Here is a 72089-nt window from a genome sequence, read left to right on the forward strand (position 1 = left end):
TTTGTTTCTTTCTCTTGCTTAATTACACTGTCTAGGACTTCCAATTCTGTGTTGAATGAAGTGGTGGAAATGGGTATCCTTAACTTGTGATCTTAGAGGAAAAGCTTTGTCTTTCACCATTGAGTATGATGTTGGCTGTGGGTTTTTCATAAATTGCCTTCATTTTGAGGTAATTTCCTTCCATTCCTAGTTTGCTACATGTTTTTATGAATTAAATGAAATGTTTTAAATAGCAAGATTAAGAATAAAAGCTACACTAAATAATTGTTTTCTGAGATGTTACTTTAATGTTACTTTGTAATCTTTACAAGGTATTGAAATAACCATCATATTTGTTGTTAAGTAAATAGTGAACAAATATTTACTTATTCATTCATTAACTATTGTTTGCTCTCCCTCATGAGTCAGGTACTTCTGGAAACTGGGCGAGGCAGACAAATTAGCTGCTCTCATGGAGTTTGCACTTTAGTGGAGAAAGATAGAAAATAAACAAAGAGAAAATGGGTAGAAAAATATCGATAGTAATTGACGCCTTGCAGAGAATTAAAATATGGTAATGTGATGGAGAGGATCTGGGGAAATATTTTAGATTGGAAGGTAGGGAAGACCTTCTAAAGAGGTCATAGTGAAGCTAAGATCTGATTGATAAGAAGGAAGTAGACATATGAAGAACAAGCATTTCTGGGAGAGAGAATGACAAGGACAAAAACTCCAAGATAGGGAAACACCTAGTGAAGTCATGGAAAAGAGCAAAGATCAACATGATTAAAGCAGAGTGGGCAAAGGGGAGATGGATTAAGATGAGGTCAAAGAAGAGGGGTGGTTATTTTACCCTAATTGTAAAGAGAAGCAGTATAATCATATATGTAAAGCTCTGTGTTAGACACATAAATACTTGTATATTGATATGCTCACTCCCCTTAAGAAAGGTAGAATCTTATAAAGTCTCTAAAAAATAATAATAATAACTGACCAAATTTGGAACGATGTGCTTGAACAATCTTAGCTATACTTATATGCTTATTTACATTGATATATAACAATCAGAATCTCATGTCACCCTTTCTTTTTAGATATATTTATTTATATATATTCATTATGTGTTAAACTATTTATATAAATATAATATAGTCATATATATTAAATTATTTGTATTTTTATATATAAGTGAAGAGATAGACAAGAAGTAACATAGAGGGAGGTGAAAATGTCACTTTTTTTAAATTGAAAATGCTGGTATTAGAGAACATGGCTAATGACAGACTTACCTGCCTAGACACAGTGGAGGTGTAACAGGGCGGACAATGTGTCTATAAAATTACACAAGGGATCAGAGATAGCAAAGTGCAATGAACAAACATCTGGATTCCAGAGCCAGACTGCCTGGGTTCCAATCTCAGTGCTGTAACTTCCTAGTTTTTCAATATAACCTTTCAATTCTGTTTCTTCACTGCTAAAATGTGGAAACTACTACTACTACTACTTCATAGTGGGGATTATGCCATAATATGTTCTGCAACTTGTTCATGATGCACCCATTATATATAACCAAGGTCTTTCCATAGCCATACACTCAGGTCCAATGCATTATTGTTTAAAGTTACTGGTTGTTATATTCCATGGATGCATTAGAATTTATTTAATCAGTTTCCCCTGGATGTCATACGGGATGAAACCTTTTTAGACTGGCTTCTTTCACTTAGTAATATGCATATAAATTTCCTCCATGTCTTTTCATGGCTTAATAGTTCATTTCTTTTTCTTTTTTAGCATTGAATAATATTGCATCATCCGGAAGTACAGTTTATTTATCCATAATTCACCTATTGAGGACATCTTCATTACTTCCAGGTTTTAGCAATTATGAATGGAGCTATTATAAATATTTCTGTGCAGATTTTTGTCTTGACACAGTTTTTACCACCTCTGGGTAGCTACTGAGGAGTGTGATTGTTGGATCATATGTTAAGAGTATGTGTAGCTTTGTAGGAACCTGCCAACCTGTTTTTCCAAAGTGCCCATACCACCTTGCATTCCCACTAGCAGTGAAAGAGAGTTTTTGTTCCATTGCCTTGCCAGTGCTTGGTGTCATCAGTGTTGGGATTTTGGCTATTCTAATAGGTGTAGAGTTGGGTCTCATGGTTGTGATTTGCAATTTCCCAATGACCTATGATGTGGAACATCTTTTCATTTGCTTATTTGCCTTCTATATATCTCCCTGGGTTAAATATCTGTTAAGGTTTTTGGCCTAGTTTTAATTAGGTTGTTTGTATGTTCACTGTTAAGTTTTAAGAGTTCTGGATAACAGTCCTTTATCAGATATGTCTCTTTTTTTTTAAGATTTTTATTTATTTATTTGACAGACAGAGATCACAAGTAGGCAGAGAGGCAGGCAGAGAGAGAGAGGAGGAAGCAGGCTCCCTGCAGAGCAGAGAGCACAATGGGGGCCTCGATCCCAGGACCCTGAGATCATGACCTGAGCTAAAGGCAGAGGCTTTAACCCACTGAGCCACCCAGGCGCCCCAGATATGTCTTTTGTATATATTTTTCTCCCTACTGGTGAAATTGAAGTATCTCATTTCCATAGCCACTGAGCTGATTGTACAAGAAAAACAGTTTGGTTGACATTTTAGGCATGTGGCAGCCATAAGCAGTTCTAAATAGGGAATTCTTGTGATCATAGAGCAAAATGCCTATGACATCAGCCAACAACAATGCAGAAATCCTAAAGTAGAAAAGCCACAGGGCTTGTTCTTCTGAATGCTATACGGAAAATATCCCTAGGAAATAGAATTAAAATTTGTTTAGGAATTGTTCTCAGTCTAATTAAAAATATACATTTTTAAAAATATTTTATTTATTTATTTGACAGACAGAGATCACAAGTAGGCAGAGAGGCAGGCGGAGACAGAGAGGGGGGGAAGCAGGCTCCCTGCTGAGCAGAGAGGCAGAGAGCCCAGGACCCTGGGATCATGACCTGGCGGAAGGCAGAGGCTTTAACCCACTGAGCCCCTCAGGAGCCCTGACATTTTTCTTACCAAGAAAATTTTTAGATATATGTGAAGGCACTTAAATTCCAGTATGTAAATTGGAGATTGAAATAAACAGCTCAAGGGGCTCCTGGGTGGCTCAGTTAGTTCAACATCTGCCTTCAGTCTTAGGTCATGGTCCTGGAGTTCTAGGATTGAGGGACAGAAACCTGAATTGGGCTTCCCAATCAGCGGGAAGTCTGCTTCTCCCTCTCCCTCTGCTGCCCACACACATTCTCTCTCTCTCAAATAAATAAAATCTTTTTTAAAAATTAAAATTAAAAAAAAAAGAAATAAAAAGTTTTAGTTTCTCTTTGAAGTTTATTTTACCTTGAAAATTAAATACATACACTCTAGCTGTGAGGTTTGATTACAAATTATTGTACTTTCTGTTCTACTTCCTACAGGTTAGATAGCATTGCAGTGAATATCTTGTTATAACAAAATATTGGACCTTTATTTGATGCTTAAAAATATGTTTTAGGGGCACCTGGGTGGTTCAGTTATTAAGCATCTGCCTTCGGCTCGGGCCATGATCCCAGCATCCTGGGATCGAGCCCCACATCGGGCTCCCTGCTTGGCAGGAAGCCTGCTTCTCCCTCTCCCACTTCCCCTGCCTGTGTTCCCTTTCTCACTGTATCTCTCTGTGTCAAATAAATAAATAAAATCTTAAAAAAAAAAAAAGTTTTAGATAAGACTAATCAGTATTCAATTCAAAAATCCAGGGCAACAACAGAAAGTTCTTGTTTAGGCTCTTGGTCTATAAAAGGGACTGATCATATCTGGGCTTAAAATACTGATTCTTAATGTTTTGGAATTAAGATTCCATTAAAACCAGAAATACCTTAAAAAATACAGATCTATACGTATAAGGGAAATCCTGTCTACAACTTTGGGGGTTCATGTATTTGCGGTTTCCCATACAGAGGTGCATAAGCCTATCTCTGGCGGTTTGTTATGAGGGTTCATCTGGAGGAGGAGGGCACTTTTACTAACCAAACAAACATACCTTCTGCCTAAACTGGCCTTCCCCACTCCCTAATGAATCCAGCCTAAATCAAGCTACTCTTAACCCAAACTGGCAAATTTTCTCAATACTCGAAAGAAGTTAAGTGAGAAAAAGAGATAATGTTTTCTAATCACTTGCCATAGCTCATGGGTAGCACCATCATTTCCCGAACTGAATGACCCTGGTTCCCAAAAATAACTCCAGGGCTATTCAACTGCTTATACTTGGCATAGTCTTCATTCTTATTTGGGAAAGCACATTCCCTTCTCCAGCTGAAGAAACTCAGTGTCTGAAAAGAGCTGCCTAAAAACACTTCTCCCTCTGGGCTCTTAAAAATGTTCAGCATCTGAATGCTGGCAGGGAGAGCTCACACCCAGTGGAGGCCATACTCTGTGGACTGAGCATCAGAAAAATGGGGATGCTATATATGGAAAACAGGAAGCAGAACTCTTTGAGGCAGCCTCACTTCTAAGTGACCCTTATTTAAAGCCATAATCCAGCAACTGTTATCTAGAAAAGGGAAAGACTTAATAGCTTAGCCTGAGTTATAAGGGACACAGTGCAAATCAGGTCAGAACGTTCTGATATTTTCTACTTTACTTTTAAATAAGCAAAAGAGTGAAGTTCCAACTAAAGACTCAGGACAAACTAGTCAAATACATGGACACATACGATGTATACAGAGTTGGTAGCTGCCTTGCAGCAAACTGAATTTTTCACGGTGGCTCTGGCAATTAGGGTATTGAGGACTGTTCATGAAATCAAAGTCTCCAAGCCAAAAAAAACAAGTTGCAAAATAAAAGCACTTCCAGTTTCTCTGCATTATAGAATTATTTGCATGTTATTTGTCTATTTGGAGACAGAAAAAGAAGGAACTGGAAGGACTGTCTCACTCTTTCTTGTTTTTCTAAAAGTCAGTTAATTCCCAGGGCCACTGCTATTTCTTTAACCAAAGCACACAGATTCACATTTTAATAGAGTGATTTTAGTTTCTTTTTATCTTTTCTTAGGAAAGAAGGTGGGTTATTTATGATTAAGAAGCTCTTCATAAGATTCATAAGATTTATGATTAAGAAGCTCGTCTACATTAGTATTATAAGACAAATCACCAGTGACTTTTATTCCTTCTCTCCCCGTCTGCTCATCTTTGTCCCTTTTTTAATATTTAAAGAGGAATTATCTTCTAATTCACTGGAGGTGGTAGGTGAGGAAAACATATCTAGGTTTCTCTGCAGAAATAGTTCTTAGAAAAGTTGCTGTTGACTTAGCCACTGTCAATCAATTTGTTCCAGAACCCATCACATACATTTATAATGATATTTAAAACACAAATCTTGGGAAGCCTGAGTGGCTCAGTCAGTTAAGCGTCTTCCTTCAGCTCCTGTCATGATCTTAGGGTCCTGCAATCTAGCCCCGTGCTGGCTTTTCCCTCCTCTCCCCCGACCTCCCTATCTCTGTCTTTCTCTCTCAAGTAAATAAACAAATGAAATCTTAAAAATAAATAAAACACAAGTCTTGTTGACCGACCAGCCTACTTTTCAAAGATTTTCCTCAATTAAAACTCCATTGGGGCACTTTCATTATTAGGAACCCCTTCATTTAGCACACTCGTCCCCACAGTTTTCCCCCATCATTGATGTTAGAATTGGTTTTCACCTGTAAATCTGGAACTTGATTTTTTTTTTTTAAATATTTAATTTATTTATTTGACAGAGAGAGATCACAAGTAGATGGAGAGGCAGGCAGAGAGAGAGAGAGCAGAGAGCCCGATGCGGGACCCGATCCCAGGACCCTGAGATCATGATCTGAGCCGAAGGCAGCGGCTTAAACCACTGAGCCACCCAGGCGCCCCTGGAACTTGATTTTTAATGTGTCCCCATGGATTCCCTATGAGTTTGTAAAATTATTTCTCATTCCTTATTATCTGGATGCTCTTATGTATTGGATGACCATAGAATCTACCATTCATATCCGGATGTAATTTTGGGAACGAAAGGGGTGCTATTAATAATTATGCTTGGACAACAAACTCTGGATATCTTGGGCATATCAGGACAAAGAGTCTCCCTGCTTATTTAAAAGCGATCTGGTGTGGATTGTGCCAGAGTGTGCCAGTCAACAGCCAACACCAAGAAACATTTGGTCTTAGGAATACTCCTGTTCTTACAATGCAAGTATTTATCCTTTGTTCTAACCACACAGGATCCTCTGATGCTTATTGCACTTTGAAAATGATTTATAACTGAACACATACTAAACTATTTGGCCATAAATGTTTATACTGTTTAAGGTTGTTTCCACTGCCAAAGATTGAAAAGCCTTCAAGTAATCATGGGGTGATTTGTGGCTTACTGAACAGGGTCATGTTGAGAGGGTAAGTCCCAAGACTGCTCAAAGTGCAAAAGAAACACAGCTATCCACTCTTGAAGCCAAAATCGACTTACTCACTCCCCATCTTGGATTTCATAATCATGGGATTAAATATAACCTGCTAGATCTAAAGGTCAGTAATCAAACTGTGATCCCACTGTTTAAAAGAGATAATCGAGCTCCTAAGCACCTTTAGTTTGTTTTGTGCCTCACTAAATATTAGTGGTTCCTTTCATTTTTGTAAGCCTATCCTTTAATCATACATGGAAGTAGGGATTAAAGGTAGATTGAAGGGAAGCTTTGTATCCAACTGTCTTTGCCGGTGAGCAACATTGAAACTTCGCTTTGGAAAACAGTAGGTGAATAAAGATAATAAAGATACATGGCTTTCCTTTTAAGATTTATTTATTCTAGAGGGAGAGAGAGGGGTAGGTGAAGAGAAGAGGGAGTGGGAGGGAGAAACCCAAGCAGACCTGACACTGAGTGCAGAGCCCGACATGGGGCTCAATCTCATGACCCTGACATCAGGACCTGAGCTGAAACCAAGAGTCGGATCCTTAACCCAACTGTGCCACCCAGGTGTCCCAAATAGAGAGGTACATTTCAAGGAACATATAGTAGTATGGTGACAAAACTAAAGGAAAGACCAACTTTTAATTATCAGACATAACAACTTATGAGATGGAAGAAGACAACTGATAACTGGGAGACAGTATAGGTACAATGTAATTTGTTTGAAAGTTATGGTACCAATAGATATCCTGTCATGATACGATCTAGCAGTGTGACTTACACTATTCCTACTTACTAGGACTTCCTGTTCAGCATAGTAAAACAGACCAATCCTTTTTTTTTAAGTAGTCATAAATTTCATAGTTAGCCAACTATTCATGAATAGTTATATGAAATCACCTGTATAGCATACTCCTGACCAATTACTGTTTTTCTCAGATAACATGTTTTTTTTTTTTTTAATTTCTCTTTTTTTCAAGGCTCAGGAGTTCTGTACATAAATTGCTACTCATTCTTCAGTTTAGCCAAATGTTCTAACCTGGCCCCAAGGGAGCAAAAGGACCTTTTATGCATTTATCAAATATTAGCTGAGCCCTTACCATGTGCCCTGGAACAGTGTTTGATACTGGGATTAGAGAAATGATTCAACTGCCCTTGAACTAATTTAGTTTAGGGTTGTACAAATCTAAACCTCATAATATTGTTTTGGCAAAGATTGCCTCCTCAAATCACACATAGGGAAAAAAATTCTGGGAAATGTAGAGTAAATCAATTCTGTTTTATCTTTGAACTTCAGTCTCCCATATTGGGACCAGGCTACTTCTGATTAATTTTGAACAGTGGTGTAACCAACAATCCAAGAATCCCAGATTCTTTAAATCCAAGAATGTTGAGGTCTTGTGGCAGCTTTACTATTGGAATAGTAATACAGAAACATCATTTACCCTCAAGTCCTCCATTAAGTGGGAAAAATCATGTTCATTTCTTCTTTAATCACTTTAGAGATTATCTAACAGATTTGTTTTTCTGATGAGCAAAATGCAAACTTTCCATAGGCAGGATTATTTTATTTTCTCTTATTTAAAATTGGCAGCCAAATGGGCATCTCCGCTTCTAATTTCCTCCACGTGAAACACTACTTCTCGGTTTCACAAATCTTATTTGAACTCTATTCCCAGCAGGGTGCTGCAAGCTGGCCAGGTGGCAGGGCACAACATTTTCTGTTCAGGGGATGGCAGCTTGCCAGCAGCATATTCTGAATTACTGGGTTTCAGTATGATGTTGGGTGGTACAAGTTTCAATCCTCTTATCAAAATGTGTCCTGCCTGTCTCATAATGAATGTTTCCCTTCTCTTTCAACTGTTCCTTCTCCCGCACTCATCTCCACCTACTAAAAAAAAAAAAAAAAAAGCGAGAGAGAACAGACACTCCATTCTTATGGAAGAAACTTTTCCTCCTATCGCTGTTCCCCATAAATGGACCTCCAGATTAATCCAACAAAAGCAGATCCCTCACTCACCAGTTTTTTTTCTTTTTTCTCTAAAACTTTCCTAAAAACCCATCTTCCTTGGCATCGCCCTCCTTCCTGTCTTCACCACTTCATAGACTCAAGGCAAGCAACCGATCGCTCCAGAACGCAGGGTTAACTTCAGCGAATTCCCTTCCGGAAGTGAAACGTTTTGGGCCCCACGAAGCCCTGTAGGGTAGGTGGCTGTCTCGGCTCCCGGGACAATCCCGGGCTAAAGGGACCTTTGGGTGTGGCTTTGGGGAAGTAGAATGTAAGCCCGGAAAGGAGTGCCGCCCCAGGTTCCCTGCGGCCCATCCAGTCTTCCCTCACAGGGGCCTGAGAGCTTGCCGGGGCCGTGCGGGGCCCTGGGGCTCCCCCCGACGCTTCCGTCCCTTGGCAGGAAAGGAAACTGAGGCACGGCGAAGGCCGGCCCAGTCCCACGCCCCGCCCCCCGCGACTGCCCCAGGCCCTCTCGCCCCACTCCTTTGTCCAGGCCGCGGTCTTCCTGCCTCCTCCTCCGCCCCGCCGCCACCTCCTCGCCTCCGGCGCGGCTGACGCGTCCAGGCAGGAATGCGTTTCCGGAGGGAGAGCGCGGCGGCAGCGGCCTGAGGAGCAGGATCGGCCGCGCGGAGGAGGCGGTGCCGCGGGGGTCGTTTCCTGCCGGGAGGCGGCTCCGGGCCGCCGAGTCTCCTCCTCCCACCCCCGAGGAGGAGGAGGAGGAGCCGCCGCAGCAGCCCGCCGCGCCCGAGAGCCTGGAGGCCGCGCCTGCCCACGGGAGAGAGCGAGCGGGAGCCGCGGAGCAGCAGGCCCGGACCGAGCGCACCGGGGCCTGGACGCCGCCCGGAGAAAGTAGGCGCCTTGAGGGGAGGCGGGGCAGGCGACGGCTGCGGGGCTCCGGAGTGCCGCGGGACCTCGGGCGGTCCGCCGCGGGCCCGGCCCCGCGTGGGGGGGGGACGTCGGGGCCGGGTCGGCCGCCGGGGCCGGGGCGTGGGTGGGGGCGGAATGCTTGCCCTGGGGCGGCAGAGGAAGTCCGGGCGGACGGCCGCGCTCCCGGCTTCTCCCGCGGCCCCTCTTGCCCTCCCCAGGCGCGGGCGGCCCGAAGGCGCGGAGCCAGCCCCGCCGCGTTGCGAGGGGGGAGGGTCGCGGGCCTGGGCGCTGTCACGTCGGGGCCGGGGTCGGCGGGGGACCCGGGCGCGCGAGCAGCCCCTCGGACACCTGCCATTCGCAGCGAGCCTTCCCGGCTGGCGGCCTGGGCTCCGGGGCGCGGGCTGACCCCGCGCGGCGCCCAGGTTTTCGTCCTCGCCTCCGCCGCGCGCAGGTGAGAAGGCGAGTGGAGGCCTCCCCGGGACTCGACGCTGTAGGACTTTGAACGAACCTTGACGGTTTCCCTTTGTTTCCATTCCTGTCGCCGGCTGCTTTGTGTTGGTGTGGAGTTGAGCAATTCGCTTCCAACTTCCAGAAGTTGGGCCCAGCCTTCAGGGCCTGTGGCCTGGGACGAATTGTAGGGTGGGCCCTGACAAAAGTTGGCACCCTGGAGCCGCTAGGCAAGGAAGGCGCGGTGTTGGCATATATATATATATATATATATATATATATATATATATATATATATATGATATATTTTATTTTTTTTCCCCCACTTAATGTTTATGAGGCCGCACTTGAGTGTGAGGTCCCTCAGCAGTGCGAGTTCCAGGCGCTCCGCAAGATTCAGTGCCCGACTCGCTCCTGGTGCCATCTTACTACGTGTCAATTCTTGGGCTTCCTAACAAGTTGTGGTTTTAAGAAGGCTAGTATTTTATGCCGAAGTCATTTTTACTTCACCAGATTTGTGTTTGGGAGTCAAAATCTTGCACAGTAAACTACCCTCTTGAGGCTTCCATTTCCTCATCTGTAAAATGGGAACAAGAATATCCACACTAATAATAAAAGTAGCTATTATAGTAAGGGCAGTGTGGGTCATGTTTAGCTTTATAGGCACTTTACCTGTATTTTCTCATTTTATCCTGGGACCGATACGATGAGGTAGGTGCCATTTTTATCCCTATTTTACAAATGAAGAAACTGAGGCACAGGAAGCCTAAGTAATTTGGCTGTGATCGTCCAGCTAGCGAGTAGAGAACCCATGGGGTCTAGTGGCTGAGCCCATGTTTGAACCTTCCATAACTACCGTATACTTGTGAAAATCCAATGTAATACATAAAACAGTTCAGAGTCGAGTAGGTGTTCAATAAATATGACTTCTTTTCATCTCTTCTTGATATATTAAAAAGATTTTTAGAAAAAAACTCAGGATGTAATTGATAACATCATTAGCAAGGTTTCTTTGGGGCTCAGTCCACATAGATATTTATGTGGGTAGAATTACTGGATGGTTATTTTTTGTTGTTTTGATGGTGCATCTTTTTAATGTATACCCTTAGGTTATATTAATAGACCACATTTAGAAATGATTAAGAAATTTTAGATGAAGTTTAGCTTATTCTATATTTGGGGACATCTACATGCAGAGGGGATAGGACATAAGAATTCCACTACAGTGTTCATATTTTTAAATAGTTTTTGTTCATTGATCAATATTAAATGAGTGACTTAAGATAATGAAGTGATACACAGGAAATGGAAGAAACAAATCAGTAGTTTGGAGACAGGTCTCTGAGGAAAGAGCCATTAATTTATCCTAAAATTCGGTATAAAATGGAAGATGTTCTGAGAATGTTAGCTAAAAAGACAGGGGATGTGGTTAATATTTCTGTAAATAGAAAGCAAGTCAACTCCAAATTAAGGCATCTATGTTGGCTTCACACATCTGAAATACTGTTTTTGTAATGTTAACGTTTTTTAAAAGAATGCTAAATTCTATATTATGATTATTTTATGTTATTATAATATCTTCAATAATCTGTATATGAAAAAGTATAGATCAACAATATTGAAAACTGCTACATTTAGTAATTTTAACAATCATGTAGTTTTCCCTTAACTTTCTAGTCAGTATAATTAAAATCTGGCCCCAGTTTCCATCACTGAATGAAAATAGAGTTCTTTATTGTTAACGATAACTTCCTAACTCCAGGAGCTTCTCTGGGGACATCTGGTCACTTTGTAATAGAATTAATCAGTTTAATGTGCTAGTTTTAATGGAATGCTTGCCACATAATAGCTTTATTCGGATTCTTGCCAAATAAATAGTGGCGTACAGCATTGGGGGAGTAGTATAATAGTCTACCTCAGAAAAATATTTTTCTTTAATATTCGGTTGGTGCACTGGTCTGCTCTTAACTACACTCCTGGAATAATGAGATGAAACATCTTCTGCCAGTTCAAAGTTGCAGAACTTCTGAGTGCTGAGATTTTCAGTTTCTGAATGTGTAACAAGCTGAAAGTATCTGAGGATTTATATGGACTGTTAAATTTAGAAGATTTCCCCACTATGCATGGAAAGTTAGGATGCATTAGGTTGTAGGTAGAACTCTATAGGACTGTATTGTGCAAATGTGTAAATGTCTCTTGTTGTATTAGCAGGTCTGTTCTAACTTTGGTTGTATATTGTGGGATTTTTGTCTTTTTTTGTTGTAGTGGGAGTCTTGGGGAAGGGCAATGGGTTGACAGGGATAGGAGTAAGGAAGAGTACATTAGTATTCAGCATCCTGAAATGGTAGCAGTATATATAGATGTAGAAAGCTGAAAAAATACTATGGTATGTACTTGGGTTAAAGGAGGTGCAGTCCACAAAACCCAGAAGATTAGCAACCTTAGTGGGTAGGTGAAAAAAATGTGGTATCTCTTCTTTAGGAACCGTGTGCAAAAGGAGCCAAACTGTACTCTTAAATTTCTCTTCTTCACAGAGATGGCTAATTGTAAGACTTACAGAGTTACGTTTATAAAATAATACAGAGTGAGTTTTTAAAAGTCAGCTACCTTTAAACTTAATTTTTGGTTTGTGGACTTTGATGGTAAGGTTAACTGTATTTAGCAATATGCTAAATTGTGTATATCATCTTGAAATATGTGTGTATGAGTAAAAAGAAATGGCTTCAAATATCCATGCTACATACCTAAATAAACACCCCCCCATATAGATGTATATGTATATGTATATATGTTTTACTGCCTGGACTAGTGTCATTATACATCTCTAAAGTATAAGTTCCTAGACCCCAGGGATGTATAAAATGACTGATTGAAATATAGGAAGAAAATACAAGGCTTAATATCATATATACATATATATATACACACACATATATATACATATACATACATATATATACACATATATACATATTTTAAATCTTATTTAAAGTTTAAAATTTTTGTTATTTTTAATATCTTACTATATTGCTATAAAAATACATGTATTTTAACTTATAAATAAACATATACTTTGGGTATATATTAGCTCAGAAATTTTTTCAATGATACAAGTGAGTGATCAAAAAGCTTTGGAAATCATTGATGTGTAGGGGGTGCTTTGGGTGTGGATACAAGCACTGCTGTATTCAGGAGGGAGAACTGATGAGACTTGATGTCTCAAGTAAGAGAGGCGAAAGATACCCAGAGTGACACAGGTTTCTGGTTAGGTGGTGTCATTTCCCAGGACAGGCAGTATGATCGCAACGGGGTGGTACTGGTTGACTCGAAGGAAGGGAAATGATGTATTTATAACGCTGAGTGTTTTTAAAAGTGACATTGGTAGAGATGTCCAGGAGCTCAGTTGAATACAGAGATAATGAGCTCAGAACAAGAAGTCTGGTTGGGAGATTCAGATTCTGGGATTCTTAATCTGTAAGTGCTAGTTGAATGAAGCTCTGGGCTGCTGCTGAAAACACCAAAGGAGAGTATGCAGAGTGAAAGGGGGCCAAGCAGAAGGCCTGGGAACACTTATCAACAGTCTAGGGCTGGTTGGAGGAAAAGGAATCCAGGAAAGCATTTCCTGCCCCCGTTTCTTTGAATTCCTAATTCCTTTGTGTGACAGTTTAGTGAGTGATTTGGGTCTTCGGGAGTTTTTTCTGTGATTGATATGTTTGAGGTAAAGACAAAAAGACTTACTAGTCATTTTAGACTCATCATTAGAAGAGCCGTTTGATATACTAAAGGCTTTGTGATTGGGAGGTGGTAAACCTGGGTTTCGGTGTAAGCTGTGCAGCTGAGTTCCTCTATGACCTTGGCTGGAATACTTTGCCTTCTGGGGCTTTGGTTTCTGCAGCTACACCATCAAGAAGTGGTCTGTAGGTTTCCTTCTGTCATTCTGTGAGTTCAAGGATAGCTACCACTCACCCCAGGCAGTGTGAAGTGCCCCTCTTCTCCCACGATCATCCATTTTCTTGTGTCACCAGAGAGGAGGGGTGCTGTGGCAGATTATTGCTTTAAGAAAACCTGCCCGTGTTGACCAGCCACATCTATTATTGTGAGCTCTCGTCCGATGTAACTCTGCTGTGTGTTACCTTTTAATCCGTCAGTGTACTGAGTGCCAGTTATTTAAAAAATGCTGTGGTCAGTGGTTGTAGATCAAGCGGTTGACATGGTCTTTGCTGTTGAGTATGTCATCTAGTTAGGATAAGTTGTGTTTAATCTAGGAAAACATAACAAGTACCAAAGAATATTTTACACAAGGTACTATACCAGATAATTTTCTGTAGTACTTTTTGAGAAAAAGATCAGCCTTTGGCTTCAGTGGTTTTGGAATGCTTTATAAAGGAGCCTGGAATGGTATGAACAAAGATATGCACAATAGATGGGTGACCTATTCCAAGGACAGTATAAGTAGAAGGCAGAATTCAGTCTAATTTAGCAAATACTGTTTGACAACTCGACGTGTGTGTGCTCGTGCACACGTGTACGTGTGCACACAACTATCTGTTGAAGGCCTGGATTTTGTCCTCCCTCTAGTCTTGAAGTGGTTCACAGACATGAGTACATTTAGTTATGATAGAAGTTTGTATTATTGAGCATCACTGAAACTGAGGGTTTGTCATTTACTATCCTAGACACTTAAGAAGATGTTTTAGTACCATAAAGAAAGGAGTAGTTAATTCTGCTTATTGTGGTTGGTAAAGAGATGAAGAGCCAGTGAAAGCCAAAAAAAAAAAAAAAAAGAAGAAGAAGAAAAGTTAGCATTTTTATTTTATGGTAGGGAATGTAGTTTCAGTGGATGAGGAAGGTATTTACATGAAAAATTTATTAGGAACATTCAGTGTATAAATGTTTATTGGGTGAATATATGAGTAAACTTTCTTACTCTTTGTGAAACTCAGAATAGTAATTTAGTGGTGCTCAAATATTTTATAGTTAATGTATGATTTTTTTCATATTATTATAGTGCTTCTCAGGAGGAGGTCATGGTAGGTCATACTTCATTGCTGGAGGAGGAGGTTTTAGTTTGAAAAAGTACATTTGTTATATTAAGGAAAAAAAACCCCAAAATACAATAGGGAATAGATTTGTACTTGTTAAAGGAGCACGGTTTTAAAAGGATTGAAAACCGTTTATTAAGTAGTGACTCAGGTTCTTACCATTGGAAGCCTGTGACTAGTGAATGAGTTGGAAAGCAGGAAGCAAATTCAGTAATTAAGTAAAATGTGACCAGCAGATCACCATAAAAATATGTATTGCTAAGAGCTTTTACACTGATGATCATATTTTACTTTTGGAACAGTTCTGAGGTAGGTATTATTTCCAGCTTTGTGCTGACTACAATGAGAGATTTGTTTCTCCCTATGTTTAGTTTTTAAAACATTTGTTATATATTTAAAATAGACCTAGCGCTGTGCTTGTTCCACTCTACAGGGCAGAGAGGAGCTGTGGCAAAAGGTATAGTCAAAAGTTATTAAGCTTTTGATCAAGTGAGAATTTTGGAGTGATCCACCTAAAAGTAGGTAAAATCACACAATTTGGGAACATACTTTACAGTTCTTCTTAATTAAAATAATGTAGAACAGATGGTAAACAAGTGCTTTTTTGATACCATTACAAGGATGGTTAACGTGTTTTGCTAGCTCCATTTACAATTATCTTTATAAACTTAACCCAAAGTAAAATTTCTCAAACAAAACCATTACTAACCTACTCTTTTCTCCATTCAGGGAAGGGCAAAATCTGTAGCTGTAGCAGGTGTAGAGAAGAACAGCTCACTAGGCTGGTTTGAAAAATATCAGTTGCTAGGTAATGTCCAGCGCAAGGGAGCTTGGAAGAATTAATTTCAGGCAACTTTCCATGCTCATTTTGAATCAGGCTTTAAAATATTATGTATGGCTTGATAGTTTTGTTTCAAGTGTCTTCTTGTATTTTAAGTCTGTCCTTTAGATTTGAGTTTATTAATGCCCCCTCACTGAGTTTTTAGTTTAATACTTTAAAAAAAAAAAAAAACAGGTTAGCAGTTTATTATAAAAGGATGTATTTCATAAACAGCCAGATGGAGGGGAGGCATAGGGCAGCCACCGGAAGTGCCACTCTCCCCAAATCTCCTCAGTTCACTGGCTGGAAAGCTCCCAATTCTTTTTTTTTCCTCCCATTTTTCATGTAGGTTCTCCTTTTTGAGGGGTGGTGGTAGTATACCAGTGACCTGCTTATGAGATCACTGTTGGCTCCATCGTGTTTCTGACTGGCCTGAATTACTTTGAATTCTGTGTGGTTTTTCTCAAGCATGCTCGTTGTGTTGTGTTGTTCCTGTTCCTGGTATTTATGAGTTCTGTAAAGGATTTCAACTTAAGTTTCCTCCCTGAGTTCTGTACGCTTTTCCTCTAGTTCTATGATCTTACTGTTTTTGACTGATCCCTGTGAGACCTATTTGAGATTTTCTACATTCCTACAAGAGTATAATACATTCATCTCAGTTTTCTCCTATTTGCAGATAAGATTCTTCACTTCGCTTCATTTTTTCTTCTGTAGAAGTTTTTCCTAATTAAGTTCTGCACCCTCCCCCCCAACCGATTTATCTTTGAGGCGTTTTATGTGCCAACATGCAGTATATCCGTTCTTTATCTTTCCTGTGCACTTGTGGGCTGGATGGTGGGTGACGGTGATTGATCTTCCATATTCATGTTTCCTCGGAGAAGGTGGGTAGACCAGTTCCTAGTGATGAATTTTGCTTCAGTCTGTTATTGTCATTTTCTTAAAGTATCTAGTCCTGTTATGGGCTGTTCTCAGGTTTCAGATTGTTTTGTGAGCCTGTCGCTTTGGAGCAGCTTAATCTTTGCCTTTGAGTTCATTAGCTTCAGGTGGAGGTTGCTGTTGGGTAAGAAAGAGTTGGTGCTCTTAAAAAGCACGTTTTTTTCTTCTGGCAGGAATAGTGAATTGTTGAAAGGTTTCTAGTTCAGACTGCTGTTCTATAAGTTGTATCTTTGCCTTGGAGAACTTGGCCTCTTTTTTATTTCCTCTTGTTTTTTCTTTCTTCTTCATCCTTTCTAAGTTTTGTTAATCATTAATTCTGCCTTCATATTTGGGTCATAAACACTTTCATGGTCATCAGCGCCATACCTCTTCCTGCCAGAGAGAGGGAAATAAAATGCTGAGTTCTAATTGTTCTTCCTCTAGGGGAAAGATGCTCTTGCCCTAGAGGAATGCATCCCCACACTCACCCTCAAATTTGATGGACTAGAGATAAGTGGGATTTCTGAGCACCTTCCATTTGGGCTCCCCCATCTGACTGCCCGCTGTATGGGGAGAAGTGGGAAATGCTGCATGTAAATTCTCTGAGGCTTTCAGTTTGGTTCTGTGTTGTTTTTATGCTCTGTATTGATTTTTTTTAAAAGATTATATTTATGTATTTGGGAGAGAATGAGTGAGAGAGAGCATGAGGGAGGAGAAGGTCAGAGGGAGAAGCAGACTCCCCAAGGAGCTGGGAGCCCGAGGCGGGACTCAATCCTGGAAGTTCGGGATCATGACCTGAGCCGAAGGCAGTTGCTCAACCAACTGAGCCACCCAGGCGCCCTGTATTGATTTTTAAATGTTATTCTTTTATAGGACTGTTTTTTCCCTTTTAAGAGCAGATATAGAAAATAATGATGGTGGGACAGGCTTGGGATGAATACAGCTTTGTTATATTTTTAGGAGAGATTTATGATACACCTCAATGTAGTTATCCTAATCTTTTCTACTTTTAGGTGAAAAGATTTTAAAATGTTATGACATTAAAAAGGAAGCAAATTCTGTTGTCTAAAAGAGAGAATTTGAAAGGTAAAAACCATTAACCTTTTTTATTAGAAACCTACTTCTATTGAAAGCTTGAGCTCAGACCTAGACTAGGTTCATATCCTACCTAGCTTTGTCACTTAGTCTGGCTTTGTCTGCACAGTAGATTTGCGATAGGTATTTGCTGACTTAAATTTAATAAGTTGTGTTAAATAAAAATATACCGTTTTGCAAGGATTTGATAGGAAGAAATTTTTTGTGGATGACTTCTTTTTATACTGGTTGGGTTTTGGGGAACTTATTTATTTATTTATTTATTTTATTTATTTATTTTTTTTTTAAAGATTTTATTTATTTATTTGACAGAGAGAAATCACAAGTAGATGGAGAGGCAGGCAGAGAGAGAGAGAGGAAAGCAGGCTCTCTGCTGAGCAGAGAGCCCGATGCGGGACTCGATCCCAGGACTCTGAGATCATGACCTGAGCCGAAGGCAGCGGCTTAACCCACTGAGCCACCCAGGCGCCCTTGGGGAACTTATTTAAAAACTTGAAATAAATTTAACTCACCACATCTTTTAAAGTAATTTTTCTCTAAACTGTAATTGTTCAATTTCTACAAATACAGTACTTTAAAGTTTCTAAAGATTTTATCTGTAAATGTAAAAGGAAATGCCACATGAGTTACTTGTGGCAGTGTTAAAAATATTAAATACATGTGTATTTAGAAGTTTGAATAGTACATAAAACCACACTTTGGTGAATAAAGGTGAGTTTAGAGTGGAGATTAAAATAATTCTGTACAGTTTTTGACAGTGGGAACAATGCACAAAGTTAGGCTGTTAACCACTAAAACGAAATTGTTTGGAGGAGGTGCTTAAGATGATTTATTATTTAAGGAATGAATTATGACCCTATAGGTAAACTTGAATATGGTAAAAAGTAATACTAGGGTAAAACACCTCTGTAGAAATCGAGGCACAAAACCTATGGGTACACTCAATATTGTACTCAGTATTGAAATTTGCCGGCTAAATTAACTTTTCTTGGCCTCCATCCAGTTTGAGGGACTAAGAAATAAACTCACAGAACATTATTAACCCTTTCTACTTTTATGCTGTGAGTCTATTCTCACACTGGAAGGATGTTCTTTTTTTTTTTTAATAGTGACTTGAATAGGCCTTCAAAAAATTAGAGTTTAATGAAGCACAGACCAGGTGATAGCTTGTATGTAATTCAGATGGTCTGATTTCCCTTCCACCAGTGTGACCCTGGAGAGGTTATTTTACCTCTCAGTAATTTGGTTTCCTCATCTGTAAGCCAAAAGTAATATCATTTCTAGCTGCACAGATAATTATTTTTATCATTATTGCTACTATTGTAGTCATTTGAAAGTGTTGAAATAAAAATGAGATAACTTTTTGTTACAAATGACCCTAAATCCTCAAAACTCAGTGTACTGTGTTATTCTTGTCTGTGCCTGCTGTATGCCTACTGGATCTTTAAGCATACCACTCTTCCTCTTTTTCTTTGTAGTCTTCAGTGGGCAGCCACCCATGGCTGGAATCCCACTGGTACACAGTATTGGGATTCACCTTTTTTAGTAGTAAGAGGTCTTTTCAGGGAAGTTTCCTTTCTTTTAGCCTCTCCTCTTTACTTCCCCTAGACAGAAGAAGCCTCGAGTCATTCTCCCTATATTTTTTTTAGGTATGTCATCTCCTACCATGATCTCTTTTTTTAAGGTAGTCTCTGATACTCAGGTTCAGAATTATCTGTATTTTGTCTAATGTAGTAATAGAAAACACTGAGATTCTGCTGTTCTTATTATTTTACATACAAATTGTTAGAAAGCACATTAATTAGAATAATCCTTCCTAGATGTAGAACCTAAAATAAGACTCTAATTATATTATTAATATAATTGGTGTCTAATATGATAGCATCTCATTAAACCTTATTGTCATACAGTATAATGATCTTTTGATAATGTATCTAGATAAGTTTCTGAGTGACTATAACAATGAATGTTAATCTTGTTTACAGTTGTTTTATTTCTAACACATATCCTTTCTTCTAGATCTTGTTTCTCCCCGAAGTGCATTAATCCAAAATTTTCTGGTTACGATTATAGTTGAAAAAAACCAAAACCTTCAAATTAAGTTACTTCAGAGATTTGCATCCAGGCATTCTGGCTCTATGTTACCGTGTTATGGTATACTGCTTGCCCTCCTTAAGCTTCCTGGTTTTGTTTTTGTTTTTTTTTTTTGGATACCTTGGAATATTTTTAGTCATCTTTATCTTTAGTGTCTTTATTAAATAGTAAGATAATGTGCTCAATATAGAGAGAGCACCGAGCACTGACTTTTAGGGGAGATGGCAATTCATAAGACAAGTCAGCCTCATGCATCTGTAGTTGAGCTCCTTGTATTTTAAACACTAAATTTTGAAAACAAAGATTGTTTATATTTGATTTAGTGTATGTATCTGACTTAAATCACCTCCCCAGTTCTTGCCATCATTAGGAGTCTTCAAGAATACAGGCAGGTAATACCTCTCATATTCTGGTCTAACAGTTTTCTTGACTTTTTCAACTCTGGTTGCCTTCGAGCACTGCGCTAGAGACCTCTGCTGTCCTTCTCACCTCCTCCTGGCCTCTTCTCTGATTCCAGCCACTGCCGCTGGGAGGAGTTAGTGTTATGACTCACTTTGGCTAACTGCATCTTGCCTCAGGCTCCTCCTGGGCATTCTTTTGGGTGATGGTCAGGCGAGAAGCTGGTGCAGACTTCTGGGCAGATGCCCCGTAGTTCTTGGAAGTGTGGGGGAAGTGAGTGCCCCTCGGGCAGACTTACCTGTGGGGACTGGAATTAGTAAATATACTTCTCCACATAGACCCTCCTCGGAACAGACTCTCTGGGCACTTCTCAAAACTCAGCCAGGTCAAGCCCCCAGGGACCCACATGGCAAAGAAGTCTCCTGAATTGGCAGTCTTGGTTCACTCTCTTCAGTATCTGTGTCTTTCCCTGGGGTCACCTTTGTATAAAAATCGCCTGCAGGCCTGTTTTTGTCTCAGCCTCTGCTTTCAGAAGGAACTCTGGCTCAAGTAATTGCCCATAGCTTATCCTTGCTTAGAACTTTTTACCTGTCTCTGCAATGTTAAATCCGTCCTTCCTTTTTGGCTCTGCCCTCCCCTGTGTGCAGGAGCCCCTTTTTCTCTCACCTACCTCTCCTGATCTCTAGTCCTTTGCCTTTGTCCTCTTCTGTGTTGTTAACTGTCCGCACAGCCTGTCCTCCTCCCCGCCCACCCACGCTTGCCTTGGAAACCAATGGATTAATTCAGTGAGTTCCAATGGGAGTCTGAGGATCTGTGGGAGGTGTCTCAGCGATTTGAGCTACAGAGCTGATAAAAAATGTTGTGCTTTTGTGCTAATAATTATGGTAATAAGCGGCCAACATCTGGATTATCTGGTTGACTACCTTGTAACTGAGTTGTCATTATTTTGGTGCCGAGTTTTATTTGTATGTGTAAGTTAATCTTGGCTCATAACGTATAAGAGCCAGGACCATGAAGCATTTTACGTCTGGTTTTAAGTTGGCTGTATATACCTAAATTAATTGAAAATTGGTATTACTAGGGTGTCTATAGTAACTTTTCTAATTAAAGAGAGTCTGCAAAATAATTCTGAGAAACTCTTCTTTGCTGGGCTTCTGAGTAATGTTGGGAAAAAACATCATACAGTTTAATACAGTTCAGCAAAAATTTCTGAACATTGACTTTGTGCCAAGTGGTTCTGGTGCTTGCTGTCTCAGAATAAGACACACCAAGGCCCTGTCTTCTTGAAGCCTGGAACCCATCAGGAAAGATGGGGGTGAACAAGTCATTCCCAGTGAGGGGAGTGGTGGTGCCTTTTTTAAGTCTGGGCCCTGAGTGCCACTCTGCAATGCCGCCACCTGTACCCAGGACCTCCCCCCTGGAACCCTACCTCCTCCCCGTCCTGCAGTCGTCCTGGCTCTGCTTTCAGAACAAACCTAGGCTGTTTTGGCCTGCACCGACTGAGAGAAGCACCTCTCTTCAGGCTCACGCACTCCCTTGCGGGCTGGATGCTGTCCTCTCTGCTCTGAGGATGCCCCAGGCTCCATCCAAGTACCCTCTCCTGGGTCCTCACCTCGTGAGCCCGCCTCTTTTCCTGAGTATTCTTTCCTTCACGGCCTCCTACTTTCATAATTTCAGTTGCTGCCTCTGTGGCAGCCATTCTGGGGTAATCTGTCATCTCTAACCCTGACTTATCTCCTGAGATCAAGACCTATGTCTTACCTTCCTGTAGGTAACCTTCCTAGAAGTCCCTCAAGCATCTCACCTTCCTGGGTTCTAAAACAAAGGCATTATATGCTCCTTTGACATCATTCTCCTTCTGCCTTCTTTGTTTGAAAGGGATGATTCCTTTTCCAAGCTGTGCTGCCTCCTAATCCCACAGTTGTCTTCTCATCCTCGTTCACTGCTGCTCTGAACCTTCAGATGATTGCTGAGCCCCGGCAGGGAAAGCAGGCTTTGTTTTGCAGCTCTTAGCTTGATGCTCATCTTCTGCCTCGCAGAGTTCTGTCATGTCTGTATCGTGTGCTACCCTGGCCCATTTGTTCCCTGGTTTCCTTGCTATTTGCAAAGTAGAATCTAAACCCTTTGAGCAGGGGTGGCCTTGAAGGCTCTCTGTGACCCAACTCCTCCAACCTTGCTTACAATTTTAGTCTCAGAAATGCTTAAGTATCTTAAGATTCTTTTCAGCCTTCATGATTTTAAGATTCTTAAAATTTATTTTAAGATTATAATGTAATTTTTACTTACTGTAGAAAATTACAGGGACAGGGGCGCCTGGGTGGCTCGGTGGGTTAAAGTCTCTGCCTTCGGCTCAGGTCATGATCCCAGGGTCCTGGGATCGAGCCCTGCATCAAGCTCTCTGCTCAGCAGGGAGCCTGCTTCCTACTCTCTCTCTGCCCGCCTCTCTGTCTATTTGTGATCTCTGTCAAATAAATAAAATCTTTAAAAAAGAAAAAAGAAAATTACAGGGACAAAATAATCATCCCACAGACCAGCTTAAACTATAACGTGTGTGTGTGTATAATATAGATACTTTCTTTTTTAAAGATTTTATTTATTTATTTATTTGACAGAGAGAGAGAGATCACAAGTAGGCAGAGAGGCGGGCAAAGTCGGCGGGGGTGGGGGGAGCAGGCTCACCGCTGAGCAGAGAGCCCCAGGTGGGGCTCGATCCCAGGACCTTGGGATCACGACCCTAGCTGAAGGCAGAGGCTTTAACCCACTGAGCCACCCAGGCGCCCCATACATACATATTTTTAAAAGTATTTACTTATTTGACAGAAAGGAGACAGTGAGGGAGCACAAGCAGGCAGAGGGGGTGAGGGAGTGGGAGAAGCAGGCTTTCCACTGAGCCAGGAGCTTAACATGTAGCTCCATCACAGGAGCCTGAGATCATGACCTGAGGCAAAGGCAGACGCCCAACCGACTGAGCCACCCAACGCTCTTAAATATATTTTTTCTAACCTTTTTTTCTGTGCAGATAAAGTGAGACAGTCCCAGTTGGGTTGGGGGTGGGAGTGGGGGTCACCAAACATGTATGTTTAGAAATGAGATTGGAAAGAAGTTACTGTAATTCTTCCTAGGACTCCACGGCTTTGCATTTACAAACCTCTTGCCTGGAACATTTCTCTTCATCTGCCTGCCTGTTTTGCCAAATCCATGAAGCCACTGAACTTGGCCAGGCCAATTTTGGAGTCCTCAGAGCACTTTTTCCTTATTTTCATTACAGAAACCATCACATCATATTGTAATCATTTGTATTTTTGCCTGAATGGAAAATTCCTTGAGACTGATTTTTGTTTCTCCAGATTGGGAACAGAACCTGACAAAGTTGGCTGAGGAAGGACTTCCAGAGAGGTGGGGGAGAAACCAGGAAAGCCAGAGAGAACAGAGTGGGTTAAGAAAGAATGGTGAAATGGATTAAGTGCTGTGTGTAGATTCTGTGCATGGGAAATGGATGTATCTCCCCAGGCAACCTATTGTAGGCAGTCACGGCATTTTTGCCTGAATGAATGAATGCAGAGAGTAGTGGAAGGCCTGGAATGTTATTTTTTTGCACGAGCAGTTTCACATGCATGGTAGGAAGTGGACGTCAATTACAGCCAGTTGGGGAGGGAGTAGGAGATTACAAAGTGGAGAATAGTGTAGATAACTACAACAGTGTAGACAACCTTTGAAGATAGGATCAGGATAATGCCTTGGAGGCATCTCTCCCTGCCAGCCCCTCAGGTTCTTCGAGGAATGCCCATGGTAGGAAACTGCTAAGCTGGGGTATCAGAGGAGAATAGATTTCGCCTACTGAGCCTGTGGGTTTTAGGTGCCCGGGTAGATCTGGCATCCAGGTAGATCTGAAGCAGATGTTGCCTAGATCACGCTTGGAGAAGAGCTGCCATAGGAGGAAAGGCTGCAGGGAGCTCTTGGTGCGTCCTTCTTCCCGCCCCACAAGCAGGAGGAGCGTCCAGTACCTTCAGGGACTGTCCTCGTTGACAGGGAGGCTGCTGTCTCCTGTGCTGCGTCTTCTGCACAGCCTGCTGTCCTGTCCTCGGCCACTGCTAACCCAGTTTCTTCCCAGTCTTGTCCTCGCTGCTCTTTATTCTTCTTTGCTGTCTTCTTCTGTCTCCAGTGGCCTCTCTGCTTCCCAGAGGGAAAGCCTGGCCTTTTATAGGCGTCACCAGCCAATCTCTCTCTTGCCAGTGTGCTGACCAGTGCCAGGAGAGTTGACAAGTGTCTTTGAACTGTTCTTTGCGGCCGTCTTGTTCTTTCAGCTGCTCTTCCACACTAAAGCCTTGTTTTGCCTGCCTCTGGGTTTGGGGCCTTCCAGAGCAAGGGAGTTTCAGAAGGCTAATCTTCGACTTGTCAAGGTTTACAGGAGGAGGAGAAGACGGGGCATTTAAAGTCTGTTTTAAAGGTGGGTGGCCTAAGGTTGTGAGGCTGCCTGAAACAATGCTGCTCCTATCTCCTAACTCTGCCCTCATGGTAATTCTCTGAGTTGTGTAATATTTTAAAACGTTTTTCAGAGCAGTCTAGCGCCCTTGAAGTAGCCCGAGGAGTGTCCTGAAGAACCGTACCAGCCCATATATGGGAGGGATATTTATTCTGTTTTTTTGTGTGTGAAACTGCCCGGATGATTCATTCACACAGTCTTCATGTTCCAGGACCTTTTTGTCATAACTTTGGAATTGGTAATGTTATTTGAATTGCTTAGAATTTGAGTCTAATGGATTTATTGCATATAAACCTGTTGGAGAGGCCATACAAGGCAAACTGTAGGCATGTCCCACTTCTATGACACTCTGCACAGTTACGGTCTTTTGGGTGCAGTTACAAGTGGTGCGTAAACAAAACTAGGCTTGCTGCATAGCGGGACTTGCTGCTCTGAGCAAGTGTAGAGCGTGTGGTTACGTAAGTTACTCTCACTCCCCTTCTCTGGGAAGCCCCCAGAGAAAGCTTAAATATTTGACAGCAGAAGAGGCACAGGAATCTGGGGTGCTCTGAGCACAGCTTTGAAGCACTCTTTGGGGGTTGTGGGAATAGCATCTTAGAATGGAAGTTTTGTTTTTTTTTATGATTTTTTTTTATTTTGACAGAGAGCACAGGCAAGCAGAGCAGCAGGGAGAGGGAGAAGCAGGCTCCCCGCTGAGCAAGGAGCCTGATGTGGGGCTCGATCCATCGCAGAATCCTGGGCTCATGATCTGAGTGGGAAGGCAGCCACTAAACCACTGAGCCACCCATGCGTCCCTGTCGTCTTCTTTTTTTTTTTTTTAATTTAGTGAGAGAGCAGTGGGTAGAGGCAGAGGGAGAGAGACCGCAGATTCCCGGCTGAGCATGGAGCCCCACCCATGCAGGGCTGAATCCCAGGACCCTGAGATCAGGACCTGAGCTGAAATTGTCAGATTCTTCAGTGACTGAGCCACCCGGGCACCCCCACCATTGTCTTTATATTATGCATATAAGTCTCTGTCATCTCTAGGACTCCTTGGTTACTTTATATGTTCATGTACTGTTATTTTCACATACTTGTCATCTAAATATGTACTTTGCATTCAAAATTATTCTAACAACCTTTTGTTGTTACTACATTTTATTTTTATGACTCTACTAGTCCCATCTGGTTGATGCAGTTAGCTGTTTTCTTGTTACTGAGTAGAAGACATTTGTGCTTATGCCTGTTGTAAATAAATCAGTTGTGTGTGTATATAACCTTTTACATTTTTAACTATTTCCTTAGGATGAATAATAGCTAGATTGCAAGGTCAGAAGGTAGAAACATTTTTTTTTATCGCTTTTGATACAGGTTAAATTATTTCCCCCAAAATTATACCAGTTTATAGAGCCATCTCTGGTTTCTGTCAGCTATCTGCAGTAGTTTTGTTGGGTTAAACACCGCCCCCTTTTTCTCTTTCTGGTTTACCTCGTATTGCTTTAATTTGTATGTCTTTGATAACTAGTAAGCTAACTTTTTGGGGATTTTATCATATTTCTCTTTGGTTTTTTGTGTTCTTGTGGGAGAGGCAGATATTTATACGTAATTGGCTGCTAGTCCAAGAACAGTAAACAGTGAAAGGATAGGGTTTGTGAGCTATGGCTGGAGCCGTAGCTGAAGTAGTATAGATCAATATTGTGAAAAACTGATTCACAGGAAATTGTCCTATACCTAATGGCTACAGGTTGGGGTGATTCTCGATAATAGACAGATTACTTAATTTTTCTTTAGAGATTCTAGAAAACAACTCAAACCCCGTCAGTCTTTTGAGGTGTGTCGGTTTTTTAGGCTCCCCTCCTGTACTTTTTCCTTCTTTCTTTTTTTTCTTTTTAGTCTAGTTTGTAGATCTAGAGATGACAGGGAATTGAACTAAATGTTTTACTAATCCCATGCATAGACGTTATTTTATTAAAAAAAGATAACTAATCACAGGAGCTCAACCTCAAAAATTAAGTCAGGCCTTGGGCAGGATGTTGGCCTTAGCCCGAGGAGAAATAGACATTATTGAAAAGTTGTAAGCAGCCATCTGGATTTTGACAAGTTCACTCAGACTGACCTGCAGTATTTAATGTGACTGCAGCATCTGGATGGCTGTGTGGCTCCTGGGAGCCACAGGAGGTAATACACATAGCGATTCCATGGAACAAAGACTGTTTATGGCTCTTATAGTGTTTGGGAATACGTGACACGTCTTGAGCATTGTTAATTAGACATTAAAATCTATTTGACATGGAGAAAGGTGAGAATGGATTCTAGGGATCTGGTGTGGACATTAATTTAATGTAATTGACAGGTGAGGTAACTGGGGAGGGGAGGGGAGGATAAAAGAGTTATAGAGAGGGATTGGAGAAGAAATGGTTTAAGAGGGATTATATTTATAAAATCAACAGAAGATAAAGTGAGTGGGAATGTTTTGTGTTTAATGTATTACTGTTTTTTGTTATTTTCTTAATATTTAGCAATGTACATTTTGTATTTCAGATGAATTTACAGCTGATTTTCTGGATTGGGCTGATTGGTTCAGTTTGCTGTGTGTTTGGCCAAGCAGGTAAAAAAATAAAAAGTTTTCAGTTGTCTTTTCATTTTAGTGTTTCGTATTACTTTTTGACCAATTACATTCTTGAGCAAGTCTAAGCCGCAAAATACTGCTCCTTCTGAAAGCTGTGCAAGGGCCGAATTTCACTTGGGGTAAAGGTTCTTAGAGTGGTCTGCGAGACCCTTCAACATCTAGCCCCTCACTGCTGCCACCCAGAACAGCGACAGGGCGACAGGGCAGGTCGGCTAAAGAAATGCTGAAGTGGTAGTAATACAGAACACAACAGAAAGGTCTTTTAAGACTGTAATAGAGTGTTGAAGTGAGCATAGAGAAAGCAAAGGTGTGTAACACATTTAGAAGAAAATAAAGTGAGTGTGTAAAATGGTGGATTTTAAATAAACCGTTACTATCTAAAAAAATGAAACCAGGAACAACTCACTTTCTAGAAGATGTTCTTACTCTTGATCAAAAAGTCTTGCAAAGGGGCACCTGGGTGGCTCAGTCATTAAGTGTCTGCCTTCGGCTCAGGTCAGAATCCCAGGGTCCTGGGATCACCGGCATCGGGCTCCCTGCTCAGCGGGAAGCCTGCTTCTCCTCCCACTCCCCCTGCGTGTGTTCCCTCTCTTGCTATATCTCTCTCTGTCAAATAAGTATAAAATCTTTAAAAAAAAAAAGTCTTGCCAAATGTTGGCGTGATCTAGAAGAGGAATGAAACAAAGCCAAAAAATATATTTAATCCTCTTACAAACCATGGTACCTCCACATCTGGAATAATGGATTTGCAGTTCTCTTCTCCAAATTTCAGAAAATACATTGCAGAGAACACTTATTTAATCTTAGAATAAGAAGGACTTAACTACATGGAAAAGTGAAGAAAAACCTTAAAGGAAATTATTGATAAAGTTGATGATCTAAAACCAACAACATAAAAACCCAAAGTGTCTGGATGTTAGAACACCATCAACAAGATGAGAAACTAAGCAGAGTTTTAATTTGATTAGCATGTGTTGATATCCAGTAAAAATAGATGAGCATGACAGAAAAAAAAAATTTGCTCAAGATACAAACAAAATGTATAAAAGATATGGTCAGTAAAATCTGGTAAAAATGAAACTTAAATAACTGACAATAGAATTGATATTCTAATTTATATTCATTAAATGAGTAAAAGATTTTTTATATTAAAAAAGTACTTTGTTTGTTGAAGGTTTGGTGAAAATGGTATTTGTATACTGCTTGTAGGATTATAAATTTGAATATTTCTTCTGGATAGAAATTAGTGTATACTGAGAATATTAAAAACATGAATACTCTCCAACTCAAGTATTCTCCTTTTTAGTTTGTGCTAAGGAAAGGATCAGAGTTTTCCACTGTGAGAATGGTCCTCAGAAGGGTGCATGTATGTGCACATATGTGTATACATGTATTTGGAAGGTTCGTGCATGCATTGTGAGCAAATGTGTGGAAACTACGCATGCATGCAATGGAAACAATCTAAATTTGTCCAACATCAAATAGGACACATTAAGATAATGAAATATATAATCATCAAGAGCCATTTTTTAAAGAATCTGTAATGAAACACTTAGGATTAAGTATAAAAATAGTATGCAAAATGTATATTCTCAATTTATTTAAATAATGTCTATATGTGTACTTTCTTGCTATTTTTTTTTTTAATCTACATAGAAAAAGGACTGGAAAGAAATATACAAAAATGTTAGCAGTAGTTATCCCTTAGTGAGTAGATTATGGGTGATTTTGAGTTTGTTCTTTATGCTTTTATATATTTTGCAAATTTTCTTATTTTGAATATATGTTAGATTTATAATCAGAGCAGACACACTGGAGACAGTCCATGTTAGTGCTTTTACCACATGAAAGGCATGCTGATCTTTAGGTGGATTCAAAGAAATGTGAGACATTCTTACCACATAGAGCCTGAAAAATCATGGGATTGTGGATTGGATGAATATGGGCTTTTTAAGTATTTACCTTCTTAAAAATGAAGGGAAGTCTTTTGCAGATGCTTTTGTGGGTATGGGTGTGGTAGTATGACTTAAATTAAAGGAAATAATATTATATGTAGTTGTAAGAAAACTCCAGATAGTTATGATTGTCCAACATAGTAGATCCTAAAATAATGCCTTTGAAGAAAGGAAGAATGTATAGATTACTAGTACCAGTACCTAGCCTTTCTTGTCTAGAAGACAAGAAAGCTAACTATCTTTTCATGGCTTTCTATGCCAAGGTAATGTAACATCACCTCTTTGGGGTAGGTCTGGATCAGTGTATTAACAATTTTTATACGTTATTAAAAAATGTAATACATATTTATAATATATAATTGTAACAATACATGACATATGTTGTGTTATTCATACTTAAGGTTTATATGTATTGTATTTTGTCATTTTAATCATTTTTAATTATTTTCTTTCTTGAAACTTCAAGTAAAGTTGTCTATTCTTCGTCCTAACAGATGAAAATAGATGTTTAAAAGCAAATGCCAAATCATGTGGAGAATGTATACAAGCAGGGCCAAATTGTGGATGGTGTACAAATTCAGTAAGTAAAATTGTTCAAGGCCTTTCCATTTATTCTCTAGTCATTTACTATGATCCAATATTGAATCCTTGGGAAATGTTAGATAAGAATTTTCACTGAATGTTTATTGAGTAGGTATCAACTATGTGATGGTGTAGAGGTGTGCTGTTTAATTCAGTAGCCGCTAGGCCCATGTCACTGTCAGGCACTTGAAACGTGTTCCACATTGGTCCAAATTGAGAATTGCTATAAGCCTCAGATGTATCCTGGAGTTTGAAGACTTAATGATGAAAAAAACAATCATTAATAATGTCGAAATGGTAATATTTTATATATATTGTTAAAATTAATTTCCTGTTTCTTTTTTCTTTTAATGTGGCTACTAGATAATTTAAAAATACATATATAGCTCACCCTTGTGGTATGCATTATGTTTCTATTATAAATGCATTATATTTCTATTATAATAGCTTCTCCAAATCCCTAGCCATTTAATTTGATTGTTTTTAGAGGTTTTTTTGTTTTGTTTTGTTTTGTTTTCAGGAGAGGTATAAGCTAATCTTACTAATTATATCTGAGTTAGAACTAATATAGGATTGATTTGCATCCCAAATAAAAACCTGTTCAGGTTACGGTTTAAATTTTATTCACTCTTGTCATCTGTGTACATTGCTTAACTTGATTCCTTTCACAAAGCCTACTAAATGTTAAATAAATAAACGTGTGAATGAGTGTCAGAACAGGAAGTACTGGGAAGTCATTCGAGGAAATATAATTTATTCTTAGAGTGAATAATATCAGAAGCTCAAAGGTTTATTGTTGATTTTTACTCAGGCATTGGACTTTATACATTTCAGCTGTTTTGTTACTTCAAAATTTTTCCAGTGATACTTTTGCTCTCCTAAAAATGGTATTCTGGAATTCAGTTTGTCTCAGGAAGGGCTTAACTTGCCAAACTGTTCTTTAAATAATTTAGTCTTTGAAATTTGTGGCATGATTTTGGAATGTGTTTAGTGAAATTTTATTTGAGTTACGGTCTTGAAAGTTTCTACGCTAGGCTCCTGTGCTTTGGTGTTGTATTTTAGGTTTGATGATATGTAAAAGTTGTTCAGCTTTGAACTATCTGACCCTTTGTATTCCCTTCTAGTTGTTTTTCTGATTCCATAAATGCTCTCATTAGTGTTGTGTCCCTTCAAAATAACTGATTCAAACCATTGTGTATTCTTGTGTTTAAATATCCTCATTTAGGCATGAAAAAAATAGCATATAAAATTGAACACAAAGTGACCTCAGAGAAAAGGCATTTCCTCATTTTCCCAATGTCAAGATTAAAAAGAAAAAAAAAAAAGAAATCTTTGGCTTAGTATAACTACATACAAAATTTGTAGGGATATATGTGAAATAATCACATGTCTATTATAATAATTGATTACTATAGGTACTTGTTTAAAAGTGACACATACCCACACACTAATGCCATTGTTTTTCTCCACTCTCACATTTCATGAAAAACTTTTATTCAGAGGTTTTGCATCCATCTTAACAGCAGTGTTTTTGCTTTCACTAAGATATTTCTTCAGTCATCTGATAAAATTTTTATTTCCATCTAAGTTGGAGCTATAACACATTTTGAAATCATATCACTACTGGAAGTTTTATCCCAAGCTACAAGTAGCATTTATATAGCACTCAGACTTTTTTATTTTTATACTAAAATGCACTCTATGGAAATATACTCATGACCTTATCATGTGATCAGATTTTATTGATTACTGTTTCATATTGTCATGTAATCACCACTGTGATTATTGTTTTTCAAAATGAATTTTAAAAGCCTTATTTAAAGTAATAACCAACACTTGAAATTTTTTCATGTCTCCAGGAATACTTACTACCTCTGTGTTAAATTTCTCAGTCTCCTTTATAAAAATTGCATCATTCACTGAAACACCTTCAGGGTAATATGTTTTCCCTAAACACTGAGTTGTTCAAAATAATGTGAGGAGAATACTACATAATATGAGAGAATTATATAGGACTTTTTGGGTATATACATTATTTATTAGTAGCCATTAAGCATGCTGACTGTGTGATTTTCACTGCAGAATTTCTTTGATTTAGATACTTTGAATTTGAAGGTGGGACAGTTAAAATGTACACTTAGGTCAACTCTATGGTACTAAAGTAATTCATTACTAGTAATATAGTAATTATAAAGGAATTACTCTTCTAGAGAATGAGTTCATTTTTTTTAAAATAAGAGCGTATGATTGGGGTGAAGGGAGCATTTTGTTTAAAAACCAGAAATGAAGTATGTTAGTTGTGTCACTTGATTTTTTTTTTTGCATTCTAATTGCACATATGCAATTATGATTACTCAGAATGTTAGACCATTATACTTATTGTTTATACCTATATTTTGTGTGTCACTTAGACATTTTTACAAGAAGGAATGCCTACTTCTGCACGGTGTGATGATTTAGAAGCTTTAAAAAAGAAGGGTTGCCATCCAGATGACATAGAAAATCCCAGAGGCTCCAAAGATATAAAGAAAAATAAAAATGTAACCAACCGTAGCAAAGGAACAGCAGAGAAGCTCCAGCCAGAAGATATTACTCAGATCCAACCTCAGCAGTTGGTTTTGCAATTACGATCAGGTACAGAAATCAAGTTGTATGACAACTTTTATTTCAGCTTGAGATTTTGACGACTATGTAAGCCTCTTTTGAGTTTTCCTTATAGGGCTTATTTTCACATATGGACCGGCACTCAAACAGAAATGTGGAATATGTCAAATTTTGGAAGTTTTTTGCAGACATAACAATTTGTTAGACACATATACTTGAAATAATGAAGGTTGCCTAATGTCTGAAGGAAATTCTGTGAAAGAGAAAGTATTCTATTTAATGGGTTTTAAAAATAAAAGTGTCCATCCTGTGGTACAATTACCTGATATAAACACACTGTTCTAACTTGTGTTTTTCCTTTGTATATGTTTAATGTCATTAACATATTAAACTATTATAAGAGTCTCTGACAGTCTTGCATTGAAAAAAGAAAAGAAAAAAAAAAACAAGCTCTTTTCCTACTCTTTCCAGTGTCCGTTCCTTTTCTCTGAAAAGAATGGTACACAGTCATTGTCTCCATGAGTTCCCCTCTTGACCGCTGTTCAGCCTGCTTCTCAACCTCTTCTGACAAAGCTCTGCCTTCACCTTGAACCACCAAACCTCGTAGACTCTTGTCAGGACCTTCCCCCCACCGCCCTTCCCTTAACCTTCTTGTACCAAGTAACACCTTTGAACTTCTTGAAATGCTCCCTCTTGGCTCTTACATCACTCCTGGTTTTTCTTCTTCTCTCTTAATATTGCTTTCCAGTCTCCTTCCCGTGTCTTTCTACTTCCTTCTTCTTTGCAGTCCACTTCATTGTTGATTTTTCTCTCATGGCATTAAAACCATCTGTGTGCTGTAACATAGCCTTTTCTATTAAGCCCCAAACCCATTCACCCAGCTGCATACTAGAAATCTGTATAGAGAATATCTGCAAGTTAACATGCAATGGTTTTTTCACCCAAATATTCTCTTTCTCCTCTGTTTCCTGAGCAAATTCTACCTTAACGCCTCTTGTGTCTCTCTCACCTTCTTATTCCTTATGGTTTTGGTTCAGATCTTCCTGTCTTCCCCTAAGAGTTTTGCAGTAGTTTCTTAACAAATCTCTTGTCTCTGTCATTCATTTTTAAAACTTTTTTATTTTTTTTTTGCCATGTTTTTGAAAGTAAAAATCAGATGATCTTGTTCACTTACGTATATAAACAGGGAACAGACTGTTTTTAGAACTTTTGGTCTCTAAAAGGTCAGGTGCACGCTGTAGTGCGCCCTGCCTCACCCAGCCCAGTCTGATGCGTGCTCTCCCATCTATTTGTTGTCCTTGGTCATAGTTCTAAGTCAGCTGTCTGTCTGTCTGTCTTGCCCACGTGTTGTGTCCTTTTCATCTTGCGTGCCCAGGGTTGGCATGGTAAGTGTTTGTTGAGATTGAGTTTAGTTAGCCAGTGGACTTCCCAGGGTCTTGTAAAAATTATGGCAATAATACAGTCTGTAAATCCAGTTTGCTTTTCCTCATTTGTTTGTGATTGCTGGCAACTAACTTCATTTTCTAATCTCTGCTTAATTAGGGGAGCCACAGATATTTACGTTAAAATTTAAGAGAGCTGAAGACTATCCTATTGATCTCTACTACCTTATGGACCTCTCCTACTCTATGAAAGATGATTTGGAGAATGTTAAAAGTCTCGGAACAGATCTCATGAATGAAATGAGAAGGATTACTTCAGACTTCCGAATTGGTAGGATTATTGGGAACATTCGTAATTTTCATTTGTATAAGTCCTGGCAGTTTTGTTCTTCATTGTATACTTGTGAAATAAATAGGCCAGTTTTTAGCCTTTTCTTTCAGAGGTGAAACTGATATTCCTGTCACATATCTGCAATTTTTGTGCCTCCTTGTTCCTCTTTTACTTTATGCTGTCATATTACTTAACACAGATTATATCACGTAGATAATGAAATGCATGCTTGTTTTCATAGGAGCGTTTTCATTCATTTGTGAATTAGCATGTTGAGTATTCCAGTTCTGTTCCATTACTAATTAATATGACCACACCTGTCTGTACAGCCTAATAATAATCTAATAATCTCTAATAATAATGTAATAATCTCTTCAGCCCCGGATTTTTCATATTATAATGATCTCCTTTCCAAACTTTATTATTAAAATCTTATTTCTTATGGAAGATTGATGTACATGTGGTAACATAACTTTATTCTTTTTAACGCAAGTTTGTCTGCCCATCCATCTATCCATCTTTCTGTATGCATTTTTTCTTCACAGGATTTGGCTCATTTGTGGAGAAAACTGTGATGCCTTATATTAGTACAACACCAGCCAAGCTGAGGAACCCTTGCACAAGTGAACAGAACTGCACCAGCCCATTTAGCTACAAAAATGTGCTCAGTCTTACTGATAAAGGGGAAGTATTTAATGAACTTGTTGGTAAACAGCACATATCTGGAAATTTGGATTCTCCTGAAGGTGGCTTTGATGCCATCATGCAAGTTGCGGTTTGTGGAGTAAGTGCATTCATTTCCTACAAAGGAACATTACTTGTATGAATTGTAAGTGTGGTTTTACTATCGGTGAGGATGGAAGAACTTACCTGCTTACCAAATCATACTTCATGATCTCAGAGGAGTACAGAATTTGATCCCTTAAATTCCTTCTAGCTACACAGGTGCTTTGTAAAAGCTTATTTAATCATTATGTCCCCTGTTTCAACTGGGCAGCTACTTCATTTCCATAGGATCTTAAAAGCCAGCATGCTCACCATTTGAAACAGTGCGGCGGTGTAGTTGTACTTTGGCTGGTGTTCTAGGATTTTAGAAGAGGCGCAGGTGTCCTGACTCCGGCTTGTGCCAGACAAAGGTGGAGCTATGCTTGGCCAAGCACCAAGAGAGCCCAGCTAGAACAGCGTCTCAGGTGCCATTTCCTTTCGATGGGCTCTGCTCTGCCTGTCACCTCTGAAGGATGTCTTCCCTGTGTCTTAGTGACTCAAAAAGCAGGAACTTTTTGCATCCTACTTTATAAACTATATGAGAACTAGATTTTGAGAAGTCATAGCTTAGTAATCATTTTAATTGGGAGATTTTTAGTAGTGGCATGTTCATCTCCATTAGACTAGTGGTAGTATTTTATGACACATTCAGCAGCTGAAGGTTTTGAGGTGACGTTTTCATGACACAGCTGCAGCTCAAACTAGAGAGCACTGTGAGGTAAATTAGGTTTGTCTTAAGTACCTACTTCTGTCTCATTCCCCCCCCTTTTTTTCCTTGTGGTATCCCTGTTCCCTAGAAGACCTTCTCTGCTTCCAGGTGCTTTTTAATGATTATTCCTCAACCAGTTTTTGCTAAGGTACAGCTACATCCAAGATAATGATGTGGTTTAACAATACGGTTGTGGTGGTTGAGAGAACCATTTTTAGACTGTTAGGACACTGTTTCACATTGTCCCATTGCCACCGAGTCTGGACAATGTACTTAGTCCCACTGGAGGGCAGTTTCCTTCTCCATGAGAAGGGATAGTTTTAGGTAGACCTGATGGGACTGTTAGGAAGCTTAAATACTAATTAATATGCAGAGCTTAAATACGGTATTTGCAGAGTGCCAGGAGGCTCTCTGCAACTATTAAGTCCTGTATTAGTTAATTTTTTTTTTTTAAAGATTTTATTTGACAGAGATCACAAATAGGCAGAGGGCAGGAAGAGAGAGAGGAGGAAGCAGGCTCCCTGCTGAGCAGAGAGCCTGATGCGGGGCTCCATCCCAGGACCCTGGGATCATGCCCGAACTGAAGGTAGAGGCTTTAACCCACTGAGAGTTAACCCACCCAGGCACCCCTGTATTAGTTAGTTTTGATTTCTCCCTGGGACAGTTGTCAAAGGGTAGCCTCTGCTTTTAATGGGGAAGAAAGACTAATATTCCTGGTACTGCCTCGCCTGCCACCCTTCTCTTGGAGCTATTGATTCATGATCCTGTTAGCAGCTCAGTGTGGAGAGAACATTGTCTGGGCTGCTCCATCTGTGCCTCAGTCTTTGGGATTAAAACAAGCCATAGCACCCACAGCTGCTGCCGTCCTTCTGTGTTTACCATGCTGACTGAGAGCAACCATTCCGCCTGCTTCTCTAGACGCGGCGTCCTAATGCTTGGATCACCGGCATCAGTGCCCTCCATTCTTGCCTTCAAGGAATTTACAGTTTGATGGGGCTATACACAGATGTATTGAGTAAATTTAGACAAATACAATTATAAATTTACCATAGAGAAGGATTCTTTTGCTACTTTATTGGGTTTTTTTAAGATTTTATTTTTTAAGTAATCTCAACACCCAAAGTGGGGCTTACAACCCCTACATCAGGAGATACATGTTCCACCAGCTGAGCCAGCCAGGTGCCCCTTTATTGCTACCTTAAATCCTTTGTTGAATGAGTAGGAGAATAAAGTACGAGAACAAGTAGTACCGATGAGGCATGGTGGGTGGAATTAAGCAGGGCAGGTCTTGGGAGAAGATCATTTCTTCTGTAGTTAAAAAAAAAAGAAGGTCTAATGTGGAGTCTTGATAAAGGAGGTATATACTTTTGAAGCTAAAAGCAGGGTGAAGGATGGATGGGAACATGAGAGTAGCAGTAAGGTGAAGTACAGAATGGGCTGAGACATTTTTATGCACCCATTGAACACCTGCTGTGTGTGAAGCCCTATGCTGGCTCCTGGAGGTATGATGATGAGCAGAGCCAGATGTGGTCCCTGCCGCACATGCAGTGAGCTTACCCTGTGCTCGGGGAGGGAGATACTGATTTTAAAAGATATAGTTTTTTAAAAAGAGCTGAGAGAAATGGACAAACAGGCAAGACACAGTTTTCCTGGGGGATGGAGGAGCCCTCTGTCATGGTCTCTGTGCAGGTATCAGTACGAATGTTAGCACCGCAAAAAGACAAGCTATGGGGAAGGTCTAGAATGAGGTTAAAAGTGCAGTGGGAGCCTATGTGAGGATGACAGCTTCATGCCCAGTGATTGTGGATAGGATATATAAGCTGAAATCTTTTTCTTTTCAAGTCCTTGATCGGCTGGAGGAATGTTACACGGCTGCTGGTGTTTTCCACGGACGCTGGGTTTCACTTTGCCGGAGATGGCAAACTTGGTGGCATTGTTTTACCAAATGATGGACAGTGTCACCTGGAAAATGATATGTACACAATGAGCCATTATTATGTGAGTGCTGAATTCCTTACATATTAAATGGATTTATGTGGGATTTTGGTGTTTAATACTAAATATAGTGTGGGCGACTGGCTTGTGGGTTTGTTATTTTGGTAAGTACAGGCCCTAACCTAATGTGCAAGGAAGCTAGTGCCTGTGTCTGAAGATGTGGTTTTGTGTTTGTTTCCTGCTGCGTAGACAAGGGCCTCATTAGGTGAAAGCAGCTGCTTGGACACTCTCACTCCATGCCTCCGCTCATCGCTATGTGTCTTTTCCCTTGCACACATCATTTCATAGCAAATTTGGTACTATGTCCATACAGATGATTTGTATAGTCCAATACTCCTCCTCTTATTTATATAAGATTTTTGGAAGTAGGCACTCTGCTTTTACCAAAAACAAAGATTGGCAAATTATTCAAATTCTAGAAGCAGTCTAAACCTGGTGAATTTTGGTGATTCATGATATAATCTATAGTTATTGGCAGTTCTTTAATTTTATTGTTCTAACATTTAATAAGCATAGATCTTGCTTTTTAACACCTTTTTATTGTGGAAGTTGATTTATGTGTGTGTGTGTGTGTGTGTGTGTGTGTGTATATGAAGATAGAAGATTAGAAACCCACATGTACACACCTCCCACTTCAGCAATTATTTGTGTTATTTCAAGCAGGCTTGTATAAGCAATGCAGTTAAATATGCAAATCATCATTTTGAAAAAGTATTGAAAAACTTGGAATACATTGGATGTAATTACATACTAAATTTTATTTCATTTTGTAGGATTATCCTTCTATTGCTCACCTTGTCCAGAAATTAAGTGAAAATAACATTCAGACAATTTTTGCAGTTACAGAAGAATTTCAGCCTGTTTACAAGGTAAGTATATGTGTGTGGAAGCAAAATATGTCTGATTGAAATATGGGAAGGTGTTACTAGCCAGACAGACTGGATTTTATAGTAGTGCTTTCTATTTTTAATTACATCTAAGACTAGTTTTTTTCAGGTTTGACTCCTTAAGTTATTTAGAGACTGTCTAGGGCGCTTATACTTCAGTATTTTACATATTCAGTCTGTGCTTATCGGTTGAATGAATACTGTTTGTATTCACAGTTTTTATCTTTTAATTTCAGGAACTGAAAAATTTGATCCCTAAGTCAGCAGTAGGAACATTATCTGCAAATTCCAGCAACGTAATTCAGTTGATTATTGATGCCTACAATGTAAGTACATTCTGCATAAGATCTCTTTTAAACAATACCCTGTTGAATGTACTTTGCCCAGAGAAAGTAAATGTCCCTTCATACATGATTTAGCAACCCAGAGGACAACGTAAAACTAACATGTTGTGTATCTGGAGCAAAAACTACTTACAGTTTCTTACAGAAGCAGAATTATGTACGTAACCTAAACAAAGCAAAAATACATTAAAGGCATGTTGGGGAGGTTTCTAAATGTCTGTTTGATGTTATTAAGTAGGTTTCCTTGTTGGAAAACAAGTGAAACATAACTTATATTTAGACTTAAAAGATTACCTCTGTCTCCTCCCCCCTCCCCCCAGTTTAGATTCATCTCTTTTGAGGAATTGTTCTGGAAAAGCTTTTTTGCCAGTTCTTCTCTTGCCATGGATTCAGAGATACAGTTTTCTATTCTTAAGAGATACAGAGGCACTCATATATACGTTTACCATAAAATATGTACATAGCTAAATATATGTGTGTGTGTGTGTGTGTGTGTGTGTAAGAGAGAGAGAGAGAGAGAGACTTGGCAATTTTAGAAAGATTGATATGATTTTTTTTTCTTCCCTCACACATGGAAGAAAGTCGAATTGTCTAGAGCTCTAATCCAGAGTACATTTAGTGATTCTCATTAAGCATTGGTGAATAATCATTTTAAGTAGTCAAAAGATATTTGTAATATTGTACCCATTATGTTTCTACCCCTCAACCTTTTGACAGGTTGAATTTTAGATACTTTTTACCTTTTGCTGAGGACGGTTTCCCAAAATGTTTTGGAAAGACCCTACTCAAAGAGATCCTACTCAGGGAGGGTTTTTTATTGCAAAGATTTTCAAGACTCTAAATTATTCCATGTCTTCCCTATAGTTGCTCTCCAACTCAACAGAATATCGCATTATTTTCCTAACTCACATGCATGTAGGTGTGTGAATGAGAGACAGCTTGCCCCCTGGTCTGTAATGGCTCCTAAACAGATTTGTTCCTAGACTCTATAGTCAGTTGTTTACCTGTGTCCTTAGTTGGCTGGAAGTGGTAGGGCCAGAGGAGAGCCATATTGCCAATGGGGCAATATGTTCTGAGTTCTTAGGATTCCTCGTATTTAATCTGAAAACTTTTCTGTACTGTATGATCAGCAATAATTAAGCACAGATACTCCTTTTTTTTTTTTTAAGATTTTATTTAAGAGCGAGAGAGCACGAGCAGGGGTGAGGGGCTGAAGGAGAGGGAGAAGCAGACCTCTCGCTGAGCAGGGAGCCTGATGCAGGGCTTGATCCCAGGACCCTGAGATCATGACCTGAGCAGAAGGCAGACGCTTACAGTTAAGGGTCTGAGCCTTCGAGTTAAGATTGAGCCACCCAAGCCCTCCATCTTACTTTCTTTTCTTAATTTTTAAATATTTTATTTATTTGTCAGAGAGAGGGAGAGCACAAACAGGGAGAGTAGCAGGTAGAGGGAGAAGCAGGTTCTCCATTGTGCAAGAAGCCCAATGCTGGATTGGATTCTAGGATTCTCGGATCATTACTGGATTCAAAGTCAGATACCCAACATCTGAGCCACCCAGACATCCTGAAGTGTAGTTTTTATGTGGATATGTTTTCGTGCGTTGTGGGCTGCTGGATTGCATGGTTAAGACAAGTTTATTTTATTAAGAAACTGTCAAAGTATCTTCCAAAGCGGTTGTGTCATTTTGCAATCCTACCAGTAAAAAATGATCACTTCTGCTGTGCCACATCATTATCAGCATTTAGTCCTGTTGTTGCCTGGACTTTGACCATTCAATAGATACATAGTAATGTCTTATTCATGTTTTAAATTGCATAGAACTGATGACATGTAATGTGAAACATTGTATGCGATGCTTATTTGCCATCTGTCTTCTTTAGTGATGGGTTTTTGGGACTCCTTTGATTTCTTTTTCTTTCTTTTTTTTTTTTTTTTTTGTCCTAGTATTTAATTTGCTTGATCTTTTGTAAAAACACAAATGACATAAGAGTTGACATAAAACTTACACTTGTTAGCACAATCTGTGATTTTTGGACTTATCTAGCCCTGATACCTTAATGCAGTATCCAAATTAAAAGAGGCAACTGTCCTTGTGCTTAAGGCTCAAGAGAAAGACAGATGTCTAAAGGAAACCCTCCAAAGAAGGTTCATAAGAATAAAAGTCTTAACCTAAAGGAACGTATTACATTTTGCCTTTACTACTGAATTTTAAAATTTTGGTTTCCATGGTGATATATATTTTAAAGAAATGACAAAATGAATATGTGTGTTACAAGGGGATTCTTTTTTTTTTTCATGAAATGGTATTTTTTTTTAAATTTATTTTTTATTTTCAGCATAACAGTATTCATTATTTTTGCACCACACCCAGTGCTCCATGCAATCCATGTCTTCTATAATACCCACCACCTGGTACCCCGAGCACCCCCTGCCCCTTCAAAACCCTCAGATTGTTTTTCAGAGTTCATAGTCTCTCATGGTTCACCTCCCCTTCCAATTTCCCCCAGCTCCCTTCTATCTCCCCATATCCTCCATGCTATTTGTTATGCTCCACAAATAAGTGAAACCATACGATAATTGACTCTCTCTGCTTGACTTATTTCACTCAGCATAATCTCTTCCAGTCCCGTCCATGTTGCTTCAAAAGTTGGGTATTCATCCTTTCTGATGGAGGCATAATACTCCATAGTGTATATGGACCATCATGTACAGTATTTTGAAGAATTTTGATTTGAGCCTGTTTCTCTGTAGTCATGTGTTTTCTGGTCATTCAGGATTTGGTTCCAAATCTTTTATTTAAATAATAACATTTCTTAGTAGTTCATTTTGCCTGTTGGTTTTATGCATTCAGTATATTATAGTTGCCTTTCTTTCAGTCCCTATCCTCAGAAGTCATTTTGGAAAATAGCAAGTTACCAGAAGGAGTAACAATAAATTACAAATCTTACTGTAAGAATGGAGTAAACGGAACTGGGGAGAATGGAAGAAAATGTTCCAATATTTCCATTGGAGATGAGGTAAGTTATATAAGCATTTTTCTGAAGAAAAGAAAAAAAATGCTTGTTTATAAGCAAATCTAGTTTATAATTTGAGAAATAGTAAAAGAAATGAGCATTTTGAAATATTTTTTAACAGATTTAAATTGCCTAGTGGTTAATTTAATTGTTTTTTTCCTTCAAGGTTCAATTTGAAATTAGCATAACTTCAAATAAATGTCCAAATAAGAATTCTGAAACCATTAAAATTAAGCCTCTAGGCTTTACTGAAGAAGTAGAAGTTATTCTTGAGTTCATCTGTGAATGTGAATGCCAAAGCGAAGGCATCCCTAGCAGTCCAAAGTGTCATGAAGGAAATGGCACGTTCGAGTGTGGAGCTTGCAGGTGAGCTGAGGTTGATGGAGAATGACAGAGAGAGAGCTACATTAGGTTTAGAAAGTTGTGGGCAGGCTCTTTTGAGAAATCCAGAAAAAAGTCTGTTTAGAGCAAGTAAATTCTTTGTTTCAACCAGTGCTGCTCACCATGAGGTCAGTTTGAGGATCTTTTTTTTTTTTTTTTTTTTTTAAAGATTTTATTTATTTATTTGACAGAGAGAGATCACAAGTAGGCAGAGAGGCAGGCAGAGAGAGAGAGAGGAGGAAGCAGGCTCCCTGCTGAGCAGAGAGCCCGATGCGGGACTCGATCCCAGGACCCCGAGATCATGACCTGAGCCAAAGGCAGCGGCTTAACCCACTGAGCCACCCAGGCGCCCAAGTTTGAGGATCTTGTGTGGTATTTATAGAAAGTTCTTCCCTGCCTTCTTTTTTGTCAAGAAGATGTTCTTTGAAATAAAAAATTTTATAGCCATCTAAGACATACATTTAACAAATTGTTAAGGTAGCTTTTGGGTTTTTCCCCTCATATAGTAGCAATCTGAATTTTCTAGAGCTAAATAAGCTTATATAAAATACATTTACAGAAAGGGTTTTAGGAAGATATATCAAACTTCCAGTGGTTTTATCGGGGAAGTGGAACCAGGAAGCAGTAAAGGGTGTTCACCTTGTGCATGTACTTCTGCATTGTTGGAATAATTTTTTAAAAACAAATATATTTTGTGAAAGTAAAAAGAGAAACTATTTTTTGAACATGGAATCTACTAATAAAACTACAATCGAATCATTTAAAAAATTTTTTTTTACACTGTGGTGGTTACCTTTTAATTAAAAATTAAGATTGAATAGATTCTGAATATAGCTTTCTCCTTGAAAGATAGGAGGAAGAGGAGAGTATTTTCATCTAAAGGTCAGCCCCAAATGACTAGGCGTTGAAGGGTTTTTAATCATGAGAAAAATAAATGGCTGGATTTCACCATCTGTTACTAGTTGTCTATTCTAGATAACAATTTAAATATTACATTTTACTTTTTTATGTTATATGTGTCCTGATGGAGTCATGTAGATCCATTTTTAGTAAAATTCATTAACTAAAGAATCTTAAAAATGTCTTGTCTTCCTGGGACTCCTGATGGTTCAGTCGGTTAAGTGACTAGCCAGCTCTTGATTTCAACTCCAGTCATGGTCTCAGGTTGTGGGATTGAGGCCTAGGAGCATTGGATCCAAACTCAGTGGGGAGTCTGCTTAAGGATTCCCTCTTTCTCTCTCTTCCCCCGTCCCCAGCCTGCGGGCCTGCGTCCATGCTCACTCTCTCTAAAATAAATAAATCTTTAAAAAAACAATATTTTGCCTTCCTCCCCTTTACATATTCTCCAGATACAGAATTAGTATATTTCCAGTGTCCTTAACCCTTGGCTGTTCAAAAAATACAGTGTGTCCGAAAAGTCTGGACCCATAGGATGTACCTGTTTTTAAATAGTGTATTTTTAAATGCTATGGTCAGTATGTTTTTCTTTAACTTCTATGCACTTTTTGGGGCGTGTTTATTGTACTTTTTTAGATTAATGGTTGGACCATTGCTTTAAATTTAGAGATGCTTCATCTATAATACCAAATGTGTTAGCATATCATTTGAGAACAGAATTAACATACTCTTTTAAAGTAAGTTGTTCCTATATTTCCAAATGTTTTGTTTACCTGTTCAGTGCTAGATGATATTTTCATCCTGATCAAAATGGTTATTTTCCTGAATACATTTTTTCCCCCTAGTCTCTTTCCTATATTCCATGTGAACTTAGCTGGTGCATGCACACATACATGTGTGCACATATGAACACTTTCATACATGTCTGTGACATGTGGTGTGAACACTCCCATTAATATAATTGTATTTTGAAGATACCATTCACAGTCTTGTTTCCTCTCCCCATCTTTCTCACAGTATGACTTGTTATTTTAAATTTTTATTTTATGTGATTGAAATTTTGGGTTCTTTCTTTAGGTGCAACGAGGGCCGAGTCGGTAGACATTGCGAATGTAGCACGGATGAAGTGAACAGTGAGGATATGGATGCTTACTGCAGGAAAGAAAACAGTTCAGAAATCTGTAGCAACAATGGAGAGTGTGTCTGTGGACAGTGTGTTTGTAGGAAGAGGGATAATACAAATGAAATTTATTCCGGAAAATTCTGCGAGTGTGATAATTTCAACTGCGATAGATCCAATGGCTTAATTTGTGGAGGTGAGAAAAGGGTCTGAAAATCGTTCTAAAGTGTGATTTCATCTAATACAGTAAAAAAGCATTAGGAGTTTTCTTGGTGAATAAGTAGAAAAAGGGCAGCACTGTAGGGTCCGTGTATCCTTAGCTACGTGTTCTTCTACATCACTGCTTATTTTGACTTTGAAGTCGGTGCCATGGTTGATATCTTTACCACTGTTGTGAGAAATGATATTCTTAATCCCAGGAAATGGTGTTTGCAAGTGTCGCGTGTGTGAGTGCAACCCCAACTACACTGGCAGTGCCTGTGACTGTTCTCTGGACACAACTTCGTGCCTGGCCACGAACGGACAGATCTGCAACGGCCGGGGCGTCTGCGAGTGTGGCGCCTGTAAGTGCACTGACCCCAAGTTCCAAGGGCCGACCTGTGAGATGTGTCAGACCTGCCTCGGTGTCTGTGCGGAACATAAGTAAGTCCTTCCCAGGTGCCGGAAACAGTTGGTATTTGCTGTCTGTTGACCTGTGTAGTATTAGACTAGAACCAGAATAATACTGATACTCGGTCACACTGGAAATAAAATCTCTGACACACGGTGGCCCGCTCTGCGTCTTAAAAATCCTTTCTCAGTCGCTGGTGTTTGTTGTATGATACTTAAGTTTGTTATAGGAGAGTAGTTGGTGCCATCGTTTTGGTCCGAATTGGCTATGTCTTTGACTCCACATGGTGACCTTTGTGAATTAGTATTACCACTTGTTTAATTACTGTCTCTTGACTAAACTAAGCAAAATTGAACGTTTTGCCTTTTGAAGAACTGTTGTATCAACAACGCATTGTTGAAATCATTTTGGTTTTGTGCTATGCATTTATAATGTCTGTTAAGGTTAGTCTTATTTTACTACTTTTTTACTTTTTGGATTTTAGTTTGAACTGTACTATGTAATTTCACTGGGGAAACGAGCATTTTTATATTTAATTTTTCCATCTAGAAGTGTCCTGTGCGCCTCCATTTATTCACAGGAAATAGTCTTTCAGCAAATACTCATTTTAAATTTTAAATACTTTTTTAATATAATTTGTATTTTCACAGAGAATGTGTTCAGTGCAGAGCCTTCAATAAAGGAGAAAAGAAAGACACGTGTGCACAGGAATGTTCACATTTCAACATCACCAAGGTTGAAAATCGGGACAAATTACCGCAGCCAGGCCAGGTTGATCCCCTGTCCCACTGTAAGGAGAAGGATGTTGATGACTGCTGGTTCTATTTCACATACTCAGTCAATGGGAACAATGAGGCCATCGTTCATGTTGTAGAGACTCCGGGTAAAAATCTGATCATTGTACATTCTTTTCTTTTTCTTTTTTCTTCTTTCTGCTACTACTTAGGCCTCTTGGCATTTTCCCTAACACCCAATGATAGCCTCCAGCTGGATTATTTTAGGTTCAAGTTAAGGCAGTTTAAATCTCAAAGCTTAAAATAGTATTGTTAACTATATAAGAAATAAGGAAAAGAGAAAGCAGGTCTTGAGTGTTAGGAGTGGAGAGTTTGAAGACTAAATGCGTGAATCCACATAAAACAATTGGCATACACTCAGCATACTGCCGGACTCTTCTTTAACCAAGAACTTACTAGGACTTAGATCATTATTGATGACGCTTAAGTTTGAGGTTGATTTAGGTTTAGGTACTACTGGGAAAGATAATTTGTTAAAGGATATTGTAAAGCATGAATTTTTTCAGCTTCTCAGAAGATGAAACATTTTTTATTTTGATTTTTATAGACACTTTTTTGTATATTCTCTCTACATTTGTATACAGGTTTTTGTGAAATGTAAATTTTCATTTCTTTTGGAAGTGTAGTAGGAATGAATTTCAGAGCATATGGTGAGCATATGTTTAACTTTGTAAGAAATAGGCAAACTGTGTTTTTGGAAGTTTCTGTATTGTTTTGCATTTCCAGGTATGTGTTTGACAAATATTGTTTACCAGTTAATGCTTCCTTCTCTTTTCACCTTTTTAACAGTGTTTTTTAAAAGAAGCTTTAATTTTGATGAACTACAGTTTGTCAAGTTTTTCTTTATGGATCTTGCTTTTACATTAGCACTCTTTTCCTAACTCAGGATCAAAAGGACTTCTCTCCTGTGTTTTCTTCTAGAAGGTTTATAGTTTCTGGTTTTCCATTTAGGTCTATAACTCATTTTGAGTTATTCTTAGTATATGGAGTGAGGTTCAGTTTTTTGCATGTGGATGTCTAGTCTTTCTAGCACTGTGTGTTGGAAAGATTGACCCTTCTCTATCTTTGTTGAAAAATCAGATGATCTTATGTATGTTGGCCTATTTCTAATTATTTATTCTGTTCCATTAATCTGAGCATCTGACCTTTAGCCAATATACCACAGTATCTCAATTAGTGTTACTTCATAGTTAGTCTTGTAATCTGGTGATAGGAGATATCCAACTTTGTTCTTTTCCAGAGTGTTTTTGAAACACTTGTAGTTCTCTGCCTTCCTTGTGCATATAGAATTAACTTGCTGATATCTATAAAGTTCCCGCCAGGATTTTGATTGGGATTGCACTGAGTTTATGTAGATCAAATTGGGGGAGAATTGACATCTTAGCATTTATTCAGGTCTTTGATTTCTTTCATCGGTGCTTAGTAATTTTTGCATGCAAATCTTGCCCATATTTTGTTGGATGTGCACATAAGTACTTCATGATTTTCGATGCTATTGTAAAACATATTATTTTCTAAATTTCAATTTCCAGTATGTAGAAATGAACTTCTGTATAATATAAATACATATAGTTTTTATTTATTGATCATGTATCCTATGGCTTTATAAAGTCACTTGTTAGTTCTAGAATCTTTTTTATAGATTCTTCAGAATTCTTTTCATTTACTTATTTTGGGTTTTTATTCCTATATGTTTTGGATACGAGACTAATGAGGTCTTTGTAGTTTGGGCCGTACTTTGCCTATATCATCCCTTGTGGGCTCACTCTTTCCTTTTGATTTTACAGAGTGTCCTACTGGTCCAGACATCATTCCAATTGTAGCTGGTGTGGTTGCTGGCATTGTTCTTATTGGGCTTGCATTGCTACTGATTTGGAAGCTTTTAATGATAATTCATGACAGAAGGGAATTTGCGAAATTCGAAAAGGAGAAAATGAATGCCAAATGGGACACGGTAAGTTGCAGAACATCTAAAATGTAAGGAGGTTTACAAAGTCAATGTAACACTTCTAAGGCTTGTCTGTTAACTCTAAAACTGATTATTAAAGTCCTCTTTAAGTATTTTTATTTCTCCGGAAGTTCGTCCCTCAGAGAACTTGCATTTAGTGAAAAGCAGAAAACATCTTAAATATATCCCCTTAAAACAAGACATTTTAAGAAAGGATCTTCTGAATACTGTGGTCATTGTTTTTATTTCCTAATTGTGATCTTAAATCTGCTCTTCTGCCTTTTCTCATCTCATGTAAAGTAGAATTCTAAATAATGTTACCTGTGTAAAAAGATAATCAGTGGAAAGCTTCTCTCTCTCTCCTTTCTAATGAAGAACCTTAATCAAAAGCAGCCAGACTCAAAAGGCTACACATTTTATGATTCTACGTATATGACATTGTGGAAAAGGCAGAACTATAGGGGCAGAACTAAATCAGTGGTTGTTTCCAGAGGCTGGAGTTGGGGGGAGAGGGCACAAGGGATCTTCTTGGGATGATCTTGATTGTGGGTATGTATGTACAACTCTATACTTAAAAGGGGTATATTTAACATTCTGCAAATTATAACTTAATAAAATTTGTAAAAATTTTTAAAAGCTGTAGTGAGTGGAATGTTGTGCTAGCATATAATGTATTTTGAAATATGAAGTCCAAGGGTGGGGTGGCCAAATGTTGGCCTTCATGTATTTATCTTTTGACACAAGAAGGCAGTCTTTGGTAATTTTAAAGTATAAATGAATTTTAGTCATTTGCATTTTACTGCAGTTTGTTTTTTTTTATATAATGATATTTGGAAGTATAAAAGTAAAATTTATAACATAGTGAAAATTCTCTTATAGTGGTTAAACACTATACATGTCAATTTTTTTTTTCTGATGAAATCATTAGAAACTATTTCTTTCACTTTAGCAAGAAAATCCGATTTACAAGAGTCCTATTAATAATTTCAAGAATCCAAACTATGGACGTAAAGCTGGTCTCTAAGTTGCCGTTCGTATTTTCTTTCATTTTCTGTCTTTGCATGTGAACTCGTATTATTTTTTACTGCACTGTGTGTGCTTTATCACTGGTGCTGTTTTTTTAAAGTCTGGCTTTATTTATACGGCTATATTGTGGCTTTTTTTGGTGTGTGTGTTAATTTAGAGTTAGTGTTTCCAAGGGCTTTAAAATCAGCTCTCTGGTGCAGGAGCAGCAGCTGGGTTGTAGTAAAAAGAGGACGTGCTTTGTGGTCAGACCGACCGGGGGTCAGAGCCCAGCCCTTCGACAGCATTGAGCCGCGTGGCTGTTCAGAGCTTAGCTGTCACATCTTTAACGGGGAGCTGTTAATAACCTCTGTTGTGTGGGTATGGGTGTCTGGCTAATGAACTGCGTTTGTGATACCAGCCTGTTCACTTATAATTTTCACGATGCTTCTGCGCTTCAGTGGCATTATCCTTACATATGAGTCACTATATGGAGATTTCAGGGTGAAATAGTGAAAAATAAAAGTGAAATCTAAATTGCAAGATAGTAAAATAAATGTGACCTGCTGAAACATTGGTATAATATGCAACGACAGTATCATTGGTTCTAGAACTATTTGGAGATTCTCTAGTTCTTGATTTAAGTTGAAATTCCATTAAAAACCAGAAGACCTTTTATTTATGTATTTTTTTTTCTGGTTATTGAATGGTTCTAATATTCAAATCTAACACTGAACTTCTTAAAAAAAAAAAACAAGACTTTAAAGAGAAAGTCCCATTTACAGTTTTAAATAAAAATTTAGTTGAAAATTCAAAGTTGTAATAAGGCTTGCTTTTCCTATTCACTGAGCTAGGGTCATCTGTTTTGGTGAATGTACATTTTACATGAATGACAAATTTATTATTTTTTCTTTTGTTTTATTATTTTATTTTATAAAATATTATTAAATATTATTAAAATTTTATTTTATTTTATTTATTATTTTTTATTTTCTTTTAGTGGTCAGGATTTCCTTATATCTGAATTTTCATGAAATGCTTCTAGCATATTTTGATACAATTATGTAAGTCCCCAAAACTGATTTAAAAGGTTATAATAAGAACAGATTCTCCTGGTTGGTGATTCAGAATTCCTCTTTGCTTTCCCAAGGACATTTTTTAAAAATTTCACATATTAGAAAATGGAGACACAGAAGGGTTAGGTAACTTGACCAGGCTCACACAAGACTAGTTAGTGGAAGAGCTCAGAATCAGACCCAGGCAGTTTGGACTCCAGGGTCTGTGTTCTTACCCACTACAATGTACTAGCAGCAGTCACTCACCTTCAGGAGACTCTGTTACCTGGTAAGAAGAGGTAGATCATTCTTTATAGAGAATTTCAGCTTTTTAACGTTTGTAGTAACTTAGAGTAACATTGTAATATTAATGCATTGGACAAACATTGTAACAGACATACCACTTAATGACACTTTTTTTGCTTATTTACTGAGAGTATACTTTAAATACAGGATTGCTCAGTGTTTTTAAGACTGTTGGAAACCATTACTTGTCAGATTTTTCTTTTATTTCTAAGCAGATTTTAAGACTTATTCAATGGCAAAATTAAATTTGATGGCAGAAGATTACTATCACATTCATATATGGGCAGGCTGGTACATTTTTGTAGTAGTCTAGACTTGGTGTGTTCTCTTTCCTTAATCCTTTCCATGAAGTATTTTTAGAAGGAAACAGATTTGCTCAATTTTCTTCTTTCTTTCCTATCCCCCTTCCCTCCTTCCTTTTTTTTTTTTTTGGTAGGTCAAATATTGACAATTCTATATGGTTACGTCTCAAATGAGTTAAATTTCTGTGTATTCTATTAAAAGGTGTAATTTCTACCTTTACTACACATGAAATTGTACACTGAAGGAAATTAATCAATAATAGTGAAACTTAAGGTTTATATCATTAATTTTGGCAAAAATTACTTCTTCAGCCAACATAAGCCTTTTGGATAACTCAAGACGTAAAAGTTTCATTAAAATTTTATTATTCATTATTGAAATCCAGTAAATTAATGGCTACAGGTTATTCTGAGATGTTTTCTCACAAAAAATTAAAGTAGAAATAAACAATAGAAATTAATGTGCATTAAGAAATGAAAATAAATTTTGATTGTGAAACACTTTTCTGATATGGGATCAGCATTTACTAATCAATGAATTATGTCGTTAACAAATTTCAGGTAATGAACAGACATTGTAATTACTTTATGTCGTAAGACTATTATGTAGGTAAAGTCAAATTTATTAACTTTATAATTTTAAAGTGGATTAAAAAATTGTCTATCCTCCTTGCTGTTATGCAAATTTAAATGCAGCTTCCTAATCTCTCACAGTTGTGTGTTGTCTATCTAGTATGTTATCTTATAATCCGTAATGATTCTGTAGCCACTCCTCTCAGTCATTCCAGTATAAACATAAAGATGACATTTTACTGAGTGCAGAAAACTTCACTGCTGAATATAAGCCTTTTCTCTTGATTTAAATATGCTTTTAATTTTTTTTTTTTTCAAGATAGGGGTGGGGTTGCACTCTGAACGATGGAAACTAATCTGGTTTACTTTAGTTTACCTCCATTTAAAAATGATGCCTAACACATAGTTTAATTTTACCTCTAACCTTGCATGTTAAACTTTTGTTTGGATGTAATAATAAGTATATAAACATTTGTGTATATGAAAAGGCACTTTTCTCCAAAGGTAAGTTTCTGCCTTTTGTACTTTGGACTCATCAGTAATTTGGGTGTTTTTTTGTTTTGTTTTGTTTTCTGGGTTTTTTTATTTTGGGTTTTTTTTTTGTTGTTGTTTGGTTTGGTTTATATATGAGTTTACCCCCCTTACAATTCTTAAGTAGGAAATATTTGATCTAATGTATTGTTTTAAAGAAAAATCGTGATTTGTTTTTGTCAGTATATTTGGAAGAATCTAGTTTTAGCATCATGGAAATAGAATGGAAATAGTTTAACTTATTTGTACTATATAACTTGCTAAGAATGTAGTTGCCAGGATCCAGTTTCCTGTCTCCGTTATGAAGTGTCAGTTGTAATGTCTGTATAATAATGTATTAGCTTCAGTTGGATAAGAGATAAGAAGTTGATATCCTCCTGTATTTTTTTAATCATCCAGATTATATAATGTTTGTCTCTGAGGGATCCTGATTTCCATGCTTCTGAAATGACTGGTCAAGTTGTATATTGTGGGGTGGGATTGGGGTTGGACTAAAATATAGTGTCCTGTCTTAATAGGAATTCAGACTAACTGCTGAGCTGAAGTGGTAGTGGTTTATTTGATGTGTTTCAGGACCACCCAACTTTACACGCTATACTTTCCTCAATGATTTCCTATCTGTGCAATAAAATTCAGTCTTTTCAGGGTGGCCTACAGGACCTTTAGGATTTGGCACTGTCCTTCTCTCTTGTCTCTTCTCCCTTGCTGACACCTCAGGACATACACTTACACGCACACTGTTAAAAACTTCTAAACTCTATGTATTTCTACACAAATGTGACATTTTTTCCCCTAGACCTTGACTTTGCCTATGAACTTCGATTTTCCTTGTGTTTCTATTTATCTTTTAATATTTTATCTATAATCGATTTCTCTGAAAATACCTTTAATCTTCTCTAAGTCCCTTTTTTCTTTTACTGCTCCCATATTGTGTACGTAGTTGTATTTTGTACTGTATCAAAGTGCCTTAACTTATTTGCATGTGTGTCATCCACCAGATTGTACCCTAGTAGAGGGCAAAAATTGCAGCAATAAAAGCCGTATCCAAATATAATCTGCAGTGAAGTATAAATAAATTTTAAAAGCAAAAATCACTATTTAGATGCTTTCTACAAATATTTTTAAAAGTCACCACAAATGGCTCTATGGTACAATACAAAACCAAACAGCATTTCAAAGTCTTAATTTTTACCTAAAAATTAATACCTTAAGTTTTTATTTAACATTTATTGATTTGTGCTCACTGTAATTTCCTCTGATAGAGGATTATGGCCATACTTCTCAGTTGGCTTTTAAGGATAGGAGAAAGAAACTGCTATAGTAGATATTGAAATGTATCACTCTTAGCATAAGGGTTTTGTAAGGGTTTTGTTCTTTTTGGTTTTTGTTTTTGTTTTTTAAGAAAATGGTAGTGTGGGAGTGTATGTTGTTTGCCTGCTGAAAACATCAGTGCCTGCATATTTTTGGATCTTGGAAGAGCTCTTGTATTGATGGCTTGGAGTCATTCGCTGGGCTTGATTTCAGTACTCTTTAACACAATTTAGTATTGCAATAAAGATAAAACATTTTACCAGTGTGATACCGAAGGTTAACAATTATTTCATGAAGAATGGTATTATTTGTGTTAACATTTTAAGCAAATTTGGCAATGTGACAACTTGTGGAGGCACAGGACCCTCAGCAATCCTGTGACAGACAGCCTTGTCGCAGGACTGTCTCTATCAGTAAGTTCTGTGGTGGAAGAGCCTCAGGAGAACGCTTCCCTCACGGAGATGACAGTACAGGATTCCCAGGAATTATCAAGAACCTTCTTACCCACAATGAAGGGTTAAGAATCAGGCAATTAATGGCAGAGGGGTTAATTCTTCTTTAAGACAGGCATTCAAAACTATAGTTGAGAGGAGAGAAGCCTTAATAAATAGCACATTCTCTGCCATGGAGGACATTCTTAATCCTGCTGTGTAGAAGGACTCTGGAATGAAATGATGCCAGATTACAGGGTCACCTTTTCACTTCAAGAGCCAAGCTTTCAGGTTTCATTTCTGTGTAAACTTTTATGAATGCCTTTTTATTTTTTTTTTTTAAGATTTTTATTTATTTGTTAGAGGGAGAGAGAGAGAGAGCACGAGCACAGGCAGGTGGAGTTGTAGGCAGAGGCAGAGGGAGAAGCAGGCTCCCTGCCAAGCAAGGAGCCCGATGTGGGACTCGATCCCAGGACGCTGGGATCATGACCTGAGCCAAAGGCAGCCGCTTAACCAACTGAGCCATCTAGGCGTCCCATGAATGCCTTTTTAAAAATTGAGTGTGATATCTGGACAGATAAGAATGGAAAGAATGTCCAAAAATGACCATTCACTTTCAATATTGTTTAATAATACTACACGATTTTAGTAAACCGATTGTTTTTCTTACTTTTTTTTTTTTAGGGTGAAAATCCGATTTATAAGAGTGCCGTGACAACTGTTGTCAATCCAAAGTACGAGGGCAAATGAGCGTGACCTGTGCAGACTGACGACACTGAGTGCAGAGTGGTAATTTTCACAGTCACAGTGAGGTAGCTTTAGGGCAGTAGCACTATGATTTCTCTCATGTGCAGTTTTTGGAAATGTACAATATGTATAATTTAAAAAGGTTTTTATTATTTTGAAAATAATGTTATAACCAATGCCAGGGACTGACAAAAAAACTTGAGACACGATGCTTATCCTCCTCAGCGAAGGTCACTTTGTGCCTTTTTGATCTTTTCCTCCTGGACTGTTGAAATCAGGCTCTTACTGGGGATTAAGTGATATTGCTAGAGTGATTGAAAGGACAGTAGTTAAAGTAACGAGTATGCTGAGAGTTTCCATTAATCAAGTATTAAAATTGATTTTTAGCTTTACAGATATGTCAGGTTTTAGTTTTACAGAATCCAAAGTAAATGTCCGACGTAGCTAGTTTAGAATTGTTTTAAATTTGTTACTTTGCTCTTTGCCTAGTAGACAAGACTGATAACATATCTGAAAGACTGAGCATATTGGGAATTACTGGTGTAAAATAGTTGAAATATTTGATCTACAGAGGCCACGGGAGAAAGAGAGTTAGGAAGGGAAAACATAGCTTTAAAACCTGTGTGCCATTTTAAGAGTTACTTAGTCTTGGTAACTCGTTGCCTTTACTTTAGGAAGTCAAGCCTTGGATAAAAGTAATGGGAAATTTTCTGCAAAAAAGTCCTTAATTTAGCATCATTTACATAATGGCCTTAATTTACAAAATATTTGCTGAATTGAGGACCTTTGGGTGAATTTATTTTATTCATTGTATTTCTTTTAAAGCCTGGTGCTTTTTATCACCTCACCTCTTCTAATCATTTAATGTATTTGTTTGCAATTTGGGGGTTAGACTTTTTTTTTTTTACCAGTACTTTTTCTTTGACATTTCAGCTGTAAATTTGCCTTTTTAATGAACATGTGAAGTCCTCAGTCCTCACTTACTCACGTCCCCCCTTCGGCCCACGCTGTAACAGACCACTGTATATTTCCTTCTCACCATTTGCCTGTTTTGTTTCATCCTAGTCACATTCTTGTGTTAAGTGCCTTTTAATTTTAACAGTTCACTTTTTACATGCTGTTTACTGAAGTTATTTATTAAATAAATATGCCTAAAATATGTAAGTTGGATGTTTTGCTGTTTTGTCAGTTTCTGTGCATGACATTTTTATAGCTTAGACTGACAAAAAGTATTTCTGGTTAATGGATATTTCACTTAAGATAAAATATATTTCTTAAAAAAAGAAAAGATGTGCCATCGACACAAGGAAAGTGGTGTGATCAAAGAGATTTTTCAGACTGTCTCTGGGCTCTTTAAATAATAGTGGTTAAATCCTCAGCCCTCTCCGGGCCACTCGCTCCCTGCTCCCTGCACCCTGTGGTGGGAGATGGCTTTCATCCCTGCATCAAGCAGGATTAACTCTGTGAGTATCTTAGAACTGGTAACTAGAAGCTGGAAATTGTTGTTTAAGATCTAGACAGGATTGTTACTTTTCTTCCTTTTTTTTTTTTTAATATTTATTTATTTATTTAAGGGGAGAGGAAGAAAGAGTAGAGCAAGAGGGGCAGAGGGGGAGAGAGTCTCAAGCAGACTCCTGGCCAAGCCCAGGGCTCAATCCCACAAGTCAGTTCACGACCTGAGTTGAAACCAAGAGTGGAGCCCTCAACTGACAGCACTATAGGTGTCCCTGTTACTTTTCTGATAAGGAAATTTTATTTTCATTTGGTTTTGGTTTATTGGTGAGAAAGTATGTACACCTATAAAACATACTTGTGTAAAGTATATTAGAAGACATAATCCTTCCTAGAGCATACAACAAGTGTCAGAAACATTTGGGGGAGGACTGTGTTCAGACTTTCAACTTCACATTTGCGGCATCCTCCCGTTTCTAAAAACTGGTGTCCGTTTGTACTTATTCCACTTAATTGTATTTCCTAGCTTAGACTAAACCATTTTTAATATTATAGGAACAAAGGCACTGTTGTATACATACATGGTTTTTTTTCCTGACATATATGTCCTTGAGGCTGAAATATGGTGAATTTTCAGGTTTTATATTATAACTTACAAAGATGAAAATTCTTTTATTTGGAAGCTGGTGGAACTGTATAGAGTTTATTTCTCATACTGACTGTAAGAGCATTGACATTTGAATAATTTTAGGTTGTAAAACTTGTAATTCCAAAATACAATTTCAAGAGATGGGAAATTAGCTTTGATTGAAGTCACATAGAACTTTCTCACTGAAATATTTATTTTCCTAGTGACAGTATATTTTGACCTCCAATGAAACATTTTCTAAAAAATAAGTACCCTGAAATAAAAAAATAGTTAAAAGTTTTTTGTTTTTATTCAAACTCTGTTATGAAAATTTACAAAATGTATCATTAATGAATGCTTTGGTGAGTGTCAAATGTCAGTAGTGGCATTTGTTGCAGAGATGCCCAGATAAAACCTAGAGTCACAGGAAAGGATCATCATACTACTTTAAAAAGTCGCGATGGTCAACTTTTTAAACCTGAAATTGGCCCTTTTTCCTTCTGTTGCTACTAGAATTTGAGGGACAACCTTGACTGGAGGCCATTTGTCTTTTGTTTATTGCCGGTCTCCTTGAAGCCTTGGATGTTTCTGACCTAATGTACTCAAAGGAGTTCGGAGACAGTATCTTCAGGACCCTTTTTGAGCCCATGAGACTGGGTCTTTAGAATCTCTCGTGTTTTAGGATTCTTCTGAGAATCAAAGTGGCTTTTGACTGATCAGACTGATCAGTAGGAGCAGATTTAGGGGCTGGATTAGATCAAGATTGAAGAGCCCATTAAGCCTCTACCACTGTAAGGATGACCTGTCTTCTCAACTAGAACCTCTGAGGCACAAAAATGCTAGGATGATGCATGAAAATACTCCCTTAAGCCTGTGATAAAGACAATGCTTATGTTCATTTCCTTCCGTAATACCTCTAAGTGTTCATTGGGTTTATCCTCTGTGAATTTTTTTCTTTTTTTTTTCCTTTTTTTTTTTTTTTTTTTAATTTATTTGACAGACAGAGATCCCAAGTAGGCAGAGAGGCAGGCAGAGAGAGAGGAAGGAAAGCAGGCTCCCTGCTGAGCAGAGAGCCCGATGCAGGGCTCGATCCCAGGACTCTGGGATCATGACCTAAGCCGAAAGCAGAGGCTTTAACCCACTGAGCCACCCAGGCGCCCCTCTTCTCTGAATTTTTAAAGGGTATAGAGTTCCCATAAAAGGTTACTAGTGATATTTCATATAATTTTATTGGATTTTTTATTTACTCCAGGTTTATTATTGAGACTAATTCTAAAGTAGACTGGTATAGTAAGCAGAGTTAATTATGAATCACTGAGTGAAAACACTATTCAGAATATTTAAATTCCATTATTTAACCCACCTTTATTGTAATAATTTATAGAAGACAAAGTTGCCTTCATTTTATGTGTAGTATTTGATATGTTCCTGAATTTACTTAGAGGTAGCAATGTTATATTAATATTGCTTGCTGATCAAGATTATTCCTGGGAGATAATCAGCATCCAGGTCTCCTTAAATAGCTAAGTGACCTCTCAGCAACCATTTAAAATGTACTGTCTCAGTGTCCCCATTTCAACTCCACTTTCAGATCCTCGAGCTTTTCTACATGTCCCTTGTACTTTATGTTTCTGTCTTATCCCTAGATTTACTAGGTCTCCGCCTCACACCATGTACAAAAACTATCTCACAATGGATCAGTAATCTAGGAGCTAAAGCCATAAAACTCTTAGAGGAAAACATGGTAATTCTTCATGATCTTGGATTTATCTATGTATTCTTAGACATGACACAAAAGCATGAGCAACAGAAGAAAAAATATGATTTGGAGTTCATCAGCATTGGAAACTTTTGTTCATTAAAGGATGTTATCAAGAAAGTGACAAGGGGCATCTGGCTCACTCAGTTGGAAGAGCATCCAACCCTTGATCTCAGGGTTGTGAATTCAAGTTGGATGTGGAGTCTACTTATAAAAAAAGTAATAAGAACAGGAGAAAGTATTTGTAAATCACATATCTGATAAAGGGTGAATATATAAAGAGTTACAACTCAACAGAAAGACAACCAAATTAAAGATGATGGACAAAGGACTTGAATAAACATTTCTCCAAAGAAGAAACAAATGGTCAATAATCACACGAAAAGATGTACGACAGAGAAATGCAAATTAAAACCACTGTTAAATATCACATCACACCGACTCGGATGGCAATAATTTTAAAAAGTGGAGAGGAGAAGGGAGTTGAGGGAAATTGGAAGGGGAGGCGAACCATGAGAGACTATGGGCTCTGAAAAGCAATCTGAGGGTTTTGAAGGGGCGGGGGTTGGGAGGTTGGGGGAACCAGGTGGTGGGTATTAGAGAGGGCACGGATTGCATGGAGCACTGGGTGTGGTGCAAAAACAATGAATACTGTTACGCTGAAAAGAAATTAAAAATTAAAAAAAAAAAAAGTGGAAAACAGCAAGTGTTGGTTGAGGATGTGGAAAATTTTAGAAAACTTGTGTGCTTTGCTGGGAGGAATGTAAAATAGTGCAACAGCTTTGGGAAATAGATTGGCAGTTTCTGAAAAAGCTAAACCTAAAATTACCATAGGACCCAGCAATTCTAGTTTAGTAGAAGAATTGAAAGCAGTCACTCAGATGCTTGTGTGCCAGTATTCGCTGCAGCAGCATTTATAACGGCCAAAAGGCAGAAACAATCCAAGTGGTTTTGCTAATAGCTAAACAACCAGATAAGGAGTTAGGTTGCCCCCACCCATGAAGATCCCTCTTGCAGAAAGCCCTGGGCAACCTAGATAACTGTTCAGGGAACCCCACCTTGACCTTCCTGAGCCACAGCTCGCCACTCTGGTGCTTTAGATTGGCCAATAAAGAGCAGATGCAGAAAACATGAGACCCTAATGATGGCAGGGACCCATCTCGCTGTGCTTTGTCTCTCTTTACCCTACCTCGCTGTGTGACCCTTAGGCATTTCATGTACCCACTGAGAACTGTGAGTAAGAAATCTTGTTTTTTCAAGTTCCCTGATGATTTCTTCCTTATATGTATCCTGCCCTCATAGTAAGAACCACAATGGTCCATCCAGCCACAACATTGGCCCTGGTGGGGGACATGTCTGGGAGCTCACGAGGAGTTCTATGGGGCTGGACATGTGCCTTGGGCATTCCTAGCCCAGAGTGTCAATATCAACAGGTTGGGGCCCACCCAACAAAGAACCAGACCAGTGTTTAATCCAGGGCTTAGCCACTAAATCCTTGGATTTAGTGAAGCAAGAGCCTTCTGGGTAGCCTACACAAGGCTTTTGGGATTAAGGAGGTTTTCCAGTCTGGTAGGAATAGTCATCATTCCTGGCTATTTGCAAGCTTCTGACCATTTAGGGTAGATAATTTTCCTCAACCTTAGGTCATTTCCTCATGCAAACATAGTTGCCAGTGTTCTCAATACTTACGGGGACCCTCAGCAGGGGTTCTTCCTTTCACTCTGCCCTGCATCTTCTACCCTGCTTGCTGTCCTTGGACTCCCTGGAGCTGAGGTTGCTAAACTGTGCCTTGGTGCACCTTCCCTGAGTCCTGTCCTGGCAAGGCTTTAAAGACTGTAACTTGGGATGATTCTAGAGATCATTTCCATTTCCCATCTCTCAGGGTTGTCCCAAGTGCTGAAAACTGTCTCATTTGATTTGTTTTAAATCTGGTATCTTGGCTTGGAACAGAATTATTGGGAAGATGAAATTAAAAATTTTTTGAGGTCTAAATTATTAACTTTTATGAAGTTAAAAATTTTATGAAGTCAGTTTATTAACATAAAATTATAAATCAAGAGATTTATGCCTACTTGAAAACAAAACAAAAATAAAAGGCTTTTTTCTATGTTTTACTTTACTTTTTTGGGTTTTTTAATATTTATGAGTTGGAATTTATTTTTTGGAATTTAAATTTTTGATTTTTTTTTGCATATGTACATTGGTATTTCCAGCACTAGTTGTTGAAAAATTCATTTTTCATTTAATTGCCTTTGCATTTTTACAGAAAAATCAATTGAACAAGTATGTGAGGATGCATTTCTTGATTTTGCATTCTGCTCTTACAATCTGTTTCTGCTTTTTCATCAATACCACATTTCTTTATTACTGCATATATTACAGTAAAACCTAAAACCAGATAAAGTGTATCCTATAATTCTTTTTCAAAATCAGTATGTTTTTCCAGTTCCTTTGCCATTGCATGTAAATACATCTGCTTGAAAATTTCTACAAAAATCATTACTTTTTTTTTAAAGATTTTTATTTGACAGAGATTTTATTTGACAAATAGGCAGAGAGGCAGGTGGGGTGGGGGTGAGCAGTCTCCCTGCTGAGCAGAGAGCCTGATGTGGGGCTCAATCCTGGGACCCTGAGATCATGACCTGAGCCGAAGACCCTGAGCCACCCAGGTGCCCCATTTACATGGTTTTACATGTGATGGCTAGATCTATAGATCAGTCTTAACAACTTTGAGTCTTTTTTTTTTTTTTTTCATGGTCATTATCTCTCTACCCATTAACATCATCGTGGATTTCTTTTATCAGTGTTTTGTAATTCTCAGCATGCACACAGCATAAATTCCACTATTTTTAAAGATTTAAGCCCATGTTTTAAAAAATTTTTTAGTGCTTCTTTAAATGGTACTATTTTTAAGTACCAGTTTTCGGTAGGGGGGGGTTGCTAGTATATAGAACACAAATGGTGTTTTGAAATATTTTATGAATTTGTTAATCTCACTTATTCGTTCTGTAGCTTTTTATGTATTTGTTGGGATTTACTATGTTTACACTATGTGGTCTATGAATCTAAGCAGGCTTATTTCTTCGCAATCATCTGCCTTTCCACTTTTTTCCTTGCCTTACTACAGTGGCAGGACTTCCATTATGATATTGAGTAGGAGTGCTGTTATCAATATGCATTTAGTAGATGCCATTTATCGGGGAGGGGGAAGTTCCTTTCCATTCCTAGTTTGTTTTGTGTGTGTGTGTGTGTGTGTGTGTGTGTGTGTGTGTGTGTGTTTATTTTAATCATGACTGCATGTTGAATTTTGTCACAGATTTTTCCCTGTATCTGTTGAGATGGTTCTTCTTACTTAACGAATGGTGCTTTATTATAATTGATTTTCAAGTATTTGACCTTCCCTGCGTTTTTGGCAAAAATCCACTTTTGGTTATAATGTATTAATTTTCTATCTGTTGTTGGATTCAATATTTTGGAGAGGATTTTTGTGTCTGTGTTCATGAGGAGATACTGACTAGTTTTCTTATAATGTACTTGTCAGGTTTGGTATTAGTATAATTCTTGTTTCATTAAATAATTATCAAATGTACCTTCTATTTCTTTTAGAAAAAGTTTGTGTAGAACTGGTATTATTTTTTCCTTAATGTTTATTAGAATTTATTATTAAAGCCATCTGTGCCTGGATTTTTCTTTGGGAGATGTTCTTTCCTCTGAATTCATTTTCTTTAATAGAGCTAGGACAATCCAGATTATTATTTCTTGCATGATCTTTGGTAGCTTGTGTTTTTTATTTTATTTTTATATTTATTTTTTTGAATTCTACTGTTTTTTTAAATTTTATTTTTTCAGTGTTTTAAGATTGTTTATGCACCACACCCACAGCTCCATGCAATATCTGCTCACCCATCCCTCTACCTCTCTCTCCTCCAGAACCCTCCATTTGTTTCTCAGAGTCCATAGTCTCTCATGCTACATCTCCCCCTCTGATTTACCCCAATTCACTTTTCCTTTCCTTTTCCTAATGTCCTTCATGTTATTCCTTATGTTCCACAAGTAAGTGAAACCATATGATAATGGATTTTCTCTGCTTGACTTATTTCACTCAGCATAATCTCTTCCAGTCCCATCCATGTTGAGACAAAAGTTGGGTTATTCATCCTTTCTGATGGAGGCATAATACTCCATTGTATATATGAACCGTATCTTTTATCCATTCGTCTATTGAAGGGCATCTTGGCTCTTTCAACAGTTTGGTGACTGTGGACATTGCTGCTATGAACTTTGAGGTACATATGGCCCTTCTTTTCACTGCATCTGTATCTTTGGGGTTAATACCCAGTAGTGGTAGCTTGTTTTTAAGACATTGTCCAATATATCTGATTTGTCAAATTTATTGGCATATAGTAGTTTGTAAGATTTCTGATTATTTGCATTATTTGTGGGACAAGTAGAGCTGTCCACTCTTTCAGTCCTAATCTTTGTCTGTTTTCTTGGTCTAGCTGGAGTTTTACTGATTTTACTGGTGTTTTCAAATATGAGTACCAGCTTTCAAATTTTTAAAAAAAATATTTGAGAGAGAGCTCACGCTGGAATGGGGGGAGAAGCAGAGGGAGAGGGAGAAGCAGACTCCCTGCTAAGCAGGGAGCCCAGTGTGGGGCTTACTTCCAGGACCCTGGGATCATGACCTGAGCCCAGGGCAGATGCTTAACCCACTGAGTCACCCAAGAGCCCTTGTATTTTTGCTTTCATTTCATTGATTTCTGCTCTTTATTGTTTCAGTCCTTTACCTTGCCCTGGGTTTGATTTGTTCTTATTTTACTATTCTCTTAAGTTAGAAGTTTGTGTTATTGACTTTAGACCTCTTTCTCTGCTAATATAAGCATTTAATTGTATAATTTTCCCTCCTACTAGTGCTTTGGCTAAAACTAAATGTTTTGATACATTTTTTTAGTTCTTTGAATTTTTTTGTGGAGATAAAAATTTGTCTGGTATTATGTCCCTTCTTTCTGAATAACTTCCCTTAACATTTCTTATATAGTGCAGGTCTTTCCTGTTTTGCCTGAAAATGACTTCACCTTCTCCCTTTTCTTCTCTTACATAGTGTCCAAATCATTTGCCCATTTTAAAATTGATTTTGCTTATTATGAATTGCTTATAATGTTTGCTTATTTTGAATTGTAGTACTTGTTTATATATCTTAGAAGTTCTGGGTTAGATATATGTATTATGTATTATGCATTTTCTTCAGTCTCTGGGTTGCCTTTTTTTTTTTTTTTTGGTAGTGGTTCTTTCAAAGATCAGAAGACATATATTGATGAAACCTATTTTATTATATTTGTAAAATTTTACATCTAGTGTTGCTTGAGTTTAAGAAATTTTTGCCCTACCCTAAGGTTATCAAGATTTTTTTTTTCTGTTCTGATTTAGTTTTATAATTGTTCCACTTTTATGTTTGGATGTATAATTCATTTTCAGTTTATTTTTTTTTCTTAAAAATTTTAGCTGTAAGGGGGAAAGGCAAGATAGCAGAGGAGTAGGGGACCCTATTTCAGCCGATTGCCTGATTTAGCTGGATATCTACCAAACCATTCTCAACACCCATGAAATCAGCCTGAGATGTAAGAATATATATCTAAATTTCTACAAGCAGAAAATCTCTGGCAGTATTGAGGTATAAGGGTGGAGCCATGATTCTGCAGTCAGATATTGGAAGATAAACAGAAAGAGGAGGGAGCCACCATAAGGTGGTGCTGAGAAGGTGATTTAACACCAGAGTATAAACGCATCCAGAGCTGGGGACCAGGTACAGACTTGCAGACCAGTAGCAGTGGTGAAAGGGCGTTAGAGCAGACCCCAGCCAGGATCCAGGAGCTGCAGGAGCAGAGGTGCAAACTTGGGGTAGTTTGAAGTTTTAGAAGCACAAAGGTCAGAAACGTACCCAGCCCTAGGATCAAACTCTGGGATCCCAGGGTTGCTGTGGGCTATACTACTGTGGGAGGCTGTGGTTTTTAGAGTACAGACAGACAGAGACTTCGTACCCTGGAGAGCTCAGTGAAGAGCAGAAGATTTGTTTGCTCTGGGCCTGAGGTTTGGGTGTGGTTATTTCTGCTTTGACTTGGAAGAGAGGGCAGAGATGTGGAAAGCCGCCAGAGAACAAAAGCTCAAAAATCTGGATTCCATTGAGCCCACCACCCCACAGGGGGCAGGGCAACTCTGCCTAAGCAGGGTTGCCTGAGTGACAGCCTAGCAGGCCTCTCCCCCAGAAGAAGGCTGAAGGAACAATACGTAATTTCAAGAAGGAAATAAGCATTCATGTCGAAGAGGTAGAGAGGTAGAGGTATGATCAATAAAAATAGATCAAAACCCCAACATATAAAAGTGAAGATTACAAATTTCAGAGATAGAAAATCCTGAAAGCAGCTCACAATGAGGTTCCTAACCAAGAGAGGTAGGAATATTAGATTTACATCAGACCTATCCACAGAGCCCAGGGAGACTAGAAAGGGCTGACACGATATATTCAGGGTACTAAATGAGAACAACATGCAGCCAAGAATACTTTATCCAGCAAAGCTGTCATTCAGAATGGAAGGGAGAGAGAAAGAATTCCAGGACGGACAGAAACTGAAAGAATATGTGACCACCACGCCAGTCCTGCAAGATATATTAAAGGGGATCCTATAAACAAAGAGAGAGCCCAAAAGTAATATAAACCAGGTAGAAACAGAGACAATCTACAGAAACAAATATTTGACAGGTAATACAGTGGCACTAAATTCATATCTTTGAATAGTTACTCTGAATGTAAATGGGTTAAATGCTCCAAGGACATAGGGTATGAGATTGGATAAAAAAGCAAGAACCATCCATTTGCTGTCTACAAGAGACTCATTTTTGACCTAGAGACCCCTCCAGACTGAAGGTGAGGGGATGGAGAATTTATTATGCTAACGGAGCTCAAAAGAAAGCTGGGGTAGCAATTCTCATATCAGACAAGTTATATTTTAAAACAAAGACTAGTAAGGGAGGCAGAGGGACACTGTATCATCTTTAAAGTGTCTACCCAATAAGATCTAACAATTTTAAGTATGCCCCTAATTTGGGAGCAGTCAATTATATCAACAAATTTATACCTAAATTAAAGAAACATAGATAATATTACAATTAGTAGGAGACTTCAGTATTTCACTCCAGCAATAGACAGATCATCTAAGCAGATCTAAGAAGATCAACAAAGAAATAATAGTTATGAGTGACACTTTGGACCAGATGGACTTCATAGATATATACAGAACATTCTACCCTAAAACAACAGAATACTCATTCTTGAGTGCACATGGAGCTTTCTCCAGAATAGATCACATACTGGGTTGCAAATCAAGTCTCAATACCAAAAAATCGAGATCATTCCCTGCATATTTTTAGACCACAGTGTTTTGAAACTGGAACTCAACCACAAGAAAAAACTCGGAAGGAACTCAAATACTTGGAAGTTAAAGAGCGTCCTGCTAAAGAATGATTAGGTCAACAAGGAAATTAAAGAAAACTTAATCCACTGAAACTACTGAGAATGAAAATATATGGGATCAAAATCTATAGGATACTGCAAAGGCAGTCCTAAGAGAGAAATACATAGCCATCTAAGCCTCTCTCAAAAAATTAGAAAAATACCAAATGCATGAGCTAACCTTACATCTAAAGGACCTGGAGAAAGGAGAGTGAACAGAGCTGAAACCAAGCAGGGGAAGAGAAATAATAATGATTAGAGCAGAAAGCAATGAAATAAAAACCAGAAAAACAATAGATCAACAAACTAGAAGGTGGTTCTTTGAAAGAATTAATAAGATTAATAAACATCTGGCCACACTTAACCAAAGGAAAAGAGAAAGGACCCAAATTAATAAAATCATGAAGGAAGGGAAGAGTCAAGATGCTGGGGGAGTAGCAGGCTGGGATGACATCAGGTAGCAGGAGGTCAGCTAGATAGTTTATCAAACCATTCCAAACACCTACAAATCCAACAGGAGATCAAAGAGAAGAGCAGAAATTCTAGAAATAAAATCAACCACTTTCTGAAAGGTAGGACCTGCGGAGAAGTGAATCCAGGCGATGGGAAGATAGATCACGGGGGGAGGGGCTGGCTCCCAGCAAGTGATGGAGCAACGGAGCACAAAATCAGAACTTTTAAAAAGTATGCTCCACTGAGGGACATCACTCCAGAGGCTAAGCCGGGGTGAAGCCCATGTGGGGACAGCGTGGTCTCAGGTCCCACAGGGTCACAGAAGGATCAGGGTTGTCTGAGTGTCACAGAGCTCAGAGGTATTAGAGTGGAGAAGCCGGCTACAGAGACGGAGCCAAGGAGTGAGCTCTCAACTCGAAGTTACCTTAAACTGTGCTCCATGGCATAGCCAGGTCACTGCTCTTTGATCAGGGACCCCACAGGATCCGGGGAGACCTCCCCCACCCCCAGAAGAGCGCAGGGATCTGCTGTGCCAGAGACAGAGACACTTGGTCACAGGCTGGGTGAGCTCGGAGCGCAGCCAGAGGCCAGGGAGACGGGAGTGATTGAGCGCTTTTCTCCATGTGTGCACTGAAGAGTGGGGCCCCAAGCTCTCGGTTTCTCTTGGGCAGAGATTGGGAGGCCACCATTTTCATTCCCTTCCTCCAGAACTCTATGGAAAGTGGAAAGCGTTCAGGGAACAAAAGCTCCCAAAAGCGAACCCCAGCTGATTACTTAGCCCGGCCCCTGGTAAGGGTGGTGCAATTCCGCCTTGGGCAAAGACACTTGAGAATCACTACAACAGGCCCCTCCCCCAGAAGATCAACAAGAAATCCAGCCAAGACCAAGTACACCTACCAAGGAGTGCGGTTTCAATACCAAGGAGAACAGCAGAATTCCAGAGGAGGAGAAAGCAAAGCATGGAACTCATGGCTTACTCCCTATGATTTTTCAGTCTTGCAGTTAATTTTTTTTCTTTTTCATTTTTTTTCTCTTCTGCTAAAATTTTTTTAAACTTTTACCCTTTTCTTTTTTAACGTTTTTTAACTAGTTTATCTAATATATACATTTTTTTCATTTTTATACTTTTCTTTATTCGTTTTTTTAAAATTCTTATCTTTTTTTTTCTTTCTTTCTGAACCTCTTTTTATCCCCTTTCTCCCCCCTCACAATTTGGGATCTCATCTGATTTGGTTAAAGCATATTTTCCTGGGGTTGTTGCCACCCTTTTAGTAGTTTACTTGCTCCTTCATATACTCTTATCTGGACAAAATGACGAGGCGGAAAAATTCACCACAAAAAAAAAGAACAAGAGGCAGTACCAAAGGCTAGGGACCTAATCAATACAGACATTGATAATATGTCAGATCTAGAGTTCAGAATGACAATTCTCAAGGTTCTAGCTGGGCTCGAAAAAGGAATGGAAGATATTACAGAAACACTCTCGGGAGATATAAAAGCCCTTTCTGGAGAAATAAAAAAACTAAAATCTAACCAAGTTGAAATCAAAAAAGCTATTAATGAGGTGCAATCAAAAATGGAGGCTCTCACTGCTAGGATAAATGAGGCAGAAGAAAGAATTAGCGATAAAGAGGACCAAATGACAGAATAAAGAAGCTGATCAAAAGAGGGACAAACAGCTACTGGACCACGAGGGGAGAATTTGAGAGATAAGTGACACCATAAGACGAAACAACATTAGAATAATTGGGATTCCAGAAGAAGAAGAAAGAGGGGAGCAGAAGGTATACTGGAGAGAATTATTGGGGAGAATTTCCCCCATATGGCAAAGGGAACAAGCATCAAAATTCAGGAGGTGCAGAGAACGCCCCTCAAAATCAATAAGAATAGGGCCACACCCCGTCACCTAATAGTAAAATTTATAAGTTTTAGTGACAAAGAGAAAATCCTGAAAGCAGCCTGGGAAAAGAAGTTTGTAACATACAATGGTAAAAATATTAGATTGGCAGCAGACTAATCCACAGAGACCTGGCAAGCCAGAGAGCTGGCATAATATATTCAGAGCACTATGAGAAAAACATGCAGCCAAGAATACGATATCCAGCTAGGCTATCATTGAAAATAGAAGGAGAGATTAAAAGCTTCCAGGACAAACAACAACTGAAAGAATTTGCAAACACCAAACCAGCTCTACAGGAAATATTGAAAGGTGTCCTCTAAGCAAAGAGAGAGCCTACAAGTGGTAGATCAGAAAGGAACAGAGACAATATACAGTAACATTCACCTTACATGCAATACAATGGCACTAAATTCATATCTCTCAATAGTTACCCTGAATGTTAATGGGCTCAATGCCCCAATCAAAAGAGACAGGGTATCAGAACGGATAAAAAAACAAAACCCGGGCGCCTGGGTGGCTCAGTGGGTTAAGCCGCTGCCTTCGGCTCAGGTCATGATCTCAGGGTCCTGGGATCGAGTCCCATATCGGGCTCTCTGCTCGGCAGGGAGCCTGCTTCCTCCTCTCTCTCTCTCTCTCTCTGCTTGCCTCTCTGTCTACTTGTGATCTCTCTCTGTCAAATAAATAAATAAAATATTAAAAAAAAACACATCTATATGTTGCTTCCAAGAAACTCATTTTAAGCCTGAAGACACCTCCAGATTTAAAGTGAGGGGGTGGAAAAGAATTTACCATGCTAATGGACATCGAAGGAAAGGAGTGGAAAACCTTATATCAGATCAATTAGATTTTAAGCCAAAGACTATAATAAGAGATGAGGAAGGACACTATATCATACACAAAGGGTCTGTACAACAAGAAGATCTAACAATTTTAAATATCTATGCCCCCAATGTGGTAGCAGCCAACTATATAAACCAATTAATAACAAAATCAAAGAAACACATCAGCAATACTACAATAATGGTAGGGGGCTTTAACACTCCCTTCACTGAAATGGACAGATCATCCAAGCAAAAGATCAGCAAGGAAATAAAGGCCTTAAACGACACACTGGACCAGATGGACATCACAGATATATTCAGAACATTTCATCCCAAAGCAACTGAATACGCATTCTTCTCTAGTGCACATGAAACATTCTCCAGAATAGATCACATCCTCGGTCCTAAATCAGGACTCAACTGGTATCAAAAGATTGGGATCATTCCCTGCATATTATCAGACCACAAAGCTCTGAAGCTAGAACTCAACTACAAGAGGAAGTTTGGAAAGAACCCCAAAACATGGAGACTAAACAGCATCCTTCTAAAGAATGAATGGGTCAACCGGGAAATTAAAGAAGAATTGAAAAAAAATCATGGAAACAAATGATAATGAAAATACAACGGTTCAAAATCTGTGGGACACAACAAAGGCAGTTCTGAGAGGAAAATATATAGCGGTACAAGCCTTTCTCAAGAAACAAGAAAGGTCTCAGGTACACAACCTAACCCTACACCTAAAGGAGCTGGAGAAAGAACAAGAAAGAAACCTTAAGCCCAGCAGGAGAAGAGAAATCATAAGGATCAGAGCAGAAATCAATGAAATAGAAACCAAAAGAAACAATAGAACACCTCAACGAAACTAGGAGCTGGTTCTTTGAAAGAATTAATAAAATTGATAAACCCCTGGCCCGACTTATCAAAAAGAAAAGAGAAAGGACCCAAATAAATAAAATCATGAATGAAAGAGGCGAGATCACAACTAACACCAAAGAAATACAAACTATTATAAGAACATACTATGAGCAACTCTACGGCAATAAATTTGACAATCTGGAAGAAATGGATGCATTCCTAGAGACATATAAACTACCACAACTGAACCAGGAAGAAATAGAAAGCCTGAACAGACCCATAACCAGTAAGGAGATTGAAACAGTCATTAAAAATCTCCAAACAAACAGAAACCCAGGGCCAGACGGTTTCCCGGGGGAATTCTACCAAACATTTAAAGAAGAACTAATTCCTATTCTCCTGAAACTGTTCCAAAAAATAGCAATGGAAGGAAAACTTCCAAACTCATTTTATGAGGCCAGCATCACCTTGATCCCAAAACCAGACAAGGATCCCATCAAAAAAGAGAGCTATAGACCAATATCCTTGATGAACACAGATGCGAAAATACTCAACAAAATACTAGCCAATAGGATTCAACAGTACATTAAAAAGATTATTCACGGGGCGCCTGGGTGGCTCAGTGGGTTAAGCCGCTGCCTTCGGCTCAGGTCATGATCTTGGAGTCCTGGGATCGAGTCCCGCATCGGGCTCTCTGCTCAGCGGAGAGCCTGCTTCCCTCTCTCTCTCTCTGCCTGCCTCTCCATCTACTTGTGATTTCTCTCTGTCAAATAAATAAATAAAAATCTTTAAAAAAAAAAAAAGATTATTCACCACGAGCAAGTGGGATTTATTCCAGGGCTGCAAGGTTGGTTCAACATCCGCAAATCAGTCAATGTGATACAACACATCAATAAAAGAAAGAACAAGAACCATATGATACTCTCAATAGATGCTGAAAAAGCATTTGACAAAGTACAGCATCCCTTCCTGATCAAAACTTCAAAGTGTAGGGATAGAGGGCACATACCTCAATATCATCAAAGCCATCTATGAAAAACCCACCGCAAATATCATTCTCAATGGAGAAAAACTGAAAGCTTTTCCGCCAAGGTCAGGAACACGGCAGGGATGTCCATTATCACCACTGTTATTCAACATAGTACTAGAAGTCCTAGCCTCAGCAATCAAACAACAAAAGGAAATTAAAGGCATCCAAATCGGCAAAGAATAAAAGTCAAACTATCACTCTTCGCAGATGATATGATACTATATGTGGAAAACCCAAAAGACTCCACTCCAAAACTGCTAGAACTTGTACAGGAATTCAGTAAAGTGTCAGGATATAAAATCAATGTACAGAAATCAGTTGCATTTCTCTACACCAACAACAAGACAGAAGAAAGAGAAATTAAGGAGTCCATCCCATTTACAATTGCACCCAAAACCATAAGATACCTAGGAATAAACCTAACCAAAGAGGCACAGAATCCATACTCAGAAAACTATAAAGTACTCATGAAAGAAATTGAGGAAGACACAAAGAAATGGAAAAATGTTCCATGCTCCTGGATTGGAAGAATAAATATTGTGAAAATGTCTATGCTACCTAAAGCAATCTACACATTTAATGTACTTCCTATCAAAGTACCATCCATCTTTTTCAAAGAAATGGAACAAATAATGCTAAAATTTGTATGGAACCAGAAAAGACCTCGAATAGCCAAAGGGATATTGAAAAAGAAAGCCAAAGTTGGTGGCATCACAATTCCGGACTTCAAGCTCTATTACAAAGCTGTCATCATCAAGACAGCATGGTACTGGCACAAAAACAGACACATAGATCAATGGAACAGAATAGAGAGCCCAGAAATAGACCCTCAACTGTATGGTCAACTAAACTTTGTCAAAGCAAGAAAGGATGTCCAATGGAAAAAAGACAGCCTCTTCAATAAATGGTGTTGGGAAAATTGGACAGCCACATGCAGAAAAATGAAATTGGACTATTTCCTTACACCACACAGAAAAATAGACTCAAAATGGATGAAGGATCTCAATGTGAGAAAGGAATCCATCAAAATCCTTGAGGAGAACACAGGCAGCAACCTCTTCAACCTCAGCTGCAGCAACATCTTACTAGGAACATCGCCAAATCAAGGGAAGCAAGGGCAAAAAGGAACTATTGGGATTTCATCAAGTCAAAAGCTTGTGCACAGCAAAGGAAACATTTAACAAAACCAAAAGACAACTGACAGAATGGGAGAAGATATTTGCAAATGACATATCAGATTAAGGACTAGTGTCCAAAATCTATAAAGAACTCAACACCCAAAGAACAAATAATCCGATCAAGAAATGGGCAGAGGACATGAGCAGACATTTCTGCAAAGAAGACATCCAGATGGCCAACAGACACATGCAAAAGTGCTCCATACCACTCGGCATCAGGGAAATACAAATCAAAATCACAATGAGATATCACCTCACACCAGTCAGAATGGCTAAAATCAACAAGTCAGGAAATGACAGATGCTGGCGAGGATGCGGAGAAAGGGGAACCCTCCTACACTGTTGGTGGGAATGCAAGCTGGTGCAACCACTCTGGAAAACAGCATGGAGGTTTCTCAAAATGTTGAAAATAGAACTGCCCTATGACTCAGCAGTTGCACTCCTGGGTATTTACCCTAAAGATACAAACATAGTGATCCGAAGGGGCACGTGCACCTGAATGTTTATAGCAGCAATGTCCACAATAGCCAAACTATGGAAAGAACCTAGATGTCCATCAACAGATGAATGGATAAAGATGTGGTATATATGCACAATGGAATACTATGCAGTCATCAATAGAAACGAAATCTTGCCATTTGCAACAACGTGGATGGAACTAGAGCGTATCATGCTTAGCGAAATAAGTCAAGTGGAGAAAGACAACTATCATATGATCTCCCTGATATGATG

At 38.6% G+C, this 72089-nt stretch overlaps 1 protein-coding gene across 4 annotated transcripts; it reads left to right on the forward strand.

Moving 5' to 3' along the window:
• The first annotated feature begins 8619 nt into the window (after window positions 1-8619).
• ITGB1 (integrin subunit beta 1) lies at window positions 8620-54938 on the forward strand. 4 transcript variants are annotated; one of them, XM_082739764.1, is made up of 17 exons: window positions 9145-9277; window positions 27111-27177; window positions 29648-29733; window positions 32147-32369; window positions 33882-34052; window positions 34598-34836; window positions 37369-37524; window positions 38295-38390; window positions 38645-38734; window positions 41629-41769; window positions 41933-42132; window positions 44122-44360; window positions 44584-44806; window positions 45425-45657; window positions 47356-47522; window positions 48466-48546; window positions 53712-54938. In XM_082739764.1, the coding sequence occupies exons 2-16, from the start codon at window positions 27111-27113 to the stop codon at window positions 48538-48540; spliced, it is 2406 nt and encodes an 801-aa protein (XP_082595890.1). In that variant the 5' UTR covers window positions 9145-9277; the 3' UTR covers window positions 48541-48546; window positions 53712-54938. The 4 variants fall into 4 exon arrangements, with proteins under 4 accessions (XP_082595892.1, XP_082595890.1, XP_082595893.1 ...); XM_082739765.1 differs by lacking the exon at window positions 9145-9277 and adding an exon at window positions 9728-9746; XM_082739766.1 differs by lacking the exon at window positions 48466-48546 and having other exon boundaries at window positions 8620-9277.
• The last annotated feature ends 17151 nt before the right edge of the window (window positions 54939-72089 follow it).

Source organism: Mustela nivalis (assembly GCF_964662115.1).
Source record: "Mustela nivalis genome assembly, chromosome: 7".
Taxonomy (NCBI): domain Eukaryota; kingdom Metazoa; phylum Chordata; class Mammalia; order Carnivora; family Mustelidae; genus Mustela; species Mustela nivalis.

Excerpts from the sequence above, each read along its gene's own strand:
- ITGB1 (XM_082739764.1), top strand. The coding sequence starts at position 27,111 with ATGAATTTACAGCTGATTTTCTGGATTGGGCTGATTGGTTCAGTTTGC. Across the intron at positions 38,735-41,628 it reads TGATTATTGATGCCTACAAT|TCCCTATCCTCAGAAGTCAT; the intron begins GTAAGTACATTC and ends CCTTTCTTTCAG. Across the intron at positions 41,770-41,932 it reads ATATTTCCATTGGAGATGAG|GTTCAATTTGAAATTAGCAT; the intron begins GTAAGTTATATA and ends TTTTCCTTCAAG.